Raw genomic sequence first — 72089 nt, 5'->3', positions numbered from 1 at the left:
GTGCTCCCACGTACCGTCGCGTATATATTGGGAGACCCCTATAGGAACAAAGCCTTTATCCATAGGAAGCCGTGTCGGCCGCCCTACTGATCGCGATGCAGTGAACACAGCATTCACGAAGATCGACCACCCGTACCGTAAAACGTATTCTGTGGTTTCGCGAAAAGTTTGGCACACCCTCTGCCTAGAACTCCAGAGCAGTTTCTTTTGGCCTTTTTCAAACTCTATAACTGAAAAAGTCCATCCGAGCATTTGTCACTTCGGGCTCGTTAAAACATCGAAGGGGACTAGAGTCATCTTTAGCTTTTTCTCGACTCTTAAAACATGAAAAAGCAAAGTTGTGTCTAAAGCGTCGTTAATAAAATTTATTTTAAACGGAACATAATCACCTCTTATTCCCGCGTTGATCTTTCAGTTGAAAAGTATGGAGCCCACCAACCAAGGAAGTCACCTTGGTGGAAGTCCCAGTCCCTTCTCCTCTTGGGGAGATGTTGGTGCGCCCCATATGGCCACATTGTCACTTCCAGGATTGACAATTGGCCTACCTGTATGGCTCTTTTCAACTAATGTAGTTCAGACCACCACAAATCCTGAGCAGTCAAATCAACAGTCAGACCAGTCTAGAGCTGCCCACCAGCCTTCCACTTCTTACAATTCTTCCTCTGATCCTTCATCTTCACAAGGTAGAGCCGGAAAAATTCAGCCTCCCATGGAGAAGAAGGAAAAGAAAAAGAGAGAAAAGAAGCAGAAGGGGCCTATGGCGAAGGCGACTGGGGGCAAGCAAAAGACATCTGACAAAAATCCACACACTGCACCGACTGGGCCTAAATCGCCATGTGTCATTTGCAAAGGGACCCACTTCCACTGTGATTGTCCTTGTATTCCCCGGATACTAAGGGACTGGTCCCCCAGGTTGCACAATCCGGTAGCATCAACCTCTGGTAGTCATGTTGATTGCAGTCCGTCAACTAGCGAGAGTGAAGGACGAAAAGGGAGACCAAGATCACCCTGCATGCTGTGTGAAGGCGATCACGCCATCCACCGTTGTCCATTCTTAGATGAGGCAAAGAGAGTTTTGGAAGATCGTCCGGTTTCACCGTTACGACTTCCTCCTGGATACCAAAAACTCGCGCCAAGTCCCTCGATAGTTGAAAATCCAGCTGGCCCGCTCAAGTGGTCAGCTGAAGTGTCAGTCATTGAGAATGAACCAACTGAATCCAGACCAGACGAAAGTCTAAAGGTCGATACGGCAGTTGACCCGGTTCTTCCTTCAGAGGTTTCATCCTCAAATGACACCGTCGTTGAAGATTCATCTTCAAATGACACCCTCACTGAAGAGAATAAGGATGACACCGTCCAGATTCTTTTCATCAACACAGACTCTGATGAGCATCAGGGCAATGCGCCCATTCCTTTATCGCAGGAAGGAACATCGTCAGGGTCGTATCCGGCCGTGTATTCGGTCCCACCACCAAGCAACCTGGTTGTGTCCTTTGATTGGAACCAACTAGGCAGACCCCGGTTACCAGCCAATATACCATTCAGAATCATTGTCCAAATCTATAGAATGGTAATGGCTGGAACTATCATTGATGAAGGGGCATCTGTGAGTATCCTTTCCTCTATTGCTTGGAAAGCACTGGGTTCCCCGGCGCTTTTACCTGAGATGAGAAATCTATCAGGTTTTGATAAAGGAACCAGTCTCCCTTTAGGGATCCTCCCCAATGTTCCGATCACATTGAGGAAGAAGACAGTTCATATGAACGTCATGGTCGTCCAAGGACCCTTGGATTATAACCTACTCCTTGGACGGGACTATATATATTGCATGGGAGCTATAGTCTCCTCACTCTTTAGAGTAATGTGTTTTCCGCACGAAGGAAGAATGGTCAAGCTCGTAGACCAACTTTCATTTCCAGGATCACGCATCGCAAATAGTCAAATACCATCCCTTAACGGTTTATTCACTCAAGGAATGCCTCCACCCCCGGTTCTACTTCCCGATGAATGCGAGTGATTCGGAAAGAAAGAACTGGGACCCAGGGGGCATGCACCCTGGCCTGCCTTGGGCAGAGAAAACCTTGGGTATAAAGTTAATTTCCGCAGAAGAATGGGACTAGTCCGTACCCCGTCCGAAGGAAGGAAGAGAGGGTTGTTCTAGGATAAAGTTCTTTTGTCAAAGTTATGTGAGCGAAATAATCGGCTCCCTTTGTCTAAAAAATAGGCTCTCCTGAGGAAGGAGATCCATTTGTGGCGGCAAGTAGCCACCATCTTTGAAGGCAAGCCTCACCCATTAAAACATATGTTTTAAAGGATAAGTAGGGGCAGCCTCCAAAGAAAGAGATGAAATTGCTGCAACAAGTAGTCACCATCCTTAGCAACCTAATAATAGACATCGCCGGGAAAAAGAGTTTAGTTTGCGGCAGCGAACAAAACCATTTTTCGGATAATAAGTAAGAGGCAAACCTCCCTCCGTAACGCCGATGTTTTATCTGTTGCGATCTTGCAAAAATCAAAAAGTGAACTGATGGGAAGACAAGTACCGTCGGCACCGAAAAATAATGAGAAGACAAGTATCGTTAAAAATATAGCAAGATGACAAGTAGAAAAACAGAGGTGGGACAGAGGAGGGGTAGCCTTGAAATTATACTTTATACCTGGGGGCATGCGAACCTTTTGGAGTGCAAGCACGGGACGACTATTTATTTTTTTAAATTTTTAGGTCCTCCCTTTAAACCTGTAGGTCTAACCCGTTAAACTCGTAGGATTAGCCGTTTCCAGCTTGCATAAAGAAAGGATGTGGGGCAAAAGTTAAAACTTGCCAAATCGGAGTAACTAGTGAGGTATAGCTCCTTAAATATGACTACCTCACCTGAGGCGTTCCTTGTATTAAGACTGGTATATTCGAGCAGTTTTAGCAATGTTCATGCTCGTTAAAAAATAAACGCAAGATTCGAGCAGTTTTAGTACATAGTTCATGCTCGTTAAAAAATAAACATAAGTTGTGAGCAATCTTCCCCTAGAGTTCAAGCTCATCCAGAAAAAATGAACCGGTAAATAACCTTGGTAAATGTAACCTTTGACAGCCATTTTAAAGCCCTTGGTCGTGTTCTTGCAGTCTCACCTCCATCCGTTCATTTGGCCAATCGTTCATCTCCATATGTTTGTTTACCCATTTTGAGGAACAGCTGCGAAGAGTGATTTCACTTAGCCATCCTTGTGACACTGTCGTGATTGGAATATTCCAACCTGTACCTGGAATCTGCTGCTGCACTGTTCATCACTCGTTCCTCAAAAGACGAGTCTTCTTTGAGCTCTTTTCACTGACTCGTAAAATATGAAAAGTTTGCCGTGTTTTGGCCTTCCAGCTCGTTAAACGACCGGAAGAGCTATCCCTCCTCTAGATTTTAATCTTTTTGGACCTGAGGGATTATTGCACAAAAAGATTGAGCGCTTGTTTTGTTCGGCTCGTTAAAGCAATCGAAAATTCATCCCTTTTGTATTGTTTTATACTTTTTCGGACTTAAGGGATTAGATGACGAAAAATGAATTTTGGAGTTGACTTTATGTACCTTTTCAGACTCTCTAAAAATGAAAAGGACCGAGTTATCCTTGTCGTTAGACTCGTTAAATTCATTAAATAGCGACAAACTTGTCTTTAGACGAGAACGAGTCTCCCTATCGCTAGGCTCGTTAAAACATAGCGATGGGCTTGCCCGAAGGGCAGGTTATAGAACAAGCATATGTTATCCTCCTCAAGCTTGACAAAAATAAAGAGGTACTGGTCAGCAATGACTGGGGAAAAAATTGGGAGAACCTCACAGCTTTAATGGTAGCAAGTCGCTCTTGAACATGACACTTTGTCCTCCGTATCACATCGGGTTGGGTTGTTTCATTCACCGGTCTCATCACCATGGTCCTCGCCACACCATCCACATTTGGGGTAATGCTACCGATCCATCACATCAGTGTCGTTATATGTTCAAGAGATGTTGTTCTGCAAAGAGTCAACCGTGTCCCATCCACTGCCATACATTGTCCTTCATCCATTTCATGACCACCACCCTGAATCATACATCACAATTTGTTTTCACCTCATCACAATCACTAGCTCCGTTCCGTGTCAATGATGTGGGATTCATTAAGGCCCTCCTTTGACGGATCGCTCCTTGTCGACATTAGCTCATTATCCAAGGAGTTGATCTAGGAACAACCCCTTCAGTACTTTGAAGCTTGCATGCCTCAATGGCAAGTTTCTCACTTCCGGCGATAGGTATACATCAATGACCTTCGACCAGAGGATTTTGCATGGTGGTCGACGCCAAGTCCTTTATTCCCACCATGTGAATTGTACTGCTGTACCTTGAGGGTCATCATCCTTATCAGTGATTCCTCTCGCGCTTGTTAACGGTTTACATCATTGACCGGTAATCAAGCGATGTCTTTCCATGTTCGACTTCAAGAAATTCTCACATGGATCGACTTGTACATCGAGTGAAGATCGGAAGAGATTGAAGACCCCGGATCTAGTTTCATCCATCCGGGCTGCGATATATATTCAGGATATAAAGACATTTGATGTGTACATCATTGCAGCAGATGATCATCCTTCTCAAAATATGATAATTTCAGCAGAGAATTATCAGTCTACCATCAGACAATCGTCTGTTCTATGTACCAAAATGAATTTATAAAGCTGAGCATGGGAATGCCCGCCTCAGCTAGATCATGAAAAAGTATGAAAAATAATGTATTGTATTGTATCTTATTACAGGACACTTCTCAGCAGATTGAATGAACTTCGGATCCTCCTAATAAAGCATTTCACCCGATAAACGACCTCATACTTTAGGGGGCATCTGTTATAGACAATTTTGTGCCTTGCAGCATCAGGCATGAATTGTCAATAATCCAAGGGATCCAAAGTCCCTAAACATGATGTTCCTACCCCTAGAGGAACAAGGTCAGCAAACCAACAGCTCTCAGATCAGTTCTCCACCTGAAAACACTCAAAAACAAGCAATCCTGAAATCAAAGCAGGTGCTCCACTAGGCTTCTGCGCTGAAACTCAACTCCTCCATGGTGTACCTGCGTTGCAAAGCAGGTAGAACAAAGGCCACCTGCGCTGAGCGAGATGGGACAAGTGGCACACTGAGTCATTACTCTGGAATCTTCCAAAAATGACACTTGGATCAGGGATTTCGCCTTGTGATGAGTCAGAGGCTCTGTTTCTCCAAGTGGAAGCAAGGTTCTCCAAGTGGACTCAAGAACTGAAGATCAACTGAAGAGAGAGAGGACACAAGGCAGCTACACATCAGTTGCAAGCTGACTCATCCTTTCTCAATTCATCTATATATTGAGCTCTCTCCTATGAGCTCAGGAGGCTGGAATTTTGTGCAAAGTAATGATATGCTGTTGGTTTCACTATAGAGCTATTGGGTGATTGCTTGAAGGAGGTGAAGAGGAGAAATTCTTTCTGCTGGGAGGTGTTGCTGGATTGGGGCCTTCAATGGTTGTAACTCTCTCAGAACTTTACTTCTTCATTAATAAAAGCTATTGAGGTTCTTCTATATGCACTTGTTTCAATGATATATTGTGATAATTGTATATTTGATTTATGCTAATCCTTGAATCAGTTATGATTGCATGCTTCTTGTAGTTTCCTTCTTTGATATTTTGCAGGATCTCATTGTAGCTGGGCCAGCAAAAGAGCAAGGAGCTGGGAGCAAGCAGCCAAAGAGAAGAGTTTGGATTCGACATTAAGCGCAAGGCAACGGTTAGTGCCTTTCCTCATTCTCTCTTGCTTTCGTAAAGAAGTAAACCTTAAGTAGTTTTCTTTACAGTTGTTGCTGAGGTACTATCACCCTTAGAGTGGGATAGGGTCATCCGAGTCGGATACTTTTCCCTACAACAGTTTGGATGCCTCCATTGTAGCATGGCTGTAGCTAATTGAGTTGGCATTGGCATGATTGTGTTGGCATTGATGTCAATAGTATCATGTCACTCATGATGGTCATATGATGACACTGGTTTGGTTGATGATGAACCTATAGGTGGATTATGTAGATCCACATGTGATGGAGATGATGATTGGCACACTAGTTGAGTTAGAAACTAGGTATTCATCTAGGTCTTCATGCTTATGCTCATGCAGATGACTTTTTGCAGTGTGATGGCCTTATGTTTGATGATGGAGATGTGCTACATAGTATTCCATGTCTTTCAGAGGTGTTGTAGCTTATGGAGATGATTTTTGGAGAGCAAAGGACTTGTTGGCACTCTTGCCAACCCTTTTTATTGGCCCTTTTAGGTCATCTTGGAAATGACACTTGGGAGACATGTTTGATCCACTTGCAGAAGTGTGAGGCTATGTTAGACGTTTGCAGGTATGTATAAGAGCTAAAGAAGAGCATCCAATAGGTGACAAAGGTTTTGAGCTCAAGGCTTGATGTTTTTCTTCATCCTTTTCCCCAATCGCATGGAGCTAATCCTATGGGAGTGACTGAAAGTCTCCAATCATTGTTAGATAGGACTACGAAAGTGGCTATAGGTTTTAGTCAATTTCAGACAATGTTATTCATGCGACTAAGGAATTTCATGAGATTTTCTCTACATTCCTTGTGAAAATAGGAAGAAAATTAGCATGGAAATTCTTGGAGGCTTCCATAATTAGTTTAAAGGTCGGAAATAATTTGAAAGGTCCTCCAATGATGTGAACACCTTTAGTGCATAAGTAGTGGTCTTAATGGATTGCTTTGGTCCAATTTGTGCACCCTTTATCCTAGCCCCAAGCTCAATTTCGCCATACATATTTTATATTCATCACTTGGGAGTTGTGTGAGTGTGTATGGTGAGTGTGTGTGAGGAAGAGAAGGCTACATTGTGTGAGTATGCTTCAGAGCCATAGTGAGCTTGATTTCTTTAGTGTATAAGCTCTAATGGTAGAAGTATGAGCATAACTATTTCCTGAAGCATAGTATTGGTTCATATCTATATTTCATATCAGAAATGCATAGAGTTGTAGCAGAGTTTGTTATTAGTGGAGCTCCATATTAGTGACTATGACATTTGTTTTTGCAGGAGTTGGTGATGCATTTGGCACATAACCATAATGTCTTATGTTGTTGATTGTATTATGCAGCATTCATATTTTGGTGTGAGGGTTTGCTATGATTTTTATTTTAGCTGTTGGAGATATTATTCAGTTGCTTTTTTGGATGGATTATGGCCACTATTTTACTTGTGTGAGAGCACACACGTGGTATTATTTTGAAATGATGCCTTGCTGCTAGAGGTCATATTGCAGAGGTGAATCAATTTGAGAAACAAGTCCTAGGATCTAGTTTGAAAATAGATGAAAGGAGGTCCACATAGAGTAGAGGAGCAGTGACTTTGTGGAGAATTGATTATGAAGTTTTAGTGAAAGGAACAGTTCTCAATCCAATGGTAGTTTGATAGTATAATTAGAAATGGGCGAAGATCGATCAATTGATGGTGGTGGATTTCAACATATGGTAGTTCGTCGATCTGTGGAGAACATAATCTTCCAAGCTTATCAATGGAATCCAGTCTACAGGTTGATCAGAGTAAGTTTATTGTATATGAGATCGATTCTCCATGCTGATGGAAGTTGGAAAACCTATGTAACAGACATATTTTTCTTAATATAATATTCATAGCAATGCAATAGCAGCAAGGGTGGTTTTTTTCCTGGTGAAGGGTTTCCATGAGATATCTTGTGTCTCATGTGTTGATGCTTTCTTGTGTAATATCATGGTTATGATTCTCATATGGTTTATTTTATGCTTATGATTTATGCATAGATATGCAAATTTTAATGAGTTTTTGCTAATTAGTATGTGTGATTCAATAAAGTAAATAAAAGGAAAAATTTGGTAATAAGTCACATTTATGATTCACCCACCCCCTCTCATTAGTGTTCAAAGGTTTCCAGCAATTGGTATCAAAGCGGGGGTCTTGGTTGCAGCTTGATCGCTAGAGACAAAATCTAGGATTTGTTGGCGATTTAAATTTATTTATTTATTATTTTTATTTCTTATTTTTTATTTATTTATTTATTTATTTTTATTTTATTTTTTTCAGAATGGTTGTCTTCACTGCTGAAAATTAAAAATTACAAGGTATGGCACAAAAATGTTAAATCCCAATTTTTGTCTTATGGATATTTTATTTGGAGAGTAGTATGTGAATTTTGTGGTAAGGATCCAATTACAAATGAATTTTCGCAGCAATATGCGCAAGCTAGATGCATAATCTACAAGAATCTTCATGATGATGATTTGAAGAGGCTAGTAGGTGTGAAACATGCCAAGAAAACCTGGGACAAGCTATAATCCATTTTTAGAGATGGTACTAGAAACAATTTTGAAACTGAGAAGAAGAAAAAAAAAAAAAAGAACAAGAAGAAGGGCCTTCAAAAACAATAAGCTCAACCACAAGAGTCTCATTATTATAATGCACATGATTCAGCAGATGATGAAAAGAGATCAGAAAATCATGAATCCAAAGGTATAACATTAATGATATTATTTTGAGTTTTAATTTTGATGATTCAGATTTAGATCATGTTGAAGCACATAATGAAGATGGGAATGTTATTAAGGGTCTTAGAGATAAGATTTCTAAACTAACAATTGCATGCAAGGATCAAGAAAAAATATTACATATCTATGATAATAAGGAGGTCCTTCTTCCTTCACAAGTTCCTTCTGGTCCTCCTTCGATCGCTGCTCTAGATGGATCTCCCAACATGTAGCCCTTTGATGCCCATGCTTATTACAATGGCTGCAAAAATGCTTTTTTCTCTAGGCATGTTTGACCTTCTTCCTACCTTGATCTGGGGAAGGATTAACATGTCTTGTCTTTTTCCTTGTTTCCATTCTCTTTCGACACTTGCAAAATACATGGTTATAGAAGCCACAAAAACTACATGGTTTTTTATGCCACAAGTTTTTTTCACTATTACCAATTTGCTTGTAATCAAAATGAATTTTAGAATACTGACACTTTTTATACCTTTCTTTGGTTCTCTCTTTAAAATGCTCACTTCCATTTGGAAATGACCTGCAACTACGATCACTAGAGGATGGCTATGTACTCTTAGCATCCTTCATTGTCTTAGACTTGTTGCCTGAATATTCTCTTGTCTCTTCCCTTCTGATGCAACCCAATCCTGCAAGTCATGGTAATTCCACCACTTGGATGGGATTCATAATGCCTTGCCCATTAGCTCCTAGGCCCTTGCCTTCATATCCCATCTTCTTCATTAATCTTGAACCAATGCCTATAGTATGCTTTTCAAAAACACCCAAATCATCATTATCATGTGAAAATGAAACTGAAGAATCATTAACATTGTTTACCACTGAAGTAGATGATGACGGATTTGATAAGCCCTCGTTGCACTTTAACCTTTCCAACACCTCTTCTGTGGCTCATAACTGAAGTTTCAATCTTTGCTTCTCCTCTTATTCTTCTTGTATAATTCTCCCCAATTGAGCATTCTCTTCTTGAAGACTCTGGTTGATTTCTTCATTTGAATGATGAGAAGAAGATGAAGAAGAAGAATATTCACCTAAAGATGGATATGGAGCATCGTCCTCTCCTCTCCCTTTCTCATGTTCCTCTTTTTCCATTTTCTCCTCTTAATCTACATACATTATATCTACCATGATTTCCATTCTGCAAAAGGCCTCATCGAGATCTTTGTGATCCTCCATGTTCCTTCTTGTTGCACTTTTAATCTCTGGTTATCATTGACACTTGCAATTCACATTAGCAAGAATATCGCTATGATACCAAACTTGATCCATATCTTTTTACTTCAAAGATGCATAAAAATTTGCATTTAAAAGAGCATGTAACCATATGATGCATACACCTAAAATAATCGGAATTAAAAAACAACCATGAGAAGAAAAGACAAATATAAGTTGATAACGAAGTTCGTCCAGTGTAGGCTATGTCTCTAGGCTCAATGTCAAGAGTGGGGATGCCCCTTCATTAATCGCTACAAGATGATGATGAAGACATCTTGTGTTCTTTTTCAATACAAAGAATAACTCCCTTAACTAGAGTGGCATGTCTATCCATGGGACATTCTCCTATAAGAAATCTCACTCATATAATCTCTCCTTCAACATGACAAAATATCAAACTTTCACATGAAGTGGCATAAAATGATCCTCCAAAAAAATGGAAAACAAGGATCTCAACATCAAATCATCAACTAAGAAAAAATCAAACGAAGACATGGCATCAATGCATATTATAACTCCACTTTAGGGTATAGGCTGAAACTGCACACCTCTGCTGAAGAAACAGATTTCACATTGAATTCCTGGCAAAAGTTTGTGAAATTTGACTGTAAAGTTGACCCCATTTATGACTCTATCAAAATTAGCCTCCCCGGGAATCTCAAGGATTATCTTCAGTGGGATGACTAAAATTTGGCTACACAGATGAAGAAATTGATCACACCATCATGTTCCTTGGGAAATAAATGAGAAAAGTGATTATAAGGTTGGCTTGGTTTTGAAACTGTCATTTTCAGGCCTCAAAGGAATCTTTTAGATTCCATGAAGATTCCTGCATCAAATTTCCACCTTCATGTTTCCACTACTCAAATATTTATTTGTGGAAAAATGGTTGCTCAAATCAGAACAATTATCACACTATCATATTCCTTCCAAAATTCTAGTTCACATGAGTATAAACTCGACATAATTTTGACACCTTCAAAATTTTGCCCCAAGGAATCTTAAATATTCCTAATATAGAATATTCTTTGAAATATTCCCTAATATATTCTCTAACAATATGACTAAAATATTCTTGAGATTCATGTCTTCATTGACTTGCCTATGCCCTCATCTCTCATGTATTCTCCATGGTTCCCTTTGAACCATTTGAATGGCATTTTATAACAAAGTGTGAGGGTGAATAAGACAAAGTGTGTGGTTGGCACAATGGTTGGCATAGTCATATTAAGTTGGTTTTGGGGAGGTTTTGGGTTCAAAACCCATGCAGTCCTATTTTCTTTAATATGTTTTTAAAGCCCAATTTTGGCTTTAATATAGTTTTCAAACCATATCATATATGGAAATCATATGTCCATATTGTAACGACTCCCAAAACCATGAGAATAAGACAGAAATGGAGGTTTCATCATGCCAAGGCCACTTGGGGCTTATTTGAGGTGTCATGTGGCACCAAAATTTTGAGCCATGTGGTAGGTTCTCATTGTTCCACATCATATGCCACTTTTGTAACCTACTTGCCATGTGTCGACTTGTGTTGCTGCCACATCACCTGCTTGTGGGTCCACTTAGTTTGCCGACTAGGATGTTACATTAGCTCTATAGGTCCCACTAGGCATGCTAAAGTTTCTTCCATGTGTCATCTGTATGACCTGCCACGTGGCAGGATGTCGACTTTGACTTTGAATTTTGCCTAGTTTGACCAAAACTTTGACTGCCCATATTTTTGCATACGAACACGGATTGAGGTGTCGTTTTCATCGTTGGAAAGCTTGCATCGAGATACTAAATTTTATCATGGTTTTAATTCAATCCAAGGACTTCGATTTTTGAGCTTTTCTGGAGTAACCTAGATCAAGCTGAAACTCTCCCTCTAGTTCCACTTGTAATACAGACCAGTCAATCAGATGATCAACATCATGCACATATCTCTTAAGAAATGAAACTGAAAACATCATGGACTTTCACTATTGGCGGTAGTGAAAGTATATAGGCCACTAGTCTAATCCTCTCTAGGATCTTAAAAGGCCCACAATACTGAGGTGCCAGCTTGGCACATGACCCAATCCTCAAGGAGCTCCTCTTGGGCTTGATGCACAAGTACACATGATCCCTAACTTGAAACTCCTTGAATGCTCTACGTTGATCTACATAACTCTTCTGCTTGTCCTATGCTTCGTTCAAATTCCTTCTAATAACCTGCATCTCCTGCTCCATCTCAGCCATCATATATAATCCAATCAACACCCTATTCACTAGATTACTCTAGTTGATAGGAGTATTATAACTTTTCCCATAGAGAGCCTCAAATGAACTCATCTTCAATGATTCTTGATACCCATTATTATAAGAAAACTCTACAAGTGGAAGATACTCCTCCCACTTCCTATGTTGATGCATGACATAAATCCTCAACATGTCCTCAAGAATCCTGTTAACCCACTTTCTCTATCCATCTGTCTGCAGATCATAAGCTTTATTGAAGGCTAACTTTGTCCCTAATCCTGCAAACAACTCCTTCCAAAACTTGGAAGTGAACTTGGCATCTCTGTCTAATATGATCTTCTTAGGAACACCATGCAACCTCACTATCTCCCTAATGAATATTTGAGCTACCTCATTAGTTGAATTAGTAGACTTCACTACAATGAAGTGAGCCACCTTGCTTATTCTTTCAACCAAAACCATGATGGAATCATGTTGTCTCGATGTTTTTGGCAAACCTTTAATGAAGTCCATGGAAATGACCTGCCATTTCTATTCCAGAATCAGAATAGGTTGCAATAAACCAGTTGGATGCTTGCACTCAACTTTCACCTGCTAACAGTCCAAGCACCTTGCAACAAACTCAACCACCTCTTTCTTCAAGTTTGTGGTGAGCACCAGTATTGCAGCAATAATGCTACAACTCCTGGGTTGCCTACTTTACTCTTATCAACCTGGTAGTTCGTAACAAACTTGGAAGCGACGGTGCTGTATGCACAAGTACTAGTTCTTACTGCAGGCTGTCACTTGGTTAGCTGGCGCAAGATCACTAGGAGCTCAAGCCAAATTCTATGGATTCCAGAAGAAGCTCTATATGTGATGAAATAAAGGAAAGCTTACTCTACAGAGGCTACTCTACTTGCAGAAAGGAAAAGAAGACTGAAATGTAAAGTAAACCTAGCAAACCCTACTCAACTAATCCTAATTTTGCAAAAAGAAAGATAAAAACCATGAAATGAATGCCATTACCTACTCAGGAAGTAAAAAACATCTACTCAAGCTATTTCTAGAAGTAAATGAGCAAAAAACATCTCTTTTGATTTTTATGTATTTTTATGTGAAATTGTCATGCATGTAATTTATTTGTCTATGAATGTGACAGCAATTAGGTGGCGATGGAGGGCAGTTTTGGGACTTGAGAAGATGTAGGATGGTGTGGATGGATCCTAAGAGGTCATAGGTGGCCCTCTGGAGGCTTTTCCCGCAATCAGACTCCAAAAGGAATCCTACAGGAAAATCTATAGGAGGCTGCAGGGGATCTACAAGAGGTCTACAGGAGGATGCCAAGAGTAGTTTTGAAGGTTTTGAAGGTGTGAGAGTGGGTGGAAAGGGTAGCTGAAGGCTGGTATTATGTGTTAAGGTGCCTAGGGTTCACCAAGGATCATTAGGAGAGGGAAAGATGTTCGGGAGAGAGGAAGAAATCCTATGGAAAAACACAGAAAACTAAGGAAGATTTGAGGTGAATTTTGGGCGACCTGTAGGGCATAGATCAGGGAGAGAATGTGATGGCTGATAGGGTGACCTGTTGTGAGAAGAGATCTTCTACAAAAAAACTTACAATCAAACAAGAAGATCAAGCAAGGAAGGAAATTAAGTTCATCAAAAAAAACAGAATTTTGCATCAAGCTAATCTAAATTATGAGCTATGGAAAGAAGTGCTGAAAAATGTAAAATGAGAGAAATCATGGAAGAAGACTTATTGCAAAGATAGAAATGAGCATGGTGAAAGAGATCTAAAGCAAAGCATTAACCTTTTAACAGACTGTAACACTAGAAATCCTATGGAGAAGGAAAATCTGTGTTTTTGTGGCAGCAAGAGGGTCTTGGCCTCAGTTCATGGTCCCACATGGAGGAAAGGAGGCCAAGGCACTATTGTTGGCCTTTTGTATCTTCTGTCTACCACTGTTCAACCTTCTATAGAAAACACAAATGGAAACAACCTTCTAAATCACCAAAAGCAACCTATTCTTAACCAAGAAAGAAATTCATCTAACAGCAACTAATTCATAAACTGAAACAAAGCATATAAATACAAACAAGAGGAGGTTGGCTGCTTGGATTGGGCCCTAACCCAAGAGCTTCAACCCTCTAAGGTAACTCAGTCCTAGCTCAAAAAGGATCTCATCTTTATTATCAAAATAATAATAAGATACATGAAACTATCAACAAAAGTAAGCTCAAAGTTAAGCAGAGAAAAGCTGCAACGAAAATTCAACAAAAATTCGATCAACTCCCTAGTGAGGCCCTAGGCCTTGCTACTTATACAAATGAAGCTTCCAACAGCTTCCTCAGAATCAGGGAGGTTTGGCTCCCAAAACTCGAGATAAACATAAGTTATCCTCCACTTTCTCGGCTGCCTCCTAGTGCATTGATTTGGTTGTTTGTGCTCTGAGCTGCATGAAGGAGAATTCAAAGTGGGGAGTAATAAATGAGGGTGATTCCCTCCTATAAATCCTCTCCTTTGTCCACTTTGAATTATTGCTGCCAATTTTCCATTAAATCTTTGACTTTGTCTACAAAATTCAACAAAATTCTGCATTAAACACATATTAGACTCCATGGCATCATAACCAACCCAACTCACTCCATAAGCATAAATATAATCAAAAAACATGCAATAAGCTAAGAGAATGGTTGATTAAAATATGTTAGGAGGAAAATGAGCCCATATAATTACCCATTTACGGGGCTCATCATCACCCCCTACTGAAAGTGTTGCTCATCCTCTGAGCAACTTGGTCCATCTCCTCATCTTTGATGGCCCTAGTGGCCTCCCTAACATCCCATGCTTCTGATGTGAGCTCCTCTTCTTTGTCATGGAATCTTGCCTTTCTGTCTACCTCTTCCCACTGTTGTTGCTCTTCTTCCTCTTTTCTACCTTCTAGCATGCCTAGCAGTAGTGGGGGACTCAATTTGAGGCCAACCCAATTGACCTTCAAATTCTGCGTGGAGTGCTTATACATTGGCACTCTCCTTAATGCCTCTTTCATCCTTGTCGGGGAGTGATACTCCCTAATCTGCAAACTGTGTGGTAAGGTGTTCCACCTCCTCGTACAAGCATGAATACAGTCATCCCCAAGTAATCTTTCCATATCCTCAAAATGTGCAACTTCTTGAGCCTGATCATTGATATATTTAGGGGAAATTTGAGGATTATTTGCAAGTAGCTGGTGTGTGCTGATGAGAGCCATGGGATCTGATGGCTCAGCTCAGATCATTAAGGGCTCATTTTGCTCCTTTATCATCAACTTTCTTATTTTTGTTGCCCTTAACTCCTCATGATTCATCCATGATGCCATGGCCATTAGTTGTGGGTCCCCTAGCCTAGCATTGGGGTCCCACACATTCATGTCTGTGAGGGCCATGTTATGCAGATAGAATTTTGTTATTTTTGCCTTGTCTTCTGATGAGCTTTGGTAACATAGGTCCATAAATTGTTTGTAATCTTGAAAAGGTATTGTGCCTCTCTGTGCCAAAGTCTTTATCTGAAACTGTAGTCGTTGGTCCTTGAGGTATAATCCATATGATTTTGCTCGCGTTCTATATTGCAGTGCCTCAATGGACCAGCTGGCCATGCATGCCAATTTTTCCTATTTTTCTTGCAGCTGTCTTCTTAGCAATTCATTTTGTGTTTCAAGGTGAGTTCTTCTGATTGCTTCTCTATGTCTGATAGCACTTAATTCTCTGCCCATTTCTCTGAGTTGATTCTCCATATGGCCAATATCCTCAACTCCCTTAGATTTGGCTATTTACATCCACCTGTGGGTTATTATTCTTTCTTTCTCCAACTCAAAGAAAAGTGGGATTGGAAATTTTTGTGGAATGATTCTTCCCCCTCAAGAAGATTGTAGTAAGAGCCCAGACTAGGCTGGGGGTTAGGTTCTTGTGCCTCAGTTGCTTCCTCCTTCCCATGTAACTATCCTTCTATCCTTTTTTCAAGTTTTTCGGTCTCCTGTAGTCTTGACAGGGTCTCCTGTAGAACAATTTGTGCCTCCTGTAGAACTGTTTTTGAGTCCTGTAGTTATACTTTTTCCTTCCATGTGGGAGATTTAGGAGTCCCCCTTTCATAAGTGATAGGTGTCTTGGAAGGAGATTCCTTCTCTTGGGCAGAGGGTGAATCTTCAATAACAATAGGCACTTTAGAAGAAGGTTGGGGTTTCCCTTGTTTGATCCTTGTGCTCTTCCTAGCCCTGAAATACATTGAGGTCTGCCACTTCCTCTTTTGTTTTGGTTTAATTGGGGTGCTGAGGGTAGTGAGAGCAGTTGCTGCTTCTCTTTCTAGGTCTCAGGAGACACCTCTGTCTTTTCTGCCCCTTTTTCTCCTCCTTCTGTCTTTTTCTTTGTCTCTGTTTGTTTTGTTTCTTCCTGCTCTGTTTTGGTTTCTTCCTTCTTTGTTTCTTATTCCTCAGTTTCTTCCCCTTCTCCCCCTTGTTGCTCTTCCTCCTCACTATCAGAAGGATTGATATCATAGGTGAGGGCCTTTATGTCATCTTCTGCTGCCATGTTCTAGAAAATCTCCCATGCTATGGGGATTGTGAAGGTATGGAGGGCTTCTTCCACTAAAATTTTAATTAACCCATAGTGAGCTAGCTGATCTGGACCACCTGCCTTTAACTTAATTATGGAGTCTATGAGGGACTACAGGAGAAAATAGGGGATGCTGAGTTTCTGGGGTGTTGGAGTGTCCATGCCATATCTCAGCTCATGGAGGATTCTAAAATGGTAGCCATAGACTATGTTATACCTCCCTTCATAGGAAATATATTTGATGATTTGGTAACTGACCTCATCCCAAGGATAGGGTATGCTTGTCCTTCTAATGCCATTTTTGTCTTCTACGGGATGTTCATTGTTTTGGAAGAAGTTTTTCTTGGCAGCCTGTCCAATGGGCTTTTCATCTTTGCTCCAAGGCAATCCAAGATGAAGGATGGTAACCTTACTGATAAATTCTAGGGTGATTTCCATGGAAAGTCCTCTAAAAGTGATAGTGGCATGGGTCCTTGAGTGAGGGACTAAAGAAAGGACAAATTCCTTAGCAACTTCTTCATCAAACCCTCGGAATTTCTCAAAAAATGACATCCAATTTGCCCGGTGAATATGGCTACTACTTGGGGATGTTCATGGAGCCTGGTTGAATTGGTGGGCTCCTTCCTCATGAATCCTCCTATCATTATTCTTATACCTCTTTTGAATACCCAATGCAGAGGTGGAGATACGAATTTTGAAGAAAACAAGAAAATAGATGAAAACTGTTTTTTTTTAAGAAAACAGGCAGAAAATTTTTATGTAATTCCCCTTCTTCTATGGACTCAATTCCTCCTTAAAAATGATATCATTCCTTGCACATATTGATAATCAAGGTGGGTATGCATGGAACCTACCTCCTCAAGCTAGAAATCGAGCAAAACCTGTGCTTTCTCCTTAAAAACAGCTCACTGCCCCTCCTGTAGAACTACCTGTAGGTGCTCCTGTAGAACCTGTAAGTGCTCCTGTAGAATGCCGATAGCAGGAGGATGGATGAGAGCACTGGAGAATGATGGTTTCAAGGCTGTGGGGTCATAAGTAGCTTGCTGCAGCTAAGTGGACGAGGATGGAATGAAAGAAAAGGTGGTGAAGGAGTTTCGAGGAAGAGTACTTATTTCTTCTTTTAGATACTTCCGGTGATGGGGTGACCTGGAAAAAATGTAAATTTCCATATTTGGACTATTGGTCTCCACTTGCCTTGTCATCATGGTTTCTTCCCGCAATCACCTCTCATCATTGCATCAGAGTTTGCAAACCCTCCACTACCTGTCCTTGGGATCTTTCTTTGAGTTGACTATGTGCACGTGTGGTGGCATCTTTGGATGAGTGCAGTCAACTGGATGAAGGTGGCCCAGTTAACTAGCCACCTTTTCTCGTTCAAACCTAACCATCTCTTTCGCTTATACATATCTTTCAATTACACAAATGCAACAGAGGAGCGGGTTAGTCACTTACCCGTAAGTCGAATGTGTGTGCTGTGTGGTATTTTCGCTCCTTTTGCTACTGCATGCTTGTATTTCCTTTGCTGCATGCTCTCTGTTGTCTAATGTGTGGTTGTTTGTCTTGTGTAGGTATCCTCTGGCTAGATCTAACTTCAGATGTCTCCTTCAATCCCATGGTTGCACTTCTTTTGCTGTTGTGGCTTGATTTTAATGGGATCAGCTGCTACAGGAATTCCTACGGGAGCTCCTGTAGCTGCTTCTCCCTTTAAAATTTTGGCTGATTTTTTATGCTGGGAGCTGTGAGGATGATGCCAGAGATTCTGATCGAGATGGATAGGTACTAGGTGAGCTGCAGGTGAGATTTGAGGTGTTTCTTCCTTTAATTTTTTATTTTTATTTTCTAAAAACTGGTTTTCTGTGTTTTCCTGTGACATGAAAGAAAAAATGATGATGATGATGTGACGCAGTTGTGGAATGGATGGAAAGGAGGGTTGATAGCTGTAGGAGGGTTTAGATGCTCTTCATGAAGCTTCCTAGCCCCTCAAACTACTTTTTGGAACGATTTCTGGTTCTTTGTGATTCCTACAGGAGCCTGCTGTAGAAAACACAAGGCCTCCTCTAGAACACACAGTTTCCAGGAAAAACACAGTGAGGTGGAAGAAAGGTCATAAATGATGGAGAAGAGTGTGGAGGAGATGAAATAGGATCTGTGGCATCTTCTCTTACTCCTTGTGGTCCTCCTGCAACCTACAATGCACATTAAAATTCAATTTTATTTTTCTTCTTTTCTACGTTTTTTTTTTTTTTTTTTTTTTTTTTTTTTAAGACAACTAAGGCACCTCAAGGAGGTTTTCACCCTGATTGCCTGCCCTAGGCGCCTCCAAGGGAGGTTTTCACCCAGGGATCTTATTCTTTTCTCTTTTCTCTTTTTTCTTTTTGTTGTTTTTGGCATCACTAGGCCGCCTCAAAAGAGGTTTTCAACCCATTGATGGGACTCAAGCGCCTCATGGAGGTTTTCACTTGAGTCCTTATTAGTTTTTTTCTTTTTTCTGTTTCTTTAGTGTCTGGAGGCTGAGACATGCTCCACTACCATCATTGTCTTATTCAGATCTTCAATGAACTCTCGCTTGGAGAGGGGCTTCTTGTGAATTTTCAACCTATGTCCATTGAAAAGCATGGGGATGGCTTCCTCATCAATGGTTCTTATTAGAACTGAACCATTTTCATTGCATTTTTCCACAGTGTATGGTCCTAGCCATCTTGTCCTCGGCTTGCCTTTGAAGTCTTTATACCTTGAATCATAGAGCAGTGCTGAATCTTCCTCTTGGAATTGCTTCTCCTTGATATTTTTGTCATGCCATATCTTCCTCTGAAGCTGAACTACCTCTCTGTGGAGAAGGGCCTGCAATCTTTGTTCATTCAATCCATAGAGCCGGAGTAGTCTTTCCTTCTGTCCATGGCTAAGGTCTAGGTCTAGCTGAGCTGCCACCCTTAGTGTATTGAATTCAAATTCTATTGACAGCAAAGCCTTCTTCCCATAGAATAGTTCATAAGGTGTGAACCCTGTGGTGGTCTTCCATGTTGTTTTGTAGGCCCAGGTGGCCTCAACTAATCTGTCCGCCCAATCTTTCCTGTTGCTAATCACTACCTTGGTTAGAATTCCTTCCAAAGCTCTGTTAGTGACTTCCACCTGCCCATTGGCTTGTGTATGGTAAGGGGTGGAAGTCCTGTGCTTGATTTTATTATGTGTGAGCAGGTCTTCAGTCAAATTGGAAGTGAACTGACTGCCTTGATCTGTGACCAATTCTCTTGGATACCTGAACTTATAGAATATGTTTTCTCTCAAGAACTCAGCTACTTTTTTCCCCTATTGCTACTTTGATTGCTTTTGTTCCTGCCCACTTTGTCAGATAATTGGTGCACACAATGATGTATTGCTTCTGTTTTGAAGGAGGGTTGATAGGACCCACAAAGTCCATGCCCCACTTCCCAAATGGCTCAAAGGTCACTTGAGGTTGCATGGGCATCTCAGCCTTTGGAGTAGGTTTCCCCATCCTTTGAGACCGATCACATTGGTTGGTGTATTCCTCACATCTTGATGAAGAGTGGGCCAATAGTAGTCTGCTTGCAATATTTTGAAGGCAATCCTCTTTGCTACAAAATGACCTCCACAAAGCCTGTCATGACAGGTCAAGAGAATGTCAAAAACTTCCTCCTCCCTGACACATCTTCTCAAGATCTGATTTGGGCCAAGTTTGAAGAGATTGCCCCCAATCCAGGTGAAAGGGGCGCTTTTCCTCACAATCTTTCTCTTCTCCTTTGAGGACAGGTGTGGTGGAAACTGTGTTGAAACCAAGTAGTTGGCCATATCAGCAAACCATGGAGATAGTACTGAGATGGAAAATAGGTGTTCATCTGACATTTGATCATCCACCATTCCTTCTTCACTTGCAGGCAAATTTACTCTAGACAAAAAGTCAGCAACAACATTTTCTTTACCAAGCTTATCAACAATGGTCAAATCAAACTGTTGCAGTAAAAGCAACCATCTAATAATGCGAGCATTTACATTTGGTTTGTTCATTAAATATCTAATTGCAGCATGATCAGTGTGCACAAAGGTTTGATAGCCTCTGATATAATGTCTGAATTTTTTTAAGGAATGCACTACAGCTATGAGTTCCTTCTCAGTTACCGTATAGTTCAATTCTGCCTTTAACAAATTTTTGCTTATAAAGTATATGGAATAAGGTAACTTTTAATCAATTTGTTCTAAGGCTGCTCCTATTGCTTTGTTCGAGGCATCTATGTGAATGTGGAAGGGTCGAGTTTGGGCCTCTCAAAATTGGGACAGTCACAAGTTTACTCTTCAAGGTATCTAAGGCTTCTTGACAGTTTTCTGACCAAATGAATTCGACATCTTTTCCTAAAAGACCAAACAACGAAGAGGCTAACTTACTGAAATCTTTAATGAATCTTATGTAATATCCAGCTAAGCCTGGGAAAATTTTGACATCTCTCACCTTTCGAGAAGGTGGGACCCTTTGGATGATGGCAACTTTGTTGGGGTCCACCTGCAATCCTTGTTGAGATATTGCATGACCTAGCACGGTGCCTTCAGTCATCAAAAATTCACAGTTTTCCAGACTGAGGGACAAGTTCATTTCAATACACTTGTTCAAAACTTTTCCTAGGTTAGATAAAGCTTCCTAAAAGTTAGAACCATAAGGAGTAAAATCATCCATATATATTTCCACTGCATCATGAACCAGTTCAGAAAATATACTCAATAATGCTCTCTGGAAAGTGCCTGGAGCGTTACACAAACCAAAAGGAAGGACTCAGTATGAAAAGGTACCCCAAGGACAAGTGAAAGTGGTCTTATCTTGGTCTTCTGGGCTGATTTGAATTTGATGGTACCCGCTAAACCCATCCAGGAAGGAGAAAAACATTTTCCCCACCAAACCATCTAACACCCGATCTATGAAAGGCAAAGGAAAATTGTCCTTTTTAGTGGCTTTGTTCAACTCCCGATAGTCGACACAGATTCTCCACTTGCCATTTTTCTTTGGCACTAGCACCAAAGGAGAGACCCATTCACTGTCAGAGATGGGGTAGATGAATCCTGCGTCAAGTAATTTTTGCAATTCTTCCTTAACAATGTCTTTAAGTGTTGGATTCATCCTCCTTTGAGGTTGCCTGACTATTTTGCAATCTTTCTTAATGTATATATGATGAGCACATACTGAAGGGTGCACTCCCTTCATCTCCTTATAACTCCAAGAGAAGGCATTTAAATGTTTTCTCAATAAGTTGCATAGCTCCTTCTCCTAGGAAGTGGATAGGGATGGATTGATTTTCAAGGTTCTGTCTGGGTTGAACTCTATATTCTTAACATGGAGAGAGGTCTGGTCAACCACACAGAGATCAGTTAAGGGATTGTTTTGGTTTTTTTTCACTATATCTTCCAATGGCAAGGTACTAGGGGGTGGATTCTGAATTAAATTTTCAATGATATCATCCTCATCTTGTGGTTTCCCCCCCATGGCAGTTTCTAATGCACAAAGTGGTGTAGAATAGACTTCATCCTCATCCTCCTCCTCCAACCAGAGAGGTAGATCATGTTCTAGCAAGGGTTGGGCAGGAGGGTATAGGACTAACTATTTGGACATATTCCCATTCTTGATGGTCATGTTCCCAGCCCGACAGCTGATGTAGGCATCAACAGTAGCCAACCAGGGTCTTCCCAGGATGAGAGGATACCCAATGAGCTTTTCCTTTGGCTAGAGAACTAAGAAATCAGCAAGGTACTCCCAAGAATCAATGGAGACCATCACATCTTCCACAATCCCTTCATGGGTCATGGTGGAGCGGTCTGCTAGCTATAGCACTGTTGTGGTCTTCCTCAAGGAGCCCTGGAGGTTAAGTTTGAGCATGGTGTTCTTTGTCATCACATTAATGGTAGCTCCCAGATCAATCAAGGTACGTGGGATCATGGTGCCATTGATGTGGACATCAACTACTAGGCTTCTAGGGTCCAGATATTTCAGACAGATTACCTGCCCCAACATTAGGTCGAATAGTTTTCCTATGACATTAATGGTTGGGGCATCTCTCTTGCACCTGCCTGGATGCCTAAAGCACTTCTCTTTGATCAACCTATTGTATATAGGCACATCTTTTATGGCTTGGAGAAGTGGTATCTTCACACATAACTATTTCAATTCTCCCAGAAGTTTAGTTTCTTCTGGGGTAGGCTGTGTTGTCCCAGATAGTCTCTTAAGAAAGGGTGGAATTGCTTTAGGTTCACTTTCCTCTTTATCTTCCTCAACCTCCCTAGGTGGAGGCTGGCTATCTGGGAGAACCTTCCCAGATCACAGGTTAATCTCCTGAATATCTACAGCATAAGTTGGGCATGATGGTTCCCCACTATATACTTGCTGATCCTGTCTGTTGTTCAGATCAGGATTGGCTGGGCAAGCATTTGGGGTTTCCTTGGTGGAGCAGGAGGCAATGGTTGTGGTTGAGCAAGTGGTGGAGGCAAAAGAGCGGGAGGAGAGTTGTATTGGGGCCTCCACCCCTGATGAGATGCATTCCACTGAGGTTGTGGCTGAGCATAGGAGTGAAATGAATAAGTGGATGGTTGGGCATGATATTGAGATGGAAAGGACCAAGGAGGAGGTGTGGACCAAGAAGGATGAGTAGGAGGGCCCCAAGAAGGTATGGAAGTGACTTGGTTGGGGTTGTAGTATGCCTGAGATGTCCCTTGCATCCCCTGCTGGTATGGTCTAGATCCATGCGATCTCTTTTGGTTCATGAAATAGAGTGGTTCAATGGCTCCTTCGGCCCCCTGGAATACAGCTTTAAGCCTGGGCAACGAAGGGCACTTATCTATAGAATGATCTTTTTCACATACTGAACAAACCTCTATAGAGTTCAATGGACATTCGTTCTTAGGATGCTTCCTGGTGCACCTAGGACAAAAAATGGCCAAAGCCCTCTTTGCTTCCTCTTGTTTCCTTTTGATATGCAAGGTATCCATTTGCATGGCAAGAGTCTACAGCATCTCACTCTTGAAGTCTTCCAGCATGTTTCCAAGTTCACCTATGATGGATGAATTGGGTGAGGAGATACTAGCTATGGGTTGACTCCCCCTACCTGTCTTTTTGGATGCTCTAGAATGGTTTCTAAAAATAGTCTTTATGTCCTCATAAGGTAGTTGGTAGATGTCTCCCCCAGCCAATAGATGGAGGGTGTCTAAAAGGTCTTCCTAAATTCCCCTAAGCAGGACCAACTTCAGAGATTCAGGGTCAAGTGTGCACCTGGCCCTTTTGTAACTGAGCTGGAACCTCTCTTCATATTCTTCCAAGGATTCATCACTTCCCATGGTCATTCAGAAGATTTCTTCCTTGGTATCCTTTGACCTACAGTAGTCTTGATATTTGTTATTAAAGGCCTGCTACATCTGTGCCCAAGTTGTGATGTTATTGCCAAGTAACCCCATGAACCAACGCAATGCTGCATCCTTGAGAGTAGAAGGAAATAGTTTCAACTTTTGCTCATCTTTTGCATAGTCATAGGTTCGACAGATGACAACAAACTCAAACAAGAAGGTGTCAGGATCTTCTGTAGTCAAACCATGGAAGTGAGGTAGGGCTGAAGGACTTATATTCTTCATTTTGGTGTCCCCATTGGTCTCCCAAATGGGAAAGGTACCCTCTATTCTTTCTCCATTCCCCCTAGCATTTCTGTTTTCAGCCATTGGCTCAGGAGGGATGTTTTCTTCTTCTTCTTCCCCTATAGGTTCTTCAAATATCTCTGGTTGTTCACCTAAAGGTTCTTCTTGATCACTGCCACCGAAGAAGAGAGAAGGTTGGCTATGTGATGTAGTGGGGGTGTTGGGCAAGAATTTTCCTAAATTATCTCTATTCCTACGAGGCATGAAAGGAAATCTTTTTGGTTGGTTTTTGTTTTTTTCACTGATTCTACCTACAAAATTGAAATTAATTGAAGAAACAAATTGCAACTAACTGAAATGAAATGCAGAACTAAAAGCAAGGAAATGACTAATCTACTTTTGCTTAAATGGAAATTGCAGAACTGAATAGGATAACAAGGAAATGAAAAAGCTGAAAGAAACAACTACTCTACTTTTGCTGAAATGGGAATTGCAGAATTAAAAAGGAAAGCAAGGAAATGCAGAAACTGAAAGAAACAACTACTCTACGTTTGCTGAAATGAACTACTTAGCAGAATGTTGCAAGAGAAAATAGAAGAACGGAGTAATCACAGAATACTCTGACGCTTCCCCGGAAACAGCGCCAAAACATGGTGAGCACCAGTATTGCAACAATAATGCTGCAACTCTTGGGCTTCCTGCTTTACTCTTATCAACCCGGTACTTCATAACAAACTTGGAAGCAACAGTGTTGTATACACAAGTACTAGTTCTTATTGTAGGCTGTCACTTGGTTAGCTGGTGCAAGATCGCTAGGAGCTCAAGCCAACTTCTATGGATTCCATAAGAAGCTCTATATGTGATGAAAGAAAGGAAAGCTTACTCTACAGAGGCTACTCTACTTGTAGAAAGGAAAAGAAGACTGAAATGTAAAGTAAACGTAGCAAACCCTACTCAACTAATCCTACTTTTGCAGAAAGAAAGATGAAAACCATGAAATGAATGCCATTACCTACTCAGGAAGTAAACAACATCTACTCAAGCTATTTCTAGAAGTAAATGAGCAAAAAACACCTTTTTGGATTTTTATGTATTTTTAAGTGAAATTGTCATGCATGTAATTTATTTGTCTGTGAATGTGGCAGCGATTAGGTGGAAATGGAGGGTGTTTTTGGGACTTGAGAGGATGTAGGATGGTGTGGATGGGTCGTAGGAGGTCTCAGGTGGCCCTCTGGAGGCTTTTCTCGCAATCGGACTTCAAAAGGAAGCATACAAGAAAATATACATGAGGATGCAGGGGATCTACAAGAGGTCTACAGGAGGATGCCGAGAGCATTTTTGAAGGTTTTGAAGGTGTGACAGTGGGTGGAAAGGGTAGATGAAGGCTAGGATGATGTGTTAAGGTGCCTACAGTTCACCAAGGATCATTAGGAGAGGGAAATATGGTCAGGAGAGAGAAAGAAATCCTATGGAAAAATGCAGAAAACTAAGGCAGATTTGAGGTGAACTTTGGGCGACCTGTAGGGCATAGATCAAGGAGAGAATGTGATGGCTGATAGGCTGACCTGCTGTGAGAAGAGATTTGCTGCAAAAGAACTGACAATCAAACAAGGAGATCAAGCAAGCAAGGAAATTAAGTTCATCAAAAAAACAGAATTTTGCATCAAGCTAATCTAAATTATGAGCTATGGAAAGAAGTGCTGAAAAATGCTATAATGAGAGAAAGCATGGAAGAAGACTTATTGCAAAGATAGAAATGAGCATGGTGAAAGAGATCTAAAGCAAAGCATTAACCTTCTAACAGACTGTAACACTAGAAATCCTATGGAGAAGGAAAATCTGTGTTTTTGTGGTAGTAAGAGGGTCTTGGCCTCAGCTCATGGTCCCACAGGGAGGAAAGGAGGCCAAGGCACTGTTGCTGGCCTTTTGTATCTTCTATCTACCACTGTTCAACCTGCTATAGAAAACACAAATGGAAACAACCTTCTAAATCTCCAAAAGCAACCAAATCTTAACCAAGAAATAAATTCATCTAATAGCAACTAATTCATAAATTGAAACAAAGCATATAAATACAAACAAGAGGAGCTTGGCGGCTTGGATTGGACCCTAACCAAAGAGCTTTAGCCCTCTGAGGTAATTCAATGCTAGCTCAAAATGGATCTCATATTTATTATCAAAATAATAATAGGATTACATGAAACTGTCAACAAAAGTAAGCTCGAAGTTGAGCAAAGCAAAGCTGCAACAAAAATTCAACAAAAATTCGATCAACTCCTTAGTGAGGCCCTTGTCCTCTCTACTTATACAAATGAAGCTTCCAACAACTTCCTCAAAATCAGTGAGGCTTGGCTCCCAAAACTCGAGATAAACATAATTTATCCTCCCCTTGCTCGGCTGCCTCCTAGTGCATTGATTTGGTTATTTGTGCTCCGAGCTGCATGAAGGAGAATTCAAAGTGGGGAGTAATAAATGAGGGGGATTCCCTCCTATAAATCCTCTCCTTTTTCCACTTCGAATTATTGCTGCCAATTGTCCATTAAATCTTTGGCTTTGTCTTCAAAATTCAACAAAAATTTGCATTAAACACATATTAGACTCCATGGCATCATAACCAACCCAACTCACTCCATAAGCATAAATATAATAAAAAAACATGCAATAAGCTAAGAGAATGGTTTATTAAACTATGTTAGGAGGAAAAATGATCCCATATAATTACCCATTTATGGGGCTCGTCAGTTTCGCCAATAATAGAACTTCTTAACAATTTTCAAGGTCTTATGGTATCCCGAATGGCTTGACATGAAACTCTCTCAAGATAATATTAATCAACTCACTATTATCTAACACATAACTCCTTCTCCTAAATCTAACCAAGCCATATGTTGTGAGGTGATACTTGTGAGGTGATACTCCTCATCCATATCACCTTCACCCTATTGTTGCAAATTTCACTTCAGCTACGGGTACTTCTAATCATGCTTCCCTTCATGCAAGATCCACTACTGTAAATATGTCCCATAGGAGCTCACAACTGAAATGTGATTCACATATTCTCTCCTACTAAGAGAATCCACAACCTTATTCTCTTTGCCTTTGATGTACCTGATCTTAAAATGAAACTTGTTGAGAGTAGCCAACTATCTAGCTTGCATGGTATTTGGATTGGGTTGGTCAAATAGATAACTCAATCCAGTTTGATCACTCATTAAGACGAATCCTTCCAAGTAGATAATTACTCCACATCTTCAATGCATGAATGACGCTACCAACTCAAGATCATGAGTCACATAGTTATTCTCATGCTCATTAAACTTCCTTGATTCATTGTAAACCACCTGCCCTTCTTGCAACAGGACTCCACTAAGTCCTTACTTGCAAGAATCTATACAAACCACAAACTCCTTATCAAGATCTGCAATCTTTAAAACCATAGCATTTGTAAGAAAATTCTTCAACTGCTCAAAACTAGTTGCATGCTCTTGAGTCCATTCAAACATATTCCCTTTCCTCTGCAAAGGATGTTATAGGATAGCCAATATTTGAGAATTTCCTCATGAACCTCTTATAGTAACCCGCTAGTCCCATGAATGATCTAACCTCATCCACATTCCTTGGAGCCAGCCACTCCATGATAGCCTTAATATTTTCTGGGTCCATTGTTATCCCTTCCTTGGAGACAACATATTCAAAGTAATGGACCTAAATTTGAAATAAAATACACTTGTTGAACTTGGCATGCAACTAATGTTCTCTCAACAATATCAACACTACTTCCAAGTTCTTTGCATGCTCCTCCTCATTCTTTGAATATACTAATATGTCATCAACAAAGACTAACACAAACTTATCTGGATAGGGGAGAAACACATTGTTCATCAAACACATGAAGGTGGCTAGAGCATTGGTAAGACAAAAGGAACCACCACAAACTCATAGTTCCCACACCTTATATGAAATGTAGTCTTGTAGATGTCTTCTTCTTTTATGTGCACCTGATGATATCTTGATCTCATATCTATCATCAAAAACACTACAACTCCCTTCAGTTGATCAAAAAAATCATCAATCCACAACAAAGATACATATTCTTGATAGTCACCTTGTTCAATTGCATGTAATCAATACACAATCTGAGAGTACCATCCTTATTCCTTACAAACAATACTGGTGCACCCCATGGTGACACACTTGGCCTTACATATCCCTTATCAAGAATCTCCTTAAGATGCAACTTTAATTCCACCAATTCCAAAGTTATCATTCTATACAGTGCCTTAGATGTTGGTGCTTCCCTTGGTACCAATTGAATAAAAAATTCCACCTCTCTATGAGGGGACAACTCTGGAATCTCTATAGGAAACATGTCCTGAAACTACAGTAAGAAAGTGTACCTCCTCAGGACTTCATCACCCTCAACATCCTTTTCTTTGTCACTAGAAACATGTACTGCAAACAAAAGACATCCCTTCCTGTAATTGTTCTTATCTTCCGTACTTGTAATTGTTCTCACTGATGTAGGCTTCTTCTTTCCCTTCAAGATTCTCTTTTCTCCTTCATCATCTAGGCACTCGATAGCCTTGTCATAGCAATCTACCTTAGTCCTATGAATGAACAACCAATCCATGCCCAAAAGCATACTATATGAACCCTAAGGAATTAAATGTAGATGTGTTGATGTAGGCATGTCGTTAATTTCAAATGCACAAGATCTCACCCAGTGATGAACTCTTCTCTTGGTTCCTGTAGCCAACTACCCCAACCAATTTTGCATGCACTTCTTTATTCAACCGACACTGATCCACTAGGTCAAGAATAATATAGCTATAATTTGATCCAAGACCAATCAAAATGGAAACAACTTGATAACAAATCTTACCTTCCATTTCAATAATGGATTCCTGGTGATCTTCTTTCCTATTATCCACTACTGCATAAATCTAGGGAATACTTTAGCTTACATCTGCAAATGTTTGTGCCTCCTGAACACTATAAATTTGAGGCATGCCACCCTGATGTGATGGAAAATCCCTCCTGTGATGCTCTCCACCACAATTCCAACACCTCAAAGGTTTATTTCCATCACCTTTATTTTGTTTCTCCTCGGTCTGAGACCCATGTCCTCTCTCAACTATGTTGAACTTATAAGGTCCCGCATTTTCCTTATCACCTGCATCCTAAGATTTTCCTTGCTTCTTAGGCCATTTTCCTTTTGTCTTCTCATTACCTTTCTATTCCCTCTTGAAATCAGGATTGCACTTAGACTGCTCATAACAATGCTTTAACTTTCCAATGACTTCCCCCAATGACCGAGGCTCATCATACTCAATTCGCTCTTTGAATGCTAATGGTAGTCCACTGATGAACCTTTGGACCTCTCCCTTCTCATCCTTGAGGTAGGGCACATACGTGAACAACTATAGAAATTTGGTCATGTACTCTTCATCTGTCATGGAACCCATCTTGAGCTCATAGAATTCCTTGGCCTTCCATCATAATACCTCCGAGTTAGGTACTTATTCCTGAATATTCTTTCAACTCATCCCAAATCAACTCCTTTTCCCTGATTCCTTTGATATGCTTAACATCTTCCCACCTAATATATATTTTTCCCTTGAGACTAAAAGTAGATATCTTGGCTTTAATGTTCTATGAATAATCATTTAATCTTAAGAACTTCTTTATCCCAATCAATCATGATTCTACATCTTGATTTCTTCACTTCTCCATCAAAAATAGGAGGCTTGGATTTCTTGAACTCTTATGGTAAGTAACCCCTCTCACTCCCTCCTCCTATAAGGATGATGGAAATGATGACAATGATGCCTCTCATAACCAAATCTAGAATAAAATCCATGAGTGCTAGCCCTTCTATCATGTGTATCCAAGGATATTCCACCTTTCACTATATCATCCCTATCCATCCTATACCCCTTCTGAGACTTGCTTCCATCCGCACCATTTGTATTTTCTTCCTACCCATGATTGATCCCTAGTTGTCCATGCTTATGCAAATATGAAAGGCTTTGAAGAATCGCTACATTAAGCTCACATTTATTTTCTTGAGCTCTGGAAAGTATTTCCTGTGCCTCAATCAACTGGTCATTTTTTTCCTTGCAACTCACAATTTTTGTCTTCAAACTTCTCAATGTGTCTTCTAGACTAGGTGAATGTCCCACTCCCTGCTACTCAACTGATCTCTCCATCTTAACAAGGTCTCTCTCGGCCTATATAGAGAGTCATATGAACTATAGTCAACTATTCTTCTCTTCATCTCTTGGCCTTCTATGTCCTCCAATATACCACTTTTAGCTATATAAAACATAATCAAAATCATACCTCAAGGTATCTCAAGGGAGGCTATTGCATCTGCATAGGCCAATCCAAATTAGCACGATACAACATTCCAATCATAACAACTCATACATGGATATCATAACCATAATAATAATTATCTAACATACATGCATAATAAACATATAAACAATTGGCATGCAATCATAACAATCTACATTTAACCCGAGGTCTAATGTTGCAACCTCACTCTGATACCACCCTATAACCACCCCATCCCACATTTACCCACTTTTACGAGATCTCCGGGTAAATATGAGCTGAGAGTTACTATTACGTGACCCAACATCAAAGTTCTAGTTATGGAAGTGGGGTCTAATAATGAGAAACTTACTGAAACCTCTCAAGGATATTAGAGCACCTAGGTGTCAGATTACAACCCCTAGTGCTCAGACCCTAAGCTAGAAATTCTTTTTAACTAAGCTCACAACCGAGACACACACATAAGCCATTGTGAGTGTGGCTAGAAGGCTCTAGATGCAAGCACAAGCCTCCCTCTCTATAGTTGCAGCCGAAATTTACTAGTTTCATGCATGTGGCCACAAAATTAGTCCCACATTTTTAGGGCTAGCCTACTAGCCACTACCCATAAACAGTTCAAGACTTTCCATAATCAATTCTAAGGTAATGAAAATTCTATATAATAAGTAATAAGGCTATATCTTGCTTAGAATTTTCCAAACACATGAGAAAATTTCCTCAAACACATGGTAAACATGATAATCTATAGGTCATGAATGTGTATTTGTTCAAGTCTCCTTAACTTCATCAAGGAATCATCAAGAAGGCTCAACACCCTCTCAAACTAGATGTAACAACATTATTTAGCCCCTGCATTCACATAACCATTCAATAGCTTATAAAATCATGAACAAGATCCATAGCAAGAGCACATCATTTATCCATACCTATAACTAGCATATAACTAGAATGAATCCATGAGAAACAACCATAAAATAAACACAATAACCAATACATGTGCTCAATGATCACAATAAGGAAATAAATCATATTAACATATGCAAATTCCAACCAAGTCAAGGACTTCCTGTTGGAAATAATACTGAGAGGGGGGGTGAATCAGTATTATCTAATTCTTTTAATAAATCTTCCTTATTTGTTCTTTGAATTAGTTTTGCATGTCAGTACCATAAAATAATGAGCATGAACAAAGAAAACAGATAGTCACACCAAAGAACACAAGATGTAAGGTGGAAACCCAATGTGGGTGAAAACCACCTGCTGCAATATGTCTCTATCTTCTTTCAAATTAGAAACTCCTTTTACAATGGTTTTGTACTAGTGCAGTCCTTTACCAATACGCAGGCTGCAACCTGCAGAGAGCTACAACTCTCTCTCGTTTTCCAGTCTCTCCTGGAAGGGAGCTACAACCCCCTACTTCTTTTCTACAAGGACCACTTTTCATAAATTTTCAAACTGGATCCATAAGCATCAAATGATCATCAAGTATAAGAGAATCACCCAATCAACTGTAGTAACCAGATCAACAATAATAGGACCAAACCCAGAACACAGCAATGATAAACAAAGATTTTAAGAGAAGTAAGCACCCTGTTCAACTGCTCGCCTGCTTACGTAAGCACCCTGCTCAACTGCTTGCCTGCTTACAGTAAGCACCCTGCTCAACTGCTTGCCTGCTTACAGTACGCACCCTGCTCAACTGCTTGCCTGCTTACAGTACGCACCCTGCTCAAATGCTTGCCTGCGTACCTCGCTCTGAGTCCATTGAACTGCCTGCGGACCTCCGCACCTGCAACCCTTCTATGCCTGCGTACCGGCGCACCTGAAACCCTTCTGTGCCTGCGTACCAGCGCACCTGAAACCCTTCTGTGCCTGCGTACCGGCGCACCTGAAACCCTTCTGTGCCTGCCTACCGGCGCACCTGAAACCCTTCCGTGTCTGCGTACCGGCGCACCTGAAACGCTTCGTTCCTGCGTATGCACGCACTTTTCTTTCACTGTACCTGCGTACCTTCGGGCATAGATGATTTCAAGACTTCAGAAATAACCCAGACAGTCAGATCTACATATCTGAACATGCGCCGAAGAGATCTCAGTCCATCAATAGATTCGCCTTGTTTAGATCTAGACCAGATCTAGCCCTCATAAGATATTCAACCCAAAACTTGCTCAAGCCAAATGATCTCCTTTGCTTTATATAGGAAAGCTCTTCCTTAAAACATGGATCAATACCACGAGCTGACACCATAATAAACCAATACCGTCGGCTAAATACCAAGAGTAAAACATAAGAAAACCCCACATGTGAATTTCTTTGCCTTGAAATTTGTGCACTGGGGGTATGCACCTCCTGAACGGGATAACTGCGGGTATGTACGCACTTTATGTAACACTGACCTGCGTGTACGCACCTTATGTAAGGTGTACCTGCGTACCCCTTATTTTCTTCAATATTTGATAGCTGATCATCAATCTCTGTTGCTGACTTGAAGTACTGTGATCTATCACCTGAATGGGTTGCCATCAAGGACAACACTTTAGCCATAATGCCAACAATCTCCCCCTTTGGACTTGATGGCAACCTCAAACTTCAGCTTCATTCTCCCCCTTTGACATCAAGGGCAAAGGGTTATGCTCCCCCTAAGAACATGCTCCCCCTGAATATGAACCAGATCTGCAACGAAGAACCATAATCCACCATGAAAGAGATAGAGACATATTGCAGCTACTTCCAAGATCTCCTTTTGCACATCCTCCATAATGCCAACAATGCATTATATGCTCCCCCTGAACCTGTACCATCAATCAGAAGAGGTTCAGCAATAAGATGATGCATCAACAACCCCCATCTTTTGCCTGAGGTATTCAAAAGTGTCCCTGGGCAATGGTTTGGTGAGAATATCAGCAACTTGTTCCTTAGAAGGAACATACTCCAACTTGACCTTCTGTTCAAGCACTTGTTCCCGGAGAAAATGGTACTTGATTGGTATGTGCTTGGTTTTTGAATGCATAACAGGATTCTTTGAGATGCTGATTGCACTTGTGTTATCACATAAGATGGGGATTGGTGGTGTACAAGTGATTTGAAAATCCTGCAAAGTCTGCATCATCCAAAGGAGTTGGGTGCAACAAGATGCAGCAGCAACATATTCTGCTTCAGCTGTAGACAAGGCAATCGAACTCTGTTTCTTGCTGAACCAAGGTACCAGTCTGGAACCCATAAAGAACGCACCACCACTTGTGCTTTTCCTGTCATCCACGCTTCCGGCCCAATCTGCATCTGTATAAGCATGAAGTGTAAGATCTGTATCTCTAGGATACCATAAGCCATAATTTTGAGTCCCTTGAAGATATTTGAAAATTCTCTTCACTGCCTGAAGATGAGTCTCCTTCGGATTTTCCTGAAATCTTCCAACTATTCCAACTGCATGCATGATGTTTGGTCGGGTACCTGTCAAATAAAGTAAACTTCCAATCATAGATCTGTAGGTTGGTTGATGTACTGCTGCAGATTCATCATTTGCACTGAGGCTACATCCTGTGACCATGGGTGTACATACTGGTTTTGCATCTTCCATACCATATTTCTTCAAAATCTGTTTGAGATACTTGGTTTGAGATAAAAAGATTCCTCCTTCTTTTTGTTGGATTTGCAAACCAAGGAAATATGTCAGTTCTCCTAGCAAGGACATTTCAAATTCTTTCTGCATGACCAAGGCAAAACTTTGACTCATAGCTTCTTCATTGCTCCCAAAAATAATGTCATCTACATACACAAGTATTAGCAATTTGTCATTTTCAACTTTTATATAAAGATTGCTATCTGCTGATCCTTTTGAAAAGCCTTGTTGATGAAGATATTTGTCCAAACGGTAGTACCAAGCCCTTGGAGCTTGTTTGAGACCATAGAGAGCTTTCTTTAATCTGCATACAAGATTTGGATCATTTCCAAGAATGAACCCATCTGGCTGTTCAATGTACACTTCTTCTTCCAAGTCTCCATTCAGAAAGGCTGATTTCACGTCCATTTGAAATACTTTGAAGTTTTGAAAACTTGAGAGAGCAAGGAACATTCGGATGGCCTCAAGTCTTGCAACAGGAGCAAAGGTTTCTTCAAAGTCTATTCCTTCTTGCTGCGCATACCCTTTACAAACAAGTCTGGCTTTGTTTCTAATTACTTCTCCATTTTCATTCAATTTATTTTTGAAGACCCATTTTGTTCCGATAACATTCTTATCTTTTGGTCTAGGAACCAGCTCCCAAGTGTTGTTCTTTTCGATCTGCTCAAGTTCTTCATCCATTGCTTTCACCCAACATTCATCTTCGCATGCCTCTTTCACATTTTGTGGTTCAGTAGAGGAGAGTAATGCCAAATAACTTGAAGCTTCTGCAACTGTTCTTCTTGTTTGTACACCTGCTTCTTTCTGCCCCATAATCTGAGATTCTGGATGATTCTTCTGAACATATCTGGATGGAGTATTTTCTTCTATTCTTGTTTGCTCCTCTGGTTCTTCTTGAGGTTCTTCTTCTTCATCATTCTGTCGTTGGGGGTAGCCTTCATCTTCTTCGATGTCTTCATGATGTACTTGCCTTGGAATGTATCCCTTCTCATCAACCACTACATCAATGCTGTCAACAATTCTGCCAAGTCTTTTATTGTAGCATTTGTATGCTTTGCTATGTGGAGAGTAACCAAGAAGAATGCCTTCATCTGCTCTAGGTTCAAGTTTGCCAAGCTGCTCATCAGTATTCTTGATATAGCATTTGCTCTCAAAGATTTTGAAGTGCTTTACCGAAGGAGTCCTACCACTCCAGAGCTCATGAGGAGTTTGAGTGTTGTTCACCTGGACATTTGTTTTGTTAAGAATAACAACCGCAGCATGTGCAGCTTCACCCCAGAAAGTTGCGGGAGTTCCTGACTCATCAAGCATAGCACGAGCCATTTGTTGGACTGTTCTGTTCATTCTTTCCACAACTCCATTTTGCTGAGGGGTTCTTGCTGTAGAGAATTCTCTTCTTATCCCATGTTCTTCACAGAAATCGAAGAATTCATTTGAAGTAAATTCCCCACCTCTGTCGGATCTGAGGCACTTAATTTTGTGACCTGATTCATTTTCAACCAAGGCTTTGAAGGATTTGAATTTTTCGAATGCTTCATCTTTGTGCTTCATAAGTCCTAACCAGACAAACCTGGAGAAATCATCAATGAATAATATCAAGTATTCTTCTCCTCGAGGTGTTCTTTTCCTGAAAGGACCGCAGGTATCTGTATGTACTAGTTCAAGAGGCATGCTAGCTGAACCTTCTTTCTCTGGAAAGTTAGTTCTGGTTTGTTTTCCAAACTGACATGATTTGCATATGGTGTTGTCAGGAATTTTGATATCTGGAAGATCGCGAACTGCCTGATATTTGCATTCTTTCCTTATTTGTGAAAAGCTTAGATGTCCCAACCTCCGATGCCATAACCAGTGCTCATCATCCTTGCTCAGATAGCATTGTTGTTGTCCATCTTCAAATATGTACAGATTATTTGGAGTTCTTTTGCCTTTGATCACTGTTTTACCTATATCAAGATCACGAACAAGACATCCATTTGATCTGAATATAACCTCGGTTCTTTGATCACACATCTGGCTGAAACTTAGAAGATTATGCTTCAATCCATCAACATACAAAACATTTCCAGCCTTGACCTTTTCTTTTAACTGAGCAATGCCTTTTCCTTTTATAGTTGCAGGAGTATCATTTCCAAAAGAGACTTTCTTTCCTTTTTCTAGAGCAGAAAATGACTCAAGTTTTTCTTTATCACCTGTCATATTCTTCGAACATCCACTGTCAATGTACCATAGATTTTCCTGTCCTTCTGCATAAAATGCTATCCCACATCTTTCTATTTGTGGTTCCTTTATTCTCCATGTTTTGGTGCTTGAGGCTTGTTCCTTTTTCTGCTGAAACCTGCTCCTGCATTCAGAGTCTTCATGAACAAAGTTATTGCAAATAGAACATTCAACTTCATTTTCAAGAACCGAAAAGTTGTTATAGGTCCTTTTTGTAATCCCGGTCATACTTCTTTGTTTTTGAGCTTCCCTAGTCATGATTGTTTTATATGCAACACATTGAGCTGCTTTGTGACCAAAGTTATGGCAAGAAAAGCATTGTCCATTGAAGAAACTTCTGCGGTTATCGAATCTACCAACCAATTGATTGTAATTTCTATTGTCATCTATTCTTGTACCAAATTGAGAAGATTTTACCTGTGGATGGTTGTAGCTTTTGTTCACCCTTAAGATGGATTGCCCCTGATAGTTTCTGTTTGTAATTCGTCCCTGCTTTACCTGATGATCTTCATTGTGCTTTTGCTCATTTCTTCTTGCTGCATCAAGATAACTTTTTGAGGTGGATGCTTGAGAAGTTTCTCCATTATAGCCCAGACCTGTCTTGTTTAGTGGAGACCGCTGCACATTGATAATCTCATCCAAAGTTTCAGATCCTTTGACAAACTTGAGATTAATAGCTTTTGTTTTCTCAATCTCTTTTCTAAGACCAACAATTTCACCTTCTAATTTTTCAAGATGTTTTTCCTTTTCATCAATTTGAAATTGTAGAGTATCAATGATCATGTTCTTTTCTTCTATACATCTCTTGAGTCTAGTAATTTCATCATAAAGGTTATCCACATCTATAGCATCCATATAATCATCATCTTCAAATGCCATTAACAACTTATATTCATTACCTTGTTCATCTTCATCACTGTTTGATAGACCATCACTATCTTCATGAGTGTAGTAGCTTTTCTTATTTGCGTTCTGTTTCTTGTTCCATCTAGCAGGTTCCTTTCCTTTATCCTTATAAGGACATTTTGCAGCATAATGACCTACTCTTCCACAAGCAAAGCATTTAAAAGGTAACTTACCTCTGAACCTTCCAGAACCCCTTTGAAGATTTCTGACAAAATTTGATTCTTCTTCCTCTTCTTCTGGGACGTGGCTTGCTTCATAATAATCTCCTTTGCCTGATGCCTTGAAAGCAGCTTCTCTTCTGTCTGATGGACCTCCCTTTCTCATTTCATAAGCAGTTAGAATTCCATGTAGCTGAGACATAGTAAGAATTCGTAGATTTTCCTTTTCTTCTATTGCAGATACTTTAGATTCAAACTTGGGGGACAATGATCTTAGAACCTTTTCAACCACAATAGCCTCTTTTATTTCTTCACCCAAATTTTTCATACAATTAACAACCTCATCTACCCGAAGAAAATAGTTAGCCACACTTTCATCATTATACATTTTGAGAGTCTCATACTGAATTCTGAGAGTTTGAAGTTTAGCACGCTTTACCTGTTCATCTCCTTCATAGCTCGTGACAATTTTGTCCCATATCTCTTTTGCGGATTTATAGTGCATTACCTTCATGAATTCTGATTGAGATATACATCCTAATAGAGTACTGACTACTTTCGCATTTGTTTCATACTTCTTTTTCTCGGCTGTATCTGTAGGAGTAGTTGAAGGAAAAGCGTAGCCTGTCTCTACGATGTCCCAAACTTCTGTACCAAGAGATTGAAGATAGGCAGTAACTCTTACCTTCCAATAATTGAAGTTTGTCCCATCAAAAACTGGTGGCCTGATTGATGCTTCTCTCTCGTAGTTGCTCATGATGAACGATCTACCTTCAAGCGATCAAGCTTCTCTGAAGGACCTGCTCTGATACCAATTGTTGGAAATAATACTGAGAGGGGGGGTGAATCAGTATTATCTAATTCTTTTAATAAATCTTCCTTATTTGTTCTTTGAATTAGTTTTGCATGTCAGTACCATAAAATAATGAGCATGAACAAAGAAAACAGATAGTCACACCAAAGAACACAAGATGTAAGGTGGAAACCCAATGTGGGTGAAAACCACCTGCTGCAATATGTCTCTATCTTCTTTCAAATTAGAAACTCCTTTTACAATGGTTTTGTACTAGTGCAGTCCTTTACCAGTACGCAGGCTGCAACCTGCAAAGAGCTACAACTCTCTCTCGTTTTCCAGTCTCTCCTGGAAGGGAGCTACAACCCCCTACTTCTTTTCTACAAGGACCACTTTTCATAAATTTTCAAACTGGATCCATAAGCATCAAATGATCATCAAGTATAAGAGAATCACCCAATCAACTGTAGTAACCAGATCAACAATAATAGGACCAAACCCAGAACACAGCAATGATAAACAAAGATTTTAAGAGAAGTAAGCACCCTGTTCAACTGCTCGCCTGCTTACGTAAGCACCCTGCTCAACTGCTTGCCTGCTTACAGTAAGCACCCTGCTCAACTGCTTGCCTGCTTACAGTATGCACCCTGCTCAACTGCTTGCCTGCTTACAGTACGCACCTTGCTCAACTGCTTGCCTGCGTACCTCGCTCTGAGTCCATTGAACTGCCTGCGGACCTCCGCACCTGCAACCCTTCTATGCCTGCGTACCGGCGCACCTGAAACCCTTCTGTGCCTGCGTACCAGCGCACCTGAAACCCTTTTGTGCCTGCGTACCGGCGCACCTGAAACCCTTCTGTGCCTGCCTACCGGCGCACCTGAAACCCTTCCGTGCCTGCGTACCGGCGCACCTGAAACGCTTCGTTCCTGCGTATGCACGCACTTTTCTTTCACTGTACCTGCGTACCTTCGGGCATAGATGATTTCAAGACTTCAGAAATAACCCAGACAGTCAGATCTACATATCTGAACATGCGCCGAAGAGATCTCAGTCCATCAATAGATTCGCCTTGTTTAGATCTAGACCAGATCTAGCCCTCATAAGATATTCAACCCAAAACTTGCTCAAGCCAAATGATCTCCTTTGCTTTATATAGGAAAGCTCTTCCTTAAAACATGGATCAATACCATGAGCCGACACCATAATAACCCAATACCGTCGGCTAAATACCAAGAGTAAAACATAAGAAAACCCCACATGTGAATTTCTTTGCCTTGAAATGTGTGCACTGGGGGTATGCACCTCCTGAACGGGATAACTGCGGGTATGTACGCACTTTATGTAACACTGACCTGCGTGTACGCACCTTATGTAAGGTGTACCTGCGTACCCCTTATTTTCTTCAATATTTGATAGCTGATCATCAATCTCTGCTGCTGACTTGAAGTACTGTGATCTATCACCTGAATGGGTTGCCATCAAGGACAACACTTTAGCCATAATGCCAACACTTCCACATACCACCTGAAAATAGATTGGTCTGAATCAAATCTCTCTTTTAACCAATCACCTCTATGTCATATTCAAAGCATGAATGTGGAATCATATGGGTTAAACAAAAATAGAACCAGCCAGGGCTTCCATAGGTCAAACCACCTCAACCCTATACCATAGTGATTTCACTTAAACCAGTCCAAAAATCACTAACACCAAACGAGCTTGGATGCCTCCAACTTTTTCACCGTAACCAGAGGAATTTTTCTATCTCCACCCATCAGTCAAGAGTTCCAGGAGAAATCGCATCTCCATCCTTGACCCTTGGGAATTTCCTGATACCACCTAACTAGGATCCAAAGTCTACTGCCCAACCAAAGCTTAAACCAAGTCAAGGAACCCACAACACCATGGCTATCCAGGAAATGGAAAGGAAAGATTGAAACCACTATCAATCTAGGCAAATCCCATGCCAATGACAACAAGTGGACCAAACAATCAAATTTATGTACCATGCATTTGAATCTCAACAATGAAATCACACATGAAACTTGTTACCTGTAATGTACAAATTTTTTAGTTGTTTCTCCAATATTTTCCTTACACTCCCTTGCTTTCCTTTGCTTGCTCTTCCTCTCTCTTCTCTTAGAGCTCTATTTTTTAAAGTGCTCAAAGCTAGAACTAAAAAAAGTTATGAATCGTTTCTTTGATGCCTTTTTATCATTGATGTCTAGTTCCTTCTTTTCGTTTTTCCTTTTTCTTTAATTTTCTTCTAATTTCTCTTGCATGCATATTTGTGTCTCTTAATCTCCCTTTTCTCCTATTTTCCTTTATTTCTCATATTAAAATGCCATTTATTGCCTCTTTTTTGTTGTCAATTCCTTTTCCAATTTCCACAACCATTAATAAACCACAAGTGATTCCCACTATAGTGTTTTTCCCTCCATACATCTTGGAATATGTGTTCCATGACCTTGGTTTCATTTATTTACATATAAAATCAATCTGGGGCTATTACATGAAGGAAGCATTGAAATCCTTCTTATTGATTCCACGCGTGAAAGGAAGAGAGAGGAGGCTTGGAGAAGGAGGAAGAGAACTCTAGGTGAGAGTGTAAGGGAAAGATTGGTGAACTATGATTGAGGATTTTTAATCACAAATGTTTGGGATAATATGCCCAAAATTAATGCATTGGAGTAGTTGAACTGTGGAGTCCAAGTTGGAAAGATCATTGGGAGGCCCAGAGGAGGAAACCAGATAAAGAGTTCTTGTCAAAAATGGGTTGATAAACAATTGGTTGCTTGTTGAGGAAGTTGATAAATCACGTATTGATTTCCAAGTATACTGATAAACCAATCAAGTGCTTACTATAATGTTGATAAACCACTAGGCAAGGTGGTAAACATTGGGGTGCTTTTTGAAAGGGTTGATAAACCATTGGGTGTTTGCTGAGGAAGTTGATAAACCACCCACAGTGTGTTACAAGTCCTATAGTGCTTGCCTTGGAAATACAACTAATAACCCACCTATAAAGGTACCCCACACTCATGGAAGATTGAGCAATACCCCATTGAACTTGAATTGGAATTCCATAAGAAAAACACTCATGTGGACTATGGATCTAGATAAGGGATGGAAAACTGTACGAAAGATGGTGGTGCAACTAGCCTATGGTTCGGTGGAGATTTTAAGTCCCTCCAGCATTTTCCAACCAATATTTTCATGTATAGTGTTGAGTTATAAATAAGGAGTTACAATGTTATGTGTAATGGCTATGAATTCTCCAACATTACTAATAGTGGAATGTGATATTCTTAGTTATTTACAATGAGATTCTCATGCAAATTTTTTCCTTGGTTGGGGAAAGGTTTGTTGATATTTCTTTGTATTGTTGATGACTACCTATATACTAGACTCTTTATTAAAGACATGTGAATTAATTGTTGCACTCAACAAATTATATAGTGTGAATGGTGTCAAATTACTATATGAGTTTTAACAATCTATTTTTTAGTGTTAAAAAGATGGGATGTTCTCTTGTATCATGAAATGTCACATGTGAATGCTCCTTTAGCTGAGAGGTCTTGGGACCTTGCAAATGTTGATTTTGTGTGAGCAGTAATGTTATTTATGACCCCTGTGTGATTTTTTAGAGATTTTAGTCGATTCCTCCTTCGAACAATGCTTCATAGTTGATTGCCCTGGAATTATTAAGGCTTCTATTGTTCAGAGACTATTGGAGTTCGATGTCTAGTTTTGAATGTAAAAGGGGACAATTGGCCCCATGCATATGTAAACAACATGTAGTCTTGGAGTACAGACAACATGACTATTACCCTAGTTGATAAGAGACATGGAGTTAACATGTACATGCATATAATGAAGGTTAGAAATCTACCAACAATGAAGGTAAAAATGTAAACTTCCCTATCAATGGATGGTAAATAAGTATGTTGTACCACACCTTCCCCACTGTATGCAATTTTTATTGAAATGGCATCAAATGATAGAGGACACGAGGCATGAGATGTGAAATGTCCCTGTCACCTGACATGGAAATTCATGTTGCATCACACTAGGATGGTTGTTGGCATGTTGTGTGTTGCGTACCATAGCGTTGAGGTGTAGGGCCAGGATGGGAAATCTTTGTCTTGAGGAATGGAACATCTATATCAAATGACATAGAGAATCTCATCCAACCCTCAAACTTCCTACAACGTATAACCTTTGCAAAGCATGAAGAGGTTGGGGCTCATGGGACCCTTGGCTGAGTTGAGTTAGCACATGTCATGTAGGTTAAGTCGGGCCATGTGGACATGACAATATTGTGACAAGGCATATTGTTGATGTGGAAATTATGAGGCGTGGCATGAGGCATGGATAATCAACCTGTTTAGATAGCCAAGAAGACCATTTTTGGATGACACATGGCACTGCTAGAGGATGCCACATGGAAAGCTAATGTCATCATGACATCAACAAAATGTCAAGAGTATGGGTGATGTAGATAGGTGATGACATGGCATAGTACATGGATTTGGCATGTCATACCACTTGGCCATGATGAGATATGTGGCACTAGCATGGAGTCTACATAGCATAAGGCCACGTCACCATGAATTGCATACACCCCGTCAAGGTTCGCAATACACATTTGCGAGGAGACACAGTAGATGGAGGCCATGGAATGGGAGTTTTCCCATCACATAACATATTATTTTATGTCCCAACGCACCATCTGAGTTGACACGGGGTAGTTTTCCAAAGGAAGGATGTGGTATGTGGAGGAATTATGGCACAAGGATGTTGTTGGGTCTGTGTTTTTTCATAGTTGACATGGTAGAGCCACGTACACCACTAGCTAGTTCCACGTGCATGCTAATGTGTTAGGGAATCAATGAGTAAACCTTCTAATGGCTATAACTTCTAATCTAAGAGTTAGATTGATATAACAATTGTATCCTTGGAAAACTCTAAATGAGTTGAACAAAAAGGCGGTGTTGGTTTGGGGTTTCGAGGAGGTTGAAAATATAGAAATTTGTTACCCCGTCTTCATAATAGCCCTTGGATATTGGGTAAATTTTGATGTAACACCTTCCATTATCTAAGAATAACTTTAAGGGGTGGGAGGGTATGTTACATTCAAGTTAGCACCAAGGAACTAGTACGTTTTGAAGATTTCCATGAGTAATTTTGATGGTAATGATCTTGTAAAATGGATCTTTCAGATGGAGCAATACTTTGATATAGACCAAGTGGCATACTTACAAAAGGTAAATATTGTTGGAAATAATACTGAGAGGGGGGGTGAATCAGTATTATCAAATTCTTTTCAATATTCCCTCTAGATTTATAATTTAATTTATTCTTCAAATGTTGATCATTAATTTGAATGTCAGTATCATATAATAATGAACAGGAACAAGAAAAACAGACAGTCACACCAAAGAACACCAGACATAAGGTGGAAACCCAATGTGGGTGAAAACCACCTGCTGCAATGTGTCTCTATCTTCTTTCAATTAGAAACTTCTTTTACAATGATTTTGTACTGGTGTAGTCCTTTACCAGTACGCAGGCTGCAACCTGCAGAGAGCTACAACCCTCTCTCTTTTTCCAGTCTCTCCTGGAAGGGAGTTACAACCCCCTTAACTCTTGTACTAGCTGAGCTACTAGTACGTAGGTGCTAAACTACTTCTTTTCTTCCAAGGACTACATTTCATTAATTTTCAGACTGGATCCATGAACATCAAATAATCATCAAGTACATGTGAATCAACCAATCTCCTTTTACAATGAACTAATGAGCCTCTCAGAATGCAGTAACCAGACAAGCAATACCAGTAATCTAAATCCATAATTCAGCAGCAATAGACAAAAGGCAGCCAACAAATATTTCAAGAAAGGTCTGCAACTTCACCAATAGAAACTTGCGAATATCCGCAGTTCTTCTGTGTCTAGCCTGCATAGCTCCACACCTGCTCTGTCTACTCGATAGCGCACCGCCGCACCCGATCCGTCTGCTAAGCTGCGCACCTCCGCACCTACGCCGTTTACTGGACTGCGGATCTCCGCACCTGATCCGTCTGCTGGGATGCGCACCTCCGCACCTATGCCATTTACTGGACTGCGGATCTCCGCACCTGATCCGTCTGCTGGGCTGCACACCTTCACACCTGCAGCTTCTGTTGGATTGCGTACCTCCACACCTGCGACTTCTACTGGACTGCGTACCTCCGCACCTGCGGCTTCTGCTGGACTGCGCACCTCCGCACCTGCTCCTTCTACTAGACTGCTTACCTCCACACCTACGCCTTCTACTGGACTGCGTACCTCCGCACCTACGCTGTGGATCGCCTGCGAACCTCCGAATAGAGCCAAATTATCAGTCCTCCAATGTGCCACACACTATCAGATCCACAGATCTGATCATGTGCCAAAGAGATCATGACACCTCAATTGATATGTCTTCTCATGCTCAGGTTCAACGCTAACTCACTAACCGATTACAATTATTCCAGATCTTGCTCCTCTTAAGATATTCAACCCATAAGTGTCTAGCCAATTGATCTCCTTCCCTTTTTATAGGTAAGCCCTTACTCAAACCATGGATCAAAACCATAGAAAGCCAATACAAGGGACCCAAAAACCGGGGTTCAATATTTTAGATGCAATACCACGAACCAAAACCATAGGATCAAACACGTCGGACTAGATACCATGGACCAAACATAAAAACTCCCACATGCGCATGCTTCTCTGCATGAAAGTGAGTGTTTTTGACATCCGCACCTTTTGTTCGGAGAACCTACGGGTACGCCCACACTTCTTGTTCGGGGCACCTGCAGGTCTGCAGCTTTTGTTAAGCTCACCTGTGGGTATCTCATTTTCTATCATTTTGAGAGCCTGAACAGTGATTTGCCACTTGAGTGAGTTGCCATCAAGGACAACACCTGTGCCATAGTGCCAAACCTGATTCATAATGCCAACAATCTCCCCCTTTGGACTTGATGGCAACCCCAAGATCCTCAACGTCATTCTCCCCCTTTGTCATCAAGGGCAAAGGGTTATGCTCCCCTTGAGAACATGCTTAAGACTTCTGCTCTGCTATGCTGATCATGCTCCCCCTGACTGTAGGCCAGATCTACAAAAGAAATTTTCTTCAAAAAGAACCATAAACCATCATACACCAAATGACCTTCCTATCACCAAAAGACTCTATACATACATTCATCACCCAACCAAGTGGGGATCATCCTCCCAACCAAGTGGGGTTACATCAGAAATTTACATATGACAACCAAGTACATTACATCATTCATCCTGGACATAGGCCATTACATGACTTTGACAAAAGAAATATAAGACATAGAGACAAAACATTAGCAGCAATATTCAGATCAGCATCCATGTATTCCTTTTGTATATGCTCCTCCAAGATCTTCTACAATAATGCCAACAATGCATTATTAGAAGAATATATGCTCCCCCTGAACCTGTGCCATTTGGACTTCGACCAATCCACAAACCAGCGAATGTATGCGTATACCCCATATGAAACTCGTGTACAACCAACAATCTCTGAAATAGACAAGATTCAACAGCAAGATGATGCATCAACTACCCCTAGCTTTTTCCTGAGGTATTCAAAGGTCTCCCTGGGCAGCGGTTTGGTGAGTATATCAGCAACTTGTTCCTTAGAGGGAACATACTCCAACTTGACCTTTTTTTCAAGCACTTGTTCCCAAAGAAAATGATACTTGATTGGAATGTGCTTGGTCTTTGAATGCATAACAGGATTCTTTGAAATACTGATTGCACTTGTATTATCACAGAAGATGGAGATAGGTGGAGTACAAGTGATTTGCATGTCTTGCAATGTTTGCATCATCCAAAGGAGTTGCGTGCAGCAAGATGCAGCAGCTACATATTCTACTTCAACTGTAGATAATGCAATAGAGCTTTGTTTCTTGCTGAACCAAGATACTAATCTAGGACCCATGAAGAATGCACCACCACTAGTGCTTTTCCTGTCATCCATGCTTCCGGCCCAATCTACATCTGTATAAGCATGAAGTGTGAGATCTGTATCTCTAGGATACCATAAGCCATAGTTTTTAGTTCCTTGAAGGTACTTGAAGATTCTATTAACTGCTTGAAGATGAGTTTCCTTGGGATTTGCCTGAAACCTTCCAACTATTCCCACTGCATGCATAATGTTTGGTCGGGTACCTGTTAGATAGAGCAAACTACCAATCATGGATCTTTAGGTTGGTTGATGTACTACTGCCGACTCATCATTCGCGCTGAGGCTGCATCCTGTCACCATAGGGATACATTCTGGTTTCGAATCCTCCATCCCATATTTCTTCGAGATCTGCTTGAGATACTTGGTTTGTGATGGAAAAATACCGTCTTTGTTTCGTTGGACTTGTAAACCAAGGAAATATGTGAGCTCACCAAGCATGGACATTTCAAACTCCTTTTGCATCACCAATGGCAAACTTTTGACTCATGTCTTCTTCATTGCTACCAAAGATGATATCATCTACATACACAACAAGTATTAGCAATTTTTCATTATCAACCTTTATATATAGATTGTTGTCAGTCGATCCTTTTATAAAACCTTGTTGATGAAGATATTTATCCAACTGATAATACCATGCCCTAGGAGCCTGTTTAAGACCATAGAGAGCCTTTTTGAGCCTGCATACAAGATTTGGATCATTTCCAAGGATGAACCCATCTGGTTGTTCAATGTACACTTCTTCATTCAAGTCTCCATTTAGAAAGGCATATTTTACGTCCATCTGAAATACTTTGAACTTTTAAAAACTAGAGAGAGCAAGAAACTTTCTTATAGCCTGAAGTCTAGCAACTGGTGCAAAGGTTTCTTCAAAGTCTATGCCCTCTTGTTGCGCATATCCTTTACAAACAAGTCTTGCCTTGTTTCTAACCACATCTCCATTTTCATTTAGTTTATTTTTGAAAATCCACTTTGTCCCTATGGCATTCTTATGTTTTGGTCTAGGAACCAATTCCAAAGTGTTATTCCTTTCAATCTGTTCAAGTTCTTCATCCATTGCCTTGACCCAGCATTCATCTTTGCGTGCCTCTCTTACATTTTGTGGTTCAGTGGAGGAAAGTAATGCCAAATAGCTTGAAGCTTCTGCAATTGTTCTTCTTGTTTGTATGCCTGCCTCCTTTTGCCCCAAAATTTGAGATTCTGGATGATTCTTTTGAACATACCTGGATGGAGTCTTTTCTTCTACCCTTATTTGTTCCTCTGGTGCCTCATGGGTTTCTTCTTCATCATGAATCTGATTTGATGTTGATGGATAGTCCTCATCATTTTCGAAGTCTTCAGATCTTACCTGCCTGGGAGTGTTTTCTTTTTCATCCACCATTACATCAATGCTGTCGACAATTCTTCCAAGCCTTTTATTGTAACATTTGTATGCTTTGTTTTGAGGAGAATAACCAAGAAGAATGCCTTCATCTGCTCTAGGTTCAAACTTGCCAAGATTTTCATCATTTTTTTTAATATAGCATTTGCTTCCAAAGATTTTAAAATGTTTTACCGAAGGAGTCTCACCATACCAGAGCTCATGAGGAGTTTGAGTGTTGTTCACCTGAATATTTTTCTTGTTAAGAATAACAACTGCAGCAAAAGCGGCTTCACCCCAGAATGTTGTGGGAGTTCCAGACTCATCAAGCATAGCACGAGCCATTTGTTGAACCGTTCCGTTCATCCTTTCCACCACTCCATTTTGCTGTGGAGTCCTAGCTGTAGAGAATTCCCTTCTTATTCCATGTTCTTCACAAAAGTCAAAAAATTCATTCGAGGTAAACTCCCCACCTCTATCAGACCTGAGGTATTTGATTTTTTGATCTGATTCGTTCTCCACCAAGGCTTTGAATGATTTGAACTTTTCAAAGGCTTCATCTTTGTGCTTCATAAGTCCTATCCAACACATCCTGGAAAAGTCGTCAATGAATAATATGAAATATTCTTCTCCTCGAGGTGACCTTTTCCTAGATGGGACACATACATCAGTATGGACAAGTTCAAGTGGCCTGCTAGCTGATCCTTCCTTCTCAGGGAAGTTAGTTCTGGTTTTCTTACCAAACTGACACGATTTGCAAATTGTATTGTCTGGAATTCTGATGTCTGGAAGACCATGAACTACCTGGTATTTACATGCTTTCCTTATCTGTGAGAAGCTAAGATGCCCCAATCTTCTGTGCCATAACCAGTGTTCATTGTTCTTACTTAGATAGCATTGATGTTGTCCTTCTTTGAATATGTATAAATTATTTGGAGTCCTTATGCCTTTGATCACTATTTTTCCTGTATCAAGATCACGAACACTACATCCATTTGATCAAAATATTATCTCTGTTCCTTGATCACACATCTGACTGACACTCAACAAATTATGCTTTAACCCATCAACATACGTAACATTTCCAGCTTTGACATTTTCTTTCAACTGAACAGAGCCTTTACCTTTTATGAGCACAGGGGTGTCATTTCCAAAAGAGACCTTCTTCTCCTTTTCTAAGGCACTATATGACTGGATTTTTTCCCTATCACCCGTCATGTGTTTCGAACAGCCATTGTCAATGTACCATTGATTTTCTTGCCCTTCTGCATATAAAGCTATACCACATCTCTCTGGTTGTGGTTCCTTCATTCTCCATGTTTTGACACTTGAGGCTTGCTCCTTCTGAGTTTTCTGCCGAAACCTGCTCCTGCATTCAGAATCTTCATGACCGAAGTTGTTACAAATAGAGCATTCTATTTCATTTTCAAGAGCAGAAAAGTTATTGTAGGTTATTTTCACGATCCCAGTCATGCTCCTTTGTTTTTGAGCTTCTCTAGTCATGATTGTCTTATAGGCAACACATTGAGCTGCTTTGTGGCCAAAGTTATGACAAGAGAAACATTGGCCATTGAAGAAACTCCTGTGATTATCAAATCTACCAGCCAAATGATTGTAGTTTCTATTGACATCCATTCTTGAGGCAAATTGAGAAGGTTTTACCTGAGGCTGGTTGTAGCTTCTGTTTGTCCTTAAAGTAGATTGTCCCTGATTTACCTGATAGTCTTTGTTCATTCTTGAGGTAAACTGTCCCTGATTTACCTGATGATTTCTATTAGGCCTTTGCTCGCTCCTCCTTGCTGCATCAAGATAACTTTTGGAGGTGGATGCTTGAGATGCTCCTTCATTATATCCCAAACCTGTCTTGATTAGTGGAGAATGCTGCACATTAATAATCTCATCCAGGGTTTCAGATCCTTTAACAAATTTAAGATTAAGGGCTTTTGTTTTCTCAATCTCTTTTCTAAGACCAACAATTTCACATTCTAACTTTTCATGAAGTTCTTCTTTTTCAGCCAGTTGGAATTGCAGAGTATCAATAATCATATTTTTCTCTTCTAAACAAATTTTGAGTTTAGAAATCTCTTCATACAGACCATATTCATCTATAGCATCGATGAAATCATCATCTTCAAAGGCCATTAAGAGTCTATAATTCTTACCTTGTTCATCTTCATCACTATTTGAAAGTCCATAACTATCTTCATGAGTGTAATAACTTTTCTTATTTACATTCTGTTTCTTGTTCCATCTGACAAGTTCCTTACCTTTATCAAGCTTGTCTTTATGAGGACACTTTGCAGCATAGTGACCGACTCTTCCACAAGCAAAGCATTTGAACGGTAACTTACCTCTGAATCTTCCAGCACCCCGTTGAAGGTTCTTGACAAAATTTGATTCTTCGTCTTCTTCTGATAGATGTCCTGCCTCATAGTAATCTCCTTTGCCTGAAGCCTTGAATGCAGCTTCTCTTCTGTCTGATGGTCCTCCTTTCCTCATTTCGTAAGTGGTCAGAATTCCATGTAGCTGTGACATAGTGAGGTTTCATAGATTCTCCTTTTCTTCTATTGCAGAAACTTTAGATTCAAATTTAGGGGACAAGGATCTTAGAACCTTTTCAACCACAACAGCCTCTTTTACTTCTTCACCCAAATTTTTCATACAATTAACAATCTCATCTACACGAAGGAAATCGTTAGCCACACTTTCATCATTGTGCATTCTGAGATTTTCATACTGAATTCTGAGGGTTTGAAGTTTTGCTCGTTTTACCTGTTCATCTCCTTCATAGCTCAAAACGATCTTGTCCCATATTTCTTTTGCGGATTTATACTGCATAACCTTGACGAATTCTGATTGAGATAGACATCCTAATAGAGTATTAACAGCCTTTGCATTTGTTTCATATTGCTTCTTACCTGCCGGATCTGTAGGTGCTGCTGACGGAAAAGTGTACCCTGTATATATGATATCCCAGACTTCTGTACCGAGAGATTGAAGATAGGCAGTGACTCTTACCTTCCAATATACGAAGTTTGTCCCATCAAAAATCGGTGGCCTAATCGATGCTTCTCTCTCGTAGTTGCTCATGATGATAGATCTTCCTTCAAGCGATCAAGCTTCTTTTGAAGGACCTACTCTGATACCAATTGTTGGAAATAATACTGAGAGGGGGGGTGAATCAGTATTATCAAATTCTTTTCAATATTCCCTCTAGATTTATAATTTAATTTATTCTTCAGATGTTGATCATTAATTTGAATGTCAGTATCATATAATAATGAACAGGAACAAGAAAAACAGACAGTCACACCAAAGAACACCAGATATAAGGTGGAAACCCAATGTGGGTGAAAACCACCTGCTGCAATGTGTCTCTATCTTCTTTCAATTAGAAACTTCTTTTACAATGATTCTGTACTGGTGCAGTCCTTTACCAGTACGCAGGCTGCAACCTGCAGAGAGCTACAACCCTCTCTCGTTTTCCAGTCTCTCCTGGAAGGGAGCTACAACCCCCTTAGCTCTTGTACTAGCTGAGCTACTAGTACGTAGGTGCTGACCTACTTCTTTTCTTCCAAGGACCACGTTTCATTAATTTTCAGACTGGATCCATGAACATCAAATAATCATCAAGTACATGTGAATCAACCAATATCTTTTTACAATCAACTAATGAGCCTCTCAGAATGCAGTAACCAAACAAGCAATACCAGTAATATAAACCCAGAATTCAACAACAATAGACAAAAGGCAGCCAACAAATATTTCAAGAAAGGTCCGCAACTTCACCGATAGAAACCTACGAATATCCGTAGTTCTTTTGTGTCTATCCTGCATAGCTCCGCACCTGCTCTGTCTACTCGATAGCGCACCGCCGCACCCAATCCGTCTGCTGAACTGCGCACCTCCGCACCTACGCCATTTACTGGACTGCGGATCTCCGCACCTGATCCGTCTGTTGGACTGCGCACCTCCGCACCTACAGCTTCTGCTGGACTGCACACCTCCGCACCTGCGGCTTCTGCTAGACTGCGTACCTCCGCACCTATGGCTTCTGCTAGACTGCGCACCTCCGCACCTGCGCCTTCTACTAGACTGCGTACCTCCGCACCTGCGCCTTCTACTGGACTGCGTACCTCCACACCTGTGCTGTGGATTGCCTACGGACCTCCGTATAGAGCCAAATTATCAGTCCTCCAATGTGCCACAGACTATCAGATCCACAGATCTGATCATGCGCCAAAGAGATCACGACCCCTCAATTGATCTGTCTTCTCATGCTCAGGTTCAACACTAACTCACCAACTGATTACAATTATTTCAGATCTTGTTCCTCTTAATATATTCAACCCATAAGTGTCTAGCCAATTGATCTCCTTCCCTTTTTATAGGCAAGCCCTTACTCAAACCATGGATCAAAACCATAGAAAGCCAATACAAGGGACCCAAAAACTAGGGTTCAATATTTTAGATGCAATACCACAGACTAAAACCATAGGATCAAACACGTCGGACTAGATACCATGGACCAAACATAAAAACTCCCACGTGATCGCGCTTCTCTACATAAAAGTGAGTGAATTTGACGTTCGCACCTTTTGTTCGGAGAACCTGCGGGTATGCCCGCACTTCTTGTTCGGGGCACCTGCGGGTCCGCAGCTTTTGTTAAGCTCACCTGCGGGTATCTCATTTTCTATCATTTTGAGAGCCTGGGCCACTTGAGTGAGTTGCCATTACGAACAACACCTGTGCCATAGTGCCAAACCTGAGTCATAATGCCAACAATTGTATCCATGTTCTTAGAACAAGATCAACATGTATAGTATCAATTCCTTTGTAAATGAAAAAAAGGATTATGTAATATCTTGGTCCAATTTTATAGAGGAATTAATAGTACATTATGGTGACATTAATAGAAACACATTATTTAGTCAATTGGTAAATCTTCAACAAAAGAGTCCAGTTACAGAACACATTAAACAATTCCAAAAGTGGAGTCTTAGAGTAAAGAATATTTCACAGTATAATTTGTTAGACCTATTCATGGGAACTTTAAAGGAAAGCATCCAACATGAGGTGCATCTCTTTGAACCTAAATATCTAAAGCATGCTTTCAGTCTAACAAGGAAATTTGAAATTAAAAATATGGCCACTAATAATTATAGGAACAGCATGCTCCCTCTCCTAACAAGGTTGACTCCTCAACAAATGGATGAAAGAAAAGCAATGGGATTGTGTTTAGAATGTGATAAGTACAATAAGGGGAATAAATGATAATAATTTATTCTACCTAGACTTTGAAGAGGAAGAAGATCAAGAATTGGAACAATCACAAGGTCTAGTGCTAGAAGACACTACTCCAACAATATCATGTCATGCTTTGGCTAGCATCAATACTCCACAAACCCTCAAGATAAAAGGATATATCAAAAATAAAAAGGTAATAATGTTGATTGATTCTGGAAGTACCCGTAACTTCATGAATTACAAATTAGCAAAAATTCTCAAATTTTTTTTATATACAATACCAAAGTTTCAAGTAATGCTTGTAGATGGAGGCACCATAAATTGTTTAGGGAAGTGGCATAGTATTAAGCTCAATATGGGAGAGTATTTGTTGGACATTCCCATGATTACAATACAAATGGGCGATTCTGATGTTGTATTAGGAGCACAATGATTACCATCATTGGGACCAATGACCTTTAATTTTCAAGATCTCTTCATAAGATTTAGCTATGAAGGAAATCAAATTGAGCTTAGAGGTAGGGGAATGCTTTAAAGTGATAAGCTCTAACAGAATGAAAAAATACTCAAAAGGGGGCACTAGGGTTTAATGGCACATTTATGTTTACTAAATGTTCAAAAATCAATATCATCTATGTTAGGTGATCTCCTTAAAGTTGTCAACAATCATCCCAAGGTTTTTAGATTATCGCCTAAGGGTTTAACACCTAATTGAGATCATAACCATGTTATTCATTTGTAGTTGGGAAGTGTACAAAAGATAAATGAAGAAGGGAAAATTATACTAGAAGTAGAAAAAACCCTTGAAACAAGGATTAAGTTGTCGAGTAACCCAACAGTTATGGAGTACATCATTAAACAAAAGAACCTACCAGTAAAAGAGGTGAAATGGGAAGATGACTTATTCTTACAAAGTCACTAACAATTAGTCAAGTGTTGAGGACAACACTTGTTTGAAGTGGAGGGGCATGTTAACCCTAAAACCCATTATTAAGCCCTATATATTGAGTGATTACATTTCCATTATTATATTTTTATGTAGGATAGAACATCTCATGGTCTCATTTTATTATAATTGTACCCATTGTCTCCTATTTATATATTAAGAATACCTAGTCTTAGAATTGTCAAATACTGTATTGTAAATTGTATTCATTGTAAAATGAAGTTTTCTCCTCAAAGAGGACAACAATTATTGGTTTCTTATCATTTTTAAGGTGCAAGGATCAAACACATGCACACACACACTATGTAAAGAGGAATTAGCAACTTGGTTGGTCTTGTACTTGTGTGGCACAAAGACAATTGTGACTACCTCCACTATAACCCCATTGTGACTACTATCATTATAACCCCTGCATGAACCACATTCACACACACACTATGTAAAGAGGAATTAGCAACTTGCTTGGTCTTGTACTTGTGTGGCACAAAGACAATTGTGACTACCTCCACTATAACCCCATTGTGACTACTATCATTATAACCCCTACATGAACCATATTGCCCCTACTATGTGGCTATGAGTAAGCAATCAATGATTTGAACATGAGACCTTATACTTAAAGTTACTTTACATTTTCATATGCTTGCGAAGTGAAATCCCCATGGGGCTCATTTTTCTATTTTTTTATTTAATTTATGTATTTGATTTTTTTATTTATATTATAATTTTATTTTAATATATTTGTTTTTTATTATTATCATTTTTGTTTTGTTATTTTGTTATTTAGTTTATGTATTTGACTTTTTCTTTATATTATAATTTTATTTTAATATATTTACTTTTCATTATTTTTTTCCCTTGGAAAAATCTAGGCAAATCAACCCCGAAGGGAATCTTTTAAAGCTTGTCAGTCATACTAACAGGGCAAAATTGACCATGTAACCTCCCGATCGGCGAGGTACTTAACAACAGGGACTCAACCAATTGAGCTAACCCTTGGGGCTTGTTTTTACCATGTAACCTCCCGATCGGCGAGGTACTTAACAACAGGGACTCAACCAATTGAGCTAACCCTTGGGGCTTGTTTTTTTTTTTTTTTAATTATTATTATTATTATTATTATTATTATTAATTTCTTGGCTTGATCCATGGAATTTGAAACTTCATTTTATTATTTCTATTATTTTGTTTTATTTATTTTATTTTTTCATTCATATTACTTTTTATTTTAATATTTATCTTTTTCTTTATTATTATTATTTTGGCTTCACCAACAAAGATTTGATACTTCATAACACCAAATTGAACTACCCCTAGACTCGTTTTTATATTTTATTTATTTTCATTAATTTTATTTTATTTTATTTTATTTTGTATTTTTTCCATTTCATTTTATTATTTAATTTTATTTATTCCATAATTGTATTTTTTTTCATTTTTGTTTATTAATAGACCATGACATTTTGTGTAATTTAATTTATTTTATTAAAATTCTAATCCTTCCTCTTCCACTTAGAAATTACAAAAGAGACTATTACACTATAAAGATTCTATTTTTTTTTTCATACATGTGAAATAATGATTTTGATTTCTAAACTAATAAATAAAATTAAATAAAAAATAGTTGAGTGTTCTCTTTCAAAAACTATATTCTAAATTCTAGATATCCAAATCAAACAACAAAAAAACCATAAAATTATGAAAAATATTTTCAGTAAATCATTTCTATCAAATTGGAAAAAAAATCCCAAGAAATTAAAGAAAAAAATGCCCAGCAAATTGAAGGGAAACGGGTACACCATGCGAGGTTACAAGCCCATGAAAAACCCTACCTCCCATCCTGCCTTTTCCACGTACAAATCGTTGAAGAGGCCATTGCAAGTCTAAACACTGCAAACTAATTTTTTCCCATACATTTGCGATAATGATTTTAATTAAATCAACGTTAACTGAGTGCCATATCTCGAGTTCCGGATAGTATCCAAATCAAGCAAGAAAGAGGTCATTAGAGAGTTAAAACTATGAGAATATTTTGGGTAAATCATTTCTATTGAATTGAAGGAGAAAATGCCGAGGAGCTTCAAGGAAAAAAGGAGACGAATTTACCATGGGAGGTTACAGGAATATTTTAATTATTTCATTTTATTTTTCAGAATGTTTTTGTTGGGTAATAAATTGTATTAGTTTCCTTTATTATTTGGTTCGATTAATGGATTGGTAAGCCCGAGATTATAGAAACTTATGCTGATTATAATTATTGATATCATAGTGACTCCTTTAATTATTTCAAGAAAATTAAAAAACAAGATCCTACATACATAAAAGGAATGAGTTGCCGGGATAGTTTTTCATTGATATTTTAGTCGAATAAAAATATCGATAATTATATTTAATTATTTTATGCAAGAAGCAGTTGTGAGCAAGTAGGAAACTAAAGGAAACAAGACATTGGATACAATGTAATAGAGGAGAGTTTAAAAGGAAGCTCTTTCAATGAAGGGGGTTGGATTTTTTTCTCAAAAGGCTAAAAATTCTAATTATGAGTGTATGCTTAAAGGGAGAGAGGTTGTAATATTATATATTTTTTTTTATCAAGTTCAATGTTTTTAGTTAAGTTTGAAGATTTTGATTTATATTGGTGTGTTTTTATTGAATATTGATTGGAGATGACTTTGACTCATAGTAGTGTATTTTTATTGAGTTTTGATTGAAGATGAAGAAAGCATCTTTTTGAAGCAGTTTATCGTGGATGAATAATAGATTGTATTTTTCACATTATTGTGTTATAGGTTTTTTCCTTTTCATAGTTTTTATTATAAAATTATTTTTGTGTGGAATGATTAATTGTTTTAATTGATGTAGTTATTAGATAGAAGTAAATGTGATTGAATTTTTTAAACTATTTATATGGAAAATAACGAGACATGTTTTTACACTTGACATATTAATTAGTGAATGAATTAATCCATTCAATAATAAACTTTGTATCTTATTCTAATATTAATTAAATATGTTCCTAGGATAGCCTAATTGGAGCCTTGATTGGGTGATAATCCCTAGTTGCAAGAGGAATTTTTCCATGTATCAGCATATGCCAAAGTTAATGTAAACAAGATATATACCTCGAACTTGTGCCAACTTAAAATATGTGACATGAATTCAATTATCATTACTAATTAGATCTCATGTACTTATATGATCTATGTAAACTTTTTTTCAACTATTTTGTTTCTCTAGATCCTTTGTGGTTTGTCATGGTTCATCCTTTTAGTCCCAATGTTCAAGTAATCCTTACTTTTATGGCTTTGCTAACTATCCCTTAGAGGTTATTTATGGCTAGGTTAGATACACAAGGATATTAGAGTGGATTTAATAGCACGTGACTTAAAAAACTCATAGGGATTTTCACTTTACTCTTATATATGTTGGGAATCACAATTTACTAAGATGGGGGGGAGGTTGAATGAGTAATTATACATTTTGAACTTATTTAAAAATACAATTTGTTAAGATAATTATAAGCAATCACTCAACGAAAATGCATTCACCATTGTACATAGATATTTTAATTGTGGAAACCCTTTTAGAAGAAAAAACACCAAAACTCTATTTTGTATTATGATGTAAAATATGAGCGTCAACTCACAGGAGGCTCCAACTCCTTCAGATCTGCAAGCACTTTTAGAAATTAATGTGTAGATTCAAAATTTCTCATGAAATTTACTAAATCACAAGACTTGAAGCTACTCTACTGATCCGTGGAAGTTAATCCACCATCTAGAACACAAATCATAGACATGCAAAAGAAAAAATCACACATGCACAAAGATTTATCTAGGGGAAAGCAATTGTTGAAAACCCCTTCCTATCTATATTGCATTAATCAGAGAATAGAGATGAAATCAGGGAAAATTTTAGGGGCTAATTGTTAGGTCCCTATGCTACTAATGTAACCCCTATTTGTTATTAGTACAACCCCCTTATTACATTGTTGTGCCCATGTAGTCCCCATATTGTTATTATTGTGCTCTTACATTATTATTTTTAGGTCGGCTCTGATTATATTATGACCCCTTAGACTCTTATATATAGAAAGGAGGTCTTGTCATTTGTATCATCCAAGAATTGTTCATTTGTGTAATGTAAAGGAAGTTTCCCCCTCGAAGAGGCTTATTTCTAAGGTGTTGATCTATCTTTTCTATCTTTTTGTGAGCTGGTTTCATAGCATTTGGTATCACATCTTTGGATTCTAGGGTTTCGCTGCTCCAAACAGGTCATCGTGGTATTTTCGCTATAACTTTTTTTCTGCGATGTTTCAGAAGCTCAAAAAAAACCCATTTGAGAAGAAATCTTGCTGAGCCACGCGTCCGAATTTCAGATATTGTTTTGATACATTTTCGGAGATATGATATGAGGAAATTAGGCTTTTTGCAAGCTCCAGGATTTCATCTAAAACAGGTCAATGTGGTATTTTTGCTACAAAGTTTCAGAAGCTAAAGAAAAAAACCAGTTGAGAAGAAAGCGTTTTGAATCTCGGGTCCGAATTTCAGATCTTGTCTCGCTATATTTCAGATATATGATTTGAGGTAGTTAAGGCTTTTGCGGAATCCCGAATTACATCCTAAACAGGTGGCCTTGGGAAAATCGTCATAACTTTCTCTCTGAGCAACCAATTGAAATTTCGTAAGAAGTTACAGAAAGAGGATATATCGTAGTTTTTAGATCCGAAGGTCGAAACAGTGACACGTGGCACTTTGTACAAGTTCGCTCTACTAAAATATTATATAATCAGGTCATCTTAGGAGATTGGGCATAACTCTTTCTTGGAGAATCAAATTCTGATCAGACTTGCAGGGTTAGAAAGAGGACTCAGAGGGCTACTGCAGGAGACAATTTCAGAACTTTGAGATCTAAAAGTACAGAGTTACAGTCATTTCAAGATCGAGCTCCTGAAATCAAGAAAAGGTGATATGAGGAAGTTTGATGGAAAGGATCCAGTAAATTGGATACTACAGATGGAGCAATATTTTGATCTACATGGTGTACCACTGTTACAAAAGGTATGTATTGCATCTTCATATTTAGAACTAGATCAATTTTTATGGTATAAAGGCCTTTGTTCTTGTAAACAACTTGTTACGTGGTCAATTTTCACGGAGGAAATGATAGCACATTATGAGGATACAAAGAGCAACACCTTCTTTAGAGCAACACCACAACAATTGGAAGAAAAAGGAGAAAAAGGGCTTTGTTACAAAGTGGAAAGCAAAATTATGGCAACAAGGAAGTCTACCCCTCACAACTATAAATATGGAAGTGTTGTTTCTCCTAGCCTTCCACAACCTACAAGGGTTACACCACAACAATTGGAAGAAAAAAGAGAAAAAGTGCTTTGTTACAATTGTGATAACAAATACATTAAAGGTCATAAGTGTGCTGAGAAGAAATTATTTTACATCGATTGTGGAGAGGAGGAAGAAAAGGATCAAGAAACGTCAAAGAAGAGTATATACACCAGGAGCCAGCCCCAGAGAAAGAAGAAATGAATCCGACCATATCTTGTAAAGCATTGGAAGAATTACCACTCTTAAAACTCTCAAGGTAGAAGGACATATCAAGAAGAAAAAGGTTCAAGAAGTGAAAGATCACATCGGGAAAGAAGAAATGAATCCGACCATATCTTGTACTACATTGGACGGAATTACCACTCCTCAAACTATCAATATAGAAGGACATATCAAGAAGAAAAATGTTCAAGAACTAAAAGATCACATCAAGTCTCAAGAAATCAATACGACCATATCTTGTAATGCATTGGAAGAAATTACCACTCCTCAAACTATCAAGATAGAAGGACATATCAAGAAGAAAAAGGTAAGAGTGTTGATTGATTCGGGCAGTACACATAATTTTATTGATTGTAAGATAGCCAAGGAATTGAATTGCTTCCACTTGCACCAGAGTGTTAAGTGATGGTTGCAAGTGGAGGAACCATAAATTTCTCTGGAAAGTGCCATAATATCAAGCTATCCATGGGAGAATATGTATTGAATAGCCCAATGCTTTCAATTCCAATGGGTGGTGCTGAAGTTTTACTAGGAGTCCAATGGCTACAATCTTTGGGTGCAATAGCTTTTAATTTTCAAGAACTTTTCTTTAAAAAAAATTTGGGAAGGAAAGGAAGTTGAATTGAGGGGTATCGAAGGAAAACCTGGAAAGATAATCAACTCTAATAGCATGACAAAGCTTCTAAATAAAGAACAACAGGGTTGTTACAGGGAAAAGTGTCTATGCAGAACTGTTAATCCCACTAAGGTGTGGTAGCTACCTTAGAAACAAACAAAGTAAAGCTACTTTCGTTTTTCCTTTATGAAATATAGATGAAAGAAGAATAAGGAGACCAACCTCTGTCTTGCGCTTGGTTCCTATTTCAATTCCTCTCTCTTCTGATAGTCCTTTGCTACTTGCTTCCTTGTACGCCCAACTTCACAGAGTACCTGTGGAATCAAAGTAGCATAACACTATACAAGAACATGGATCTATAATCATAAACAATCTAGGATCAGATGTAAATTGACCATACAAATGCATAAAACATAAATGACACAAGAGTATGGAGGAAAACTTGAATAGCTTTATTGATAATCAAGAAAGAGCCAAGAGAGTTCCAACCAGTTGTTCTGACCCAGCATCATCCTCTCAGCAAGTAAGCCCTTCTTCACCTCATGCAAAGCTTAGATCACCCAACACTATGATGTTGCCTCAATAAACCAACAACAATTCCTTACAAGATGCAAAATTCCAGCCTCTGGATCTCTGGGATGAGGGATCCATATATAGATATCTGTAAGGGAGATGAGTCAGCTTGTGATTTGATTAGTGTCTTCCCTCTGATAGTTCTTGCTTCCACTTGGAGATTGATGATCTCTTACTCATCCTTGGTCGAATTCAGAGAGGCAACTGTCACAGGAGAAGTTTCTGGAAGATTCCATGCCTCTCCACCTCGCGGATTGACACTGCCATTTGTCACTTCTCGCCCATCGCACACCATAGAAGGGCTTTTTGAAATGCAACGCACCCACAGAGTGTACTTAGGTGAGATGCAACGCACTTTGCCTATGGAGCAGGTGAAATGATCCTGTTTTGACCAGTTCTAAGTGGTTTTTCATGGAGAACTTCTGGGAGAAGCTGTAATCAATTGACCTTGTTCCTTTAGGGGTTAGAACAATACTTTTAGGGACTTAGGAGCCCTTGGCTTATGGAAATTTTATGGTTGGGGTTGTAGTGCCCAAAAATGTCTATAACAGTTGCCCCCTAAAGCATGAGGTCGTTAATCTTTTGATGTCGGGTGAAATGCTTTATTATGAGGATCCGAAGTTCTTTCAAGCCGGGAGGAGACCTGTAATAAGATACAATACAATGCATTATCTTCATAATTTTTTCATGATCTAGCTGAGGCGGGCATTCCCATGCTCAGCTTTATAAATTCATTTTCATGTACATAGGATAGATAATCGTTTGAGTGTAGACTGATGATTCTGGTAGAGCCATCATCCCTTTGATTGGATGATTATCTATGCAGCAACGATGTACATTTGATGTCTTTATCTCCCTGAATATATATCGCAGCCCGGATGGATGAAACTAGATCCGGGGTCTTCAATCTCGTTCAATCTTCACTCAAAGTACAAGTCTATCCATGTGAGAGATGTTCTGGAGTCGAACATGGAAAGACATTGCCTGATTACCAGCCAATGATGTAAGTTGTTAACAAGCGTGAGAGGAATCACCGATAATGATAATGACCCTCAAGGTACTATAGTACAATTCACGTGGTGTGAATAAAGGACTTGGCCTCGAACGCCACACAAAATCTTTCGGTCGAAGGCCATTGATGTAAACCTGTCGCCGGAAGTGAGAAACTTGCCATTGAGGCATGCAAGCTTCAAAGTACTGAACGGGGTGTTCCTAGATCAACTTCTTGGATAATGAGCTGATGTCGACAAGAAGCGATCCGTCATAGGAGGGCCTTAATGAATCCCACATCAATGACACGGAACGGAGCAAATGATTTTAATGGAGGTGAAAACGATCTGGTGATATAAGGTTCAGGGTGGCGGTCATGAAAGAATGGAGCGTAAATGTATTGTAGTGGGTGAGACACAGGTGAATTCTCTGAATGACTTCTCTTGAACATATCGGCGACACTGACGTGATGGATTGGTAGCATTAACCCCAATGTGGATGGTGTGATGGGACCATGGCGATGTGACCGGTGAATGAAACAACCCAACCCGACTTGGATGCTGAGTGAAAGTGTCATGTTCAAGAGCAACTTGATACCAACAAAGTTTCTTCAAGTTTTCTTCCCAAATTTTCCCCAGTCATTACTGACCAGTACCTCTTTATTTTTGTCAAGCTTGAGGAGGATAACATATGCTTCTTCTATAATTTTCCCTTCGGGCAAACCCATCGCTATGTTTTAACGAGCCTAGCGATAGTGAAACTCGTTGTTGTCTGCTATGGACAAGTTTGTTGCTATTAGGTTTTAACGAGTTTAACGACAAAGATAACTCGGTCCTTTTCAATTTTAGAGAGTCTGAAAAAGGGACGTAAAGGAGACTCCAAAATTCCTTTTTCGTCATCTAATCCCTTAAGTCCGAAAAAGTATAAAACAATATATAAGGGATGAATTTTCGATACTTTTAACGAGCCGAACAAATCAAGCGCTCGATATTTTTGTGTAATAATCCCTCATGTCCAAAAAGATTAAAATCTAAAGGAGGGATAGCACTTCCAGTCCCTTTAACGAGCTGGAGAGGCCAATGGCTCGACAATCTTTTCATATTTTACGAGTCAGTTGAAAAGAGCTTAAAGGAGACTTGTCTTTTGAGGAACGAGTGATAACATTGGGTAACAGCTGATTCCAGGTAAGGTTTGGAATTTTCCAGTCACGGCAGTGTTACAAGGATGGCTAGTGGGATCACTCTTCGCAGTTGTTCCTAAAAAAGGGTAAACAATCAAGTGGAGGTGAATGATCGGCCAATGCAGAGTGGAGGTGATGATGAGAACACGACCAAGGCTTTAAAGGCTGAAGTACTACATTCACGATGGTTATTTACCGGGAAATAGTTCATTTTTTTAATGAGCTTAAACGCGGGGAGAAACATTTGCTCATGACTTATGTTTATTTTTTAACGAGCTTGAACTATGTGCTAAAACTGCTCGATTAATCCAGTCGTATAATAAGAATGTCTCATATATGAAAACAACAATTTTTAGAGTTTTGCCCCACATCCTTTCTTTATGCAAGTTAGGAAACGACCAATCTAAGAAAAACAGAAAAATGATCGCTCTTTGCTTGCATGCCAAAAGGTTTGCATGCCCCCAGGTATAAAACAGAGTTTCAAGGTCCCCTTTAAAATCTCCAACAAAACATTTGTTTTATCAGGAAAGGTCTACCTCTTTCAGGTTACCAAAGATTGTTCTATTCACACCGCAAACAAAACACTTCTTCGGCGACATCTACCGAAATAGACAAAGGTGAGACAATCCACTCACATAACTTTGACGAGGGAATCTTATTCCAGTCTAACCCCCTTTTCCAATCATGGACGGGAGTACAGACTAGTCATATATCTCTCGCGGAAACCTACCCTATACCCGAAGTTTTCCTGCCGAGGTAGACCAAGGTGCATGCCCCCTAGGTTTTGAGTCATGTCCCCCAAATCACTCGCGCTCATCACGTGGACGAACTGGAGATTGATGAGACATTCCTTATGTGAAAAGACCATTTAGGGATGGTATATGACAATTTTCTATGCGTGATCCGAGAAATGAAAGCTGGTCTATGAGCTTGACCACTCTTCCTTCGTGCGGAAAACACATTACTCTAAAGAGTGAGGAGACAATTGCTCCCATGCAATAAATATAGTCTCGTCCAAGGAGTAGATTATAATCCAGGGGTCCTTGGACTACCATTACGTTCATTTGAACGGTTTTCCCTCTCAATGTTATGGGCACATTGGGAAGGATCCCTAACGGTCGACTGGTTCCTTTGTCAAAGCCTGTTAGATTTCTCATCTCAGGCAAAAGCGATGGCGAACCAAGCGCTTTCCAAGCAGTCGAGGAAAGGATACTCACAGAAGCCCCTTCATCTATGATGGTACCGGCCATAACCATTCTATATATTTGAGCAATGATTCGGAATGGTACACTAGCCGGTAAACGGGGTCTGCCTAGTTGATTCCAGTCAAAGGAAACAACTAGGTTTCTTAGAGGTGGGACCGAATAGATGGCTGGGTACAACTCTGACGAACTTCCTTCCTGTAGTAAAGGAATGGGTAAATTGCCCCCATGTTCATCGGAGTCTGTGCTTACGAAAAGAATTTGGACGGTGTCATCCTTGTTCTCTTCGGTGACTGTATCATCTGAAGATGGAACCTCTGAAGGCAAGACCGGGTCAACTGCCGCCTCGACCTTTTGACTTTCGTCTGGTATGGGTTCAGATGGTTCGTCTTCAATGATAGATGCTTCGGCCGACCACCTGGGCAGGTCAGCCGGATTTTCAACTAGTGACGAACTCAGCAAGAGTTTTTTATATCCGGGAGGAAGTCGTAACGGTGAAACTGGACTATCATCCAAAACTCTTTTAGCCTCATCTAAGAAGGGACAACGGTGGATGGCATGATCGCCTTCGCACAGTTTACAAGGAAATCTATATTTTCCTTTTTGTCCTGGGGCTTCACTTTCACTAGTCAATGGTGTGTTTTCAACATGATCATCAGAGGTTGACAACACCGGATTGTGCAAACGAGGAGACCAGTCCCTTAAAATCCACGGGATGTAGGGACAATCTCTATGATAGTGGTCTCCTTTGCAAATGACACATGGCGATTTAGGCCTGATCGGTGCAGTGTGTGGATTTTCGCTAGACGACGCTTGGTTGCCTCTTTTTTCCTTTGGCTCCTTCTTCTTCTTCTCTTTCTTCTTCTTTTCCTTCTTCTTCTCAGATACTTGATTTTTGGCTTTACCAGCCCCATCAAGCGAAGAGGAAGGAGGAGAGGAAGAATTGGAGGAAGTAGAGGGTTGGGGGGTAACTCTGAATACGTCTAGTTGCTGACTCGATTGTTCAGGAATTGCGGTGTTCTGAACGACAGAGGTTGAAAAGGGCCATACGGGCAATCCGATTGTCAATCCTGGAAGTGACAATGTGGCCATGTGGGGTGCACCAACATCTCCCCAAGAGGAGAAGGGACTAGGATTTCCTCCAAGGGGAACTCCTTGGTTGGTAGAATCCATTTTCTCAACCTAAGACCAACGTAGGAAAGGTGATGATTATTCCGTTTAAAATAAATTTTAGACGCTTTGACACAACTTGTTTTTTCAATTTTAAAGAGTCGAGAAAAAACAAAAGATGACTCTAGTCGCCTTCGATTTTTAATGAGCCTGAAGTGACAAGTACTCAGATGGACCTTTTCTGTTAAGGAGTCTGACAAGGAATGAAAGGGACTGCTCTGGAAATCTAGGTAGAGGGATTACCAAACCAATCGAAAAACTGCAGAATACCTTTTACGATACGGCAGTCAATCTTCTCGAATGTTGTGTTCAGTGCATTGTAATCGATAGGGAGGCAGACACGGCTTCCTATGGATAAAGTATTAAGCCTATTGTGGTCTCCCAAAATATACTCGACGGTACGTGGGAGCACAAGTCCGTACTGGCACTTATCGTCTCAAAGTGGAGGAATCACCCAACCATCAGTGAGAACAATAGTTACCAGGCTTTATGACGCCGGAATACGTCTCTAGCCTAGACTTCTAGATGTTGTGCGTTAGGTTCCAAAACGTTGTTAGATTCATTAAATTTATTTTATAGTTGATCTTGCTTAAGAAATTTTCCTTTCAGGTTCACCACGTGATGTAGGTATACAATTCCTAAAATGCAATCTAAGATGATAAACAGTCTTTTATCTTCTTTGTGCAATGAAAATCCTAGCTACTAATGAAAGAGAGACAAAATTCTTTCACAAAGAGCAAAGAGCACACACTATATGCATTGTCCTAAATCAAACCAATCAAACAGTCTAAATGCAAATGCACATGCATGTATTTGTTTTCGGCTTTCTTAGTATGTGAATGATAAAAAGAAAGCTAATGCGCAAATCTGAATTACTTTTCAAGCGACAATTACTAACAAGTTTCTTTTCAAAATCAAAAATGAAGATAATGACAACACTTTGCGATTTGGAAATGAACACTTGCTTTTGACACTAGAAAAACTACAAATCCAGATCAAATACAACAGTAACAAGGTAATTGATTATCAAGAGCAATCAAACTCTCTTCTACGACTGAAAACGGCACTTACGACACTTTCAAATCGAGAATCGACAGTACAACTACGTCACTTTTTTGCAAAGGAGAACTGAAAATGACTCAACAAATACACAAAAACATTTACAGTTCTTTGCACAATGGAGGCGGAATAACAACAAGGAAAAGGGTTTTCAAACATAGGTATACTGACTACAGGCAGCAAAACTCATGAATAGAACTGAAAAGAATGAATCACAGAAACCAAAACAGAGGAACAATGCCTAGTCTGATCAGCGCACCTGTAACACAGTGAACTTGAAATGCAGCGCACCTATTACACTCGGGAAGTGCACTGAATTTCAGATTCACAGAACAGAGCCTGCGCTGGGCTAGAGACGAGACTTTTCTTGGGTTCCAGGTCACAGTTTGCAGTTCAGTTCAGGGGTTTTGGCCAAGCAAATGGTAATCAGTAAATCAAAAATCAGGGATAGATCTAAGGAGGTTACTAGAGCTACCACAAGGGCAATCAGAGAGTTTGTAAATCAGTTGTTTAATTCATAAACAAAACCCGGAGATTGACTGAAGCGGCATTTATCTACTTTTCATTTGCATAGCAAATGTAGTTCGAAAGCTACTTGGCTCGACTTCAGGCTCTGTCTGTAAGTTTATAAAATAAACAACAAGGAACATAAACAAACAACCTAGTCACTCCCCAGTGGAGTTGCCATTTTGTTACAGGGAAAAGTGTCTATGCATAACTGCTAATCCCACTAAGGTGTGGTAGCTACCTTAGAAACAAACAAAGTAAAGCTACTTTCGTTTTTCCTTTATGAAATATAGATGAAAGAAGAATAAGGAGACCAACCTCTGTCTTGGGCCTGGTTCCTATTTCAATTCCTCTCTCTTCTGATAGTCCTTTGCTACTTGCTTCCTTGTACGCCCAGCTTCACAGAGTACCTGTGGAATCAAAGTAGCATAACACTATACAAGAACGTGGATCTATAATCATAAACAATCTAGGATCAGATGTAAATTGACCATACAAATGCATAAAACATAAATGACACAAGAGTATGGAGGAAAACTTGAATAGCTTTATTGATAATCAAGAAAGAGCCAAGAGAGTTACAACCAATTGTTCTGACCCAGCATCATCCTCTCAGCAAGTAAGCCCTTCTTCACCTCATGCAAATCTTAGATCACCCAACACTATGATGTTGCCACAATAAACCAACAACAATTATTTACAAGATGCAAAATTCCAGCCTCTGGATCTCTGGGATGAGGGATCCATATATAGATATCTGTAAGGGAGATGAGTCAGCTTGTGATTTGATTAGTGTCTTCCCTCTGATAGTTCTTGCTTCCAGTTGGAGATTGTGTTGGCATTATGATTCAAGTGTTGTCCTTGATGGCAACTCACTCAGAGGTTGGTACAGATGCTCAGAAGTTGGTACAGGAGATGGCAACTTAATCAGAAGACAGATCCTAGTACAGCTTGCCAAGGAAGTTCATACACGCAGGTTTGTTAAGACCAAGTCGCGTGTACACGCAGGTTGGCTTCGGAAAAAGCGCGTGTATGTGGAAAAGTACCTTTGGTCCATGGCAGTTAGTCCTTGGAAGTTGTGCCTATGGTTTCGGACCATTGTGTCTCGACGGGCGTGTCGATCCCTAGTTTTGAAGTTGATGGTATTGTGTTTCTATGGTTTTGGCTCTTGGTATTGAACAAGGCCTAAGGCTATATAAGGAGAAGATCACTAGGCAAAGATGTGGTGTGGGTGTCTGACGCAGTGAGAGGATCTGGTATTGCTGGTTATCTGTTCGGGACGCTTGGCAAGGGTCGGATCTGACAGCAAAGGCAGAAGTAATCATTTCTAGATCTGCACGCGGGTTGCCTTTGGAGAAAGCGCGTATACACGCGGTTTTGGTATAGTGAAGTAGCGTATGCATGATAAGTGTTGATATTTCAGGTTGCTGCTGATTCTGGTGGTTGTTGCAGAGTTCTAGATTCTGGTTTGGGTTCTGTGTTCTTGATGACAGGGTTTCAGTGATTCGGTATTGGGTTGTTTAATGAATTATGATGCAAGTATAAGTTGATGATTGTATTGCGGTAATGTTTGCTTTGTACTCTTGGATCCAGTATGAAAATGTATGAAACGTGGTCCCTGAAGGTTGTAGGGTCAGCACCTACGTACTAGTAAATGGATCAGCTAGTACAAGAGCTGAGGGGGTTGTAGCTCCCTTCCAAAAGTAGTTGGAAAACGAGAGAGGGTTGTAGCCCTCTGCAGGTTGTAGCCTGCGTGCTGGTAAAGGACTGCACCAGTACATTGTAAAAGAAGTTTCTCATTAAAGAAGAAAGAGACAAATTGCAGCAGGTGGTTTTCACCCACATTGGGTTTCCACCTTATATCATGGTGTTCATGTGTGTGGCTTTTGTGTGATGATCTATTCTGTTATACTGCACCTGTTTACTGTTAATATGCTTAATAATATCCTGATGCATTTACTGAAGATAAGATTAACTGAATCATAAGATCTCTTCATATACGCTAGTTGCTTTAGACACAGTCGCGTGTACACGCGGGTTCACTTAACTTAAGTCGCGTATATGTTTCTGAGTATGAAATTGAAAAGTTTTATCTGATCTGATAATACTGATTCACCCCCCCCTCTCAGTATTATTTCCAACAATTGGTATCGGAGCCAGGTCCTTCAGAGAAAGCTTGATCGCTTGAAGGAAAAGATCCATCAAATGGCTAATCCAGAAAGAGAGGCACACATCAGGCCACCAGTCTTTGACGGGAACAATTTTACTCACTGGAAGATAAGAACCACTGCATATCTACAGTCGCTTGGAGCAGAAGTTTGGGGAATCGTAGAAGGAGGATACAAATTCCCATCAGCAACTCCTACAGATCCAGCAGAGAAAAAGCAATATGAGCTCAATGCCAAAGTAGTTACTGTCCTATTGAGTACTTTGACTCAATCAGAATTTATGAAGATCATGCATCTCAAATCAGCTAAGGAAATATGGGACAAAATCGTTACAAGCTACGAAGGAGATGATCAGGTAAAAATAGCAAAGCTTCAAACTCTCAGAATCCGGTATGAAACTCTTAAGATGCGAAGTAATGAAAGCGTAGCTAATTATTTCCTGCGTATGGATGAGATTGTGAATTGTATGAGGGATCTGGGTGAAGAATTTGAGGAAGTTGTCTTAGTTCAAAAGGTTTTGAGATCTCTGTCTACTAAATTTGATTCTAAAGTATCTGCCATAGAAGAAAAGGAGAATGTGCGGAAAATTACCATGTCACAGCTTCACGGGATCTTAACTGCTTTTGAAATGCGACAAGAGGTACCACTAGAGGCCGCATTCGAAGTGTCAGAGGAAGAAGATGAGGTAAATTTTGTCAAGAATCTTGAACGGGGATCTGGACGGTTCAAAGATAAGCTACCTTTCAAATGTTTTCTATGTGGTAGAGTTGGTCACTATGCTGCTAGATGTCCTCATAACAAAGAAAAGATATATGAAGAAGATGGTAGAAGCTATTATACCCATATTAAAAGTTCATTAAATGATAGTGAGGATATTAGAAGTCTCATGGCACATAAGAAGAAGAATGCTTCATCCAATAATAGCGAGGATATTAAAAGTCTCATGGCACATGAAGAGAAGAATGCAGAAACTGAAGAAGTTGCCAAACTAAAAGAACTATTGGAGACAGAAACCAGGGTAAGGGAGAAATTGCAGGATATAGCAAAAGATCAGAGCACAACTATTCAGAGACTTGAATCAAAGATCCTCTCTCTAAAAGAAGATCTTGAAGATCAAGAACATGAAGTGATCAAACTAAAGCGACAAGTGGAAGAAGGGAGAAAAGTTGAAGAAGACCTAAGGAAGCAGTATCTGAAAAAGGAAGAACAACATCAAGTTGAGGTAAATATCTTGAAAGGTAAACTAGAAGAAAAGGATAAGCTTTTACGATTTCAAGATAGTTCTAAAGTCTTGGATGATATTCAAAGATCTCCTGCTATCAAGACTGGTCTTGGTTTTCATGAATATGTTGAAGGTGAATCTAGTTCACAAGGTGAGACAAGAAACTCTAATGAGAAATCTGAAATGCTCAAGGAACAACCAAGGAAAGAAATTCCTCAAGGAAGATCCTTTACTCCTAACTATGGACGTGATAGACGATTATTTCCTCCGCTGAATAATGTTGAATGTTATGTATGTCATAATCTTGGACATGTTGCAGCCAGATGCAGAAGTAGAATGGTTCAAGAAAGATCATCGCATCCCAGGTACTTCAGAGGATATTGCTTTGCCTGCAATGCATATGGACACAAAGCAATTGATTGTGATAGAAGGAACATGAAAAATATAAGGTGCTATACATGCAACAACTATGGGCATAAAGCAAGGGAATGCAGGAGCAGATTTCAAAATTCAAGACAAGAGGACCATACATCATCACAGTTGCAGGAATTGAAGAAGACAGAGACAGAAAGGTGTGGGATAACTCAGTCAGCTGACATAACAGACACAGGGGAATCTGAAAGTGATGAAATTCAGTATTCCATCCTGCATACGCTTATATAATGAAGACAAGTCGCGTATATATGCGAGTTACAGGCTGCAAAGTCGCGTATATGGAGAAAGGGCAGCAGAACAGACCCAGGTTCAGTCATGGTTGGCTCAGGCTCAGGGGGAGCAGAACAGACTCAGGAAATGGTTCAGACATGGTTGGCTTACACTCAGGGGGAGAATATTCTTCAAATAATGCATTGTTGGCATTATGGTTAGAAGGTGTTGATAAAGTCTATGAAGCTAAATGATACATCTTACTGTTTAGGAATGGTATTGCAGGCTGATGCTTATGGTACAGATCATGATGCTGTTGGTGGCTTTCATAAGTCTTGGTCTAGATATTTCATCACTATGTCATGTATCTCTTTTATGATGTCAAGGTCATGTAACGGCCTATGTTGGTTTCCCCACTATGCCTGGGATGAATGATGAAATGTTCATGTATTATCATGTATCTTCACATGGTTAGGTGGATGAGTCAATATTGGTATATCCCCACTAGGTTGGGTGATGAATGTATGTTGAGTCTTTTGGTGATAGGAAGGTCTTCTATGATGTATAAGTCTTTGTTCTTCTTGAAGAACATCTTTTGCAGATCTTGCCTACAGTCAAGGGGAGCATGAACAGCACAATTCAGCAAGAGCAGGATGGATAGATTGGTACACTTTGGCATACACAAAGGGGGAGCACATTTGGAGATTTCAGCATGTACTCAGGGGGAGTATGGACAACAGTATGGACAGCAGAGGGTATACCAAAGAAGAGAATATCTTGGTCCACCCTTTGCCCTTGATGTCAAAGGGGGAGAGTGACTTGGTGTGGTGGTTGCCATCAAGTCCAAAGGGGGAGATTGTTGGCATTATGATTCAAGTGTTGTCCTTGATGGCAACTCACTCAGAGGTTGGTACAGATGCTCAGAAGTTGGTACAGGAGATGGCAACTTAATCAAAAGATAGATCCTAGTACAGCTTGCCAAGGAAGTTCATACACGCAGGTTTGTTAAGACCAAGTCGCGTGTACACGCAGGTTGGCTTCAGAAAAAGCGCGTGTATGTGGAAAAGTACCTTTGGTCCATGGCGGTTAGTCCTTGGAAGTTGTGCCTATGGTTTCGGACCATTGTGTCTCGACGGGCATGTCGATCCCTAGTTTTGAAGTTGATGGTATTGTGTTTCTATGGTTTTGGCTCTTGGTATTGAACAAGGCCTAAGGCTATATAAGGAGAAGATCACTAGGCAAAGATGTGGTGTGGGTGTCTGACGCAGTGAGAGGATCTGGTATTGCTGGTTATCTGTTCGGGACGCTTGGCAAGGGTCGGATCTGACAGCAAAGGCAGAAGTAATCATTTCTAGATCTGCACGCGGGTTGCCTTTGGAGAAAGCGCGTATACA

The sequence above is a fragment of the Pinus tabuliformis genome, chromosome 5_2 (assembly GCF_031772625.1).
Source record: "Pinus tabuliformis cultivar Carrire ecotype Pingquan chromosome 5_2, CPIR1, whole genome shotgun sequence".
In the NCBI taxonomy this organism is placed as follows: Eukaryota; Viridiplantae; Streptophyta; class Pinopsida; order Pinales; family Pinaceae; genus Pinus; species Pinus tabuliformis.
The sequence above is the reverse complement of the archived record's forward strand: the minus strand, read 5'-3'. Positions refer to the sequence as shown.